This window comes from Choloepus didactylus, chromosome Y (assembly GCF_015220235.1).
Source record: "Choloepus didactylus isolate mChoDid1 chromosome Y, mChoDid1.pri, whole genome shotgun sequence".
Lineage (NCBI taxonomy): Eukaryota > Metazoa > Chordata > Mammalia > Pilosa > Megalonychidae > Choloepus > Choloepus didactylus.
This window is the reverse complement of record NC_051335.1, coordinates 40,487,658-40,559,746: the sequence shown is the minus strand read 5'-3', so window position 1 is coordinate 40,559,746 and position 72,089 is coordinate 40,487,658. Positions and strand designations below refer to the sequence as shown.

Here is a 72,089-nt window from a genome sequence, read left to right as displayed (position 1 = left end):
CGGCAGTAAGAAGGAACGATCTGGTGAAACATATGACAACATGGATGAACCTTGAAGACATAATGCTGAGCGAAATAAGCCAGGCACAAAAAGAGAAATATTATATGCTACCACTAATGTGAACTTTGAAAAATGTAAAACAAATGGTTTATAATGTAGAATGTAGGGGAACTAGCAATAGAGAGCAATTAAGGAAGGGGGAACAATAATCCAAGAAGAACAGATAAGCTATTTAACATTCTGAGGATGCCCAGGAATGACTATGGTCTGTTAATTTCTGATGGATATAGTAGGAACAAGTTCACAGAAATGTTGCTATATTAGGTAACTTTCTTGGGGTAAAGTAGGAACATGTTGGAAGTTAAGCAGTTATCTTAGGTTAGTTGTCTTTTTCTTTCTCCCTTGTTATGGTCTCTTTGAAATGTTCTTTTATTGTATGTTTGTTTTCTTTTTAACTTTTTTTCCATAGAGTTGATTTAAAAAAGAAGGGAAAGTTAAAAAACAAAAAACAAAAAACAAAAAACAAGGAAAAAAAGATGTAGTGCCCCCTTGAGGAGCCTGTGGAGAATGCAGGGGTATTTGCCTACCCCACCTCGATGGTTGCTAACATGACCACAGATATAGGGGACTGGAGGTTTGATGGGTTGAGCCCTCTACCGTAGGTTTTACCCTTGGGAAGACGGTTGCTGCAAAGGAGAGGCTAGGCCTCCCTATAATTGTGCCTAAGAGCCTCCTCCCGAATGCCTCTTTGTTGCTCAGATGTGGCCCTCTCTCTCTGGCTAAGCCAACTTGAAAGGTGAAATCACTACCCTCCCCACTACGTGGGATCAGACACCCAGGGGAGTGAATCTCCCTGGCAACGTGGAATATGACTCCCGGGGAGGAATGTAGACCTGGCATCGTGGGACGGAGAACGTCTTCTTGACCAAAAGGGGGATGTGAAAGGAAATGAAATAAGCTTCAGTAGCAGAGAGATTCCAAAAGGAGCCGAGAGGTCACTCTGGTGGGCACTCTTATGCACACTTTAGACAACCCTTTTTAGGTTCTAAAGAATTGGGGTAGCTGGTGGTAGATACCTGAAACTATCAAACTACAACCCAGAACCCATGAATCTTGAAGACAGTTGTATAAAAATGTAGCTTATGAGGGGTGACAATGGGATTGGGAAAGCCATAAGGACCACACTCCACTTTGTCTAGTTCATGGATGGATGAGTAGAAAAATAGGGGAAGGAAACAAACAGACAAAGGTACCCAGTGTTCTTTTTTACTTCAATTGCTCTTTTTCACTCTAATTATTATTCTTGTTATTTTTGTGTGTGTGCTAATGAAGGTGTCAGGGATTGATTTAGGTGATGAATGTACAACTATGTAATGGTGCTGTGAACAATCGAAAGTGTGATTTGTTTTGTATGACTGCGTGGTATGTGAATATATCTCAATAAAATGAAGATAAAAAATATGTAAACTCATAGAAAAGAAATATAAGGTTCCAAAATATAGGACAAGGCTAAAGAATGGGGAGCGGTTGCTTAGTATGAGCAGAATGTTCAACTAGGATGAACTTAAATGTTTGGAAATGAACAGGGGTGTCAGTAGCAAGATGTGAGAATAACTGACAGTGCCGAATGATGCATGAATGAAGTGGAAAGGGGAAGCTCAGAGTCATATATGTCACCAGAAGGGAAGTTGGAGGTCAAAAGATGGGAATGTATAAAACTGAATCCTATGGTGGGCAATGTCCATAATTAAGTGTACAAATATTAGAAAACTCTTCCATGAACCAGAACAAATGTATGACAATACAACTAGATGTTAATAATAGAGGGGCATATAGGGAAGAAATATATACCTATTGCAAACTATATACTACAGTTAGTAGTATTTCAACATTCTTTCATAAACAGTAACAAATGTACTTTACCAACACTGAGTCAACAATTGAGGGGGGTTAGTTGGGAGGATTCTAGTTTCCTTTTCTTTTTCTTTTTCTTTTTTTTCTTTTTTCATCTTTCACTTTATTTTTTGTCTGGAGTAATGAAAAGATTCTAAAAATTGAACAAAAATTAAGTGCGGTGATGGATGCACAGCTGTATGAGGGTACCAGGGGCAACTGATTGTACACTTTGGATCTTTGGATAATTGTATGGTATCTGAACAATCCCAATAAAAATTAAAAAGAGAAAAAAAATTATTGAGCACTTCAAAGGGGTTTTGCTTATGTAGGGTTTATCGATCAATATTTTACTTGGTTCAAAATTAAAATGAAGTTTTAAAATATTTATTAAAAAATAATAAACCCATTACATGTTAATATAAATATAACATTTTCAATCAAAATAAATTTTTCAAAGCAAAAAACAAACAAACAAACAAACAAACAAACAAAAAAACAGCATGATAAAACAGAGATAGAGCAGTTCAAAGAAGTGTCAAGACCTATAGAATGACCATGATGCACATGGCTCATTAAATTACTATGGGGGTCAAAGTTACAGGAGCACTAAACCAGTAGAGATCTAGCAACCATGAGGTTGACATTGGGTTGCTTGTCTACACGGACATTGAAATCACTCAGGATCGTGAAAGGACTAGGTATAGAAATTCTAAGATGCAAATCTTTGACCAAAAGATCAATGTGTTGTTTTTTATCTCAGAATGGCCATCTTTGTGATATGTCAAAAATGGCCATAAAATTTTCTTGTGTATCAGTCAGAGATTTTTAAATAACAAGTAACAGAAAGCGAAATCCACAGGATCTCATACATGAAGAAAATTCATACACTTATAAAATTCAAAGTTCAGAGTTAGAGTGGGCTTCATAGTCAGTTGATCCAGTGACTTAAAGATATAGAGGTTGAGGCCCCATCTTGAGCCAATCACTGTGGCAAAGGGTTTAGGGTTATTGGGTTAGATTAGCCTAATGTTTGGTCAACCTTTGGAGTTGGGAATATGGCCAGATACTCTCCAGAACATAACTGCATGGGAAAGGAGAAGTTTTAATGAAAACATGAGCACTAACAGGAAGGCAAGGAATGCATATTGTGAGGGTAAGCAAAAAATGTCACCTGCAGGCATTGACTCAAAGCAGGTTTACCAAAATGTGCATAATACCTGCAGTTCTCAAGCCCTACTTGTTTTCAAATATTATGACTTTCAAGGTAACAAAGATACTTTTTATTAGGAACTACATATATTGAATTAATGACTTAGCACTTACAAAGTACTAGAGCTCTCACTTGTGCAATATAGTTTTGGAAGAACCTCAAAAGGCATCCAATGTGGCATGCCTAACTCCCATTTTCTTTCTCAATTTTTTGAAGCTTTCTATTCATTATTGTGCTTAGATATTATTGTCAGGATAGTTTATAATAAGTGAATGAATTCTTTATATTTGCTCTTTTGTCCATTTTTAGCCATCTGTAAGCATACAACACAGATTTCCTGAAGATATTAAAGAAGAGAACAAAAAGAATTGTCACCATTTGTGGTCATCCACAAATTTTATAGAGTATCCATAAATTTCATTAGGGAACATCTTGAAAAGTTCTAGGCCTTTAGAAGAAAGACAGTCTCATACAAATGTACCAAAATTAAAGGACATCTTTTCCCACCAACATGCATATTTATAGATCCTTTAGAAGGGATATGTGTCTAAAAAACCCACAAAGTATGCATGTGAAAAGAAAATTCAAAACATGGTAATCACAAATATGCAGATTCAAAACCTAAACATCGAGATAAAAATGTGAACTGTTAATAAAGATGTTTTAACAGACAAAGAGACTTAATAAAGATATTTTAACAGACCAAGAGACAATGCATGTAGTGTATATTTTTGCTAATATTTTGTCTTAGGCTGTACCTAGACTGTTAAACAAGTTTAACCATGTTCACTGATGAATAATTTGCTAACCCCTCAACTGACCAAGCCAACTGAGCAATCTAACCAATGAGTCATTTTTAAAGAGTCAGTATACTTTCTGATGTTTTTGATAGAAGCATGAAGAAAAACATTAAATATCCTGTGCTGGTTTGAATGTATTATGTCCCCCAAAACACCAGTATCTTTGATGTAATCTTGTGTGGGCAGATGTATCAGTGTTATTAGATTGTAATTCTTTGAGTGTTTCTGTGGAGATGCGCCCCATCCAACTGTGGGTGATGACTCTGATTGGATAATTTCCATGGAGGTGTTACCCCATCCATTCAGGGTGGGGTAAATCACTGGAGCCATATAAATGAGCTGAGAAACAGAAGGAACTCAGTGCAGCTGAGAGTGACATTTTGAAGAGGAGCTACGGCCAAGTGGGACACTTTGAAGAATGCACAGAAGCTGAGAGAGGAGCTGCAGATGACACTGAAGAATGCACAGAAGCAGAGAGTAGCTGCAGAGAGTAGCTGCAGAGACAGTTTGAAGATGGCCGTTGAAAGCAGACTTTTGCTCTGGAGAAGCTAGAGAGGACAAACACCCCAAGAGCAACTGAGAGTGACATTTTTGAGGAACTGCAGCTTAGAGAGGAACATCCTGGTAGAAAACCTTTTTGAACCCAGAACTTTGGAGCAAACGCCAGGCATGTGCCTTCCCAGCTAACAGAGGTTTTCCGGACACCACTGGTCATCCTCCAGTGAAGGTACCCGATTGCGGATGTGTTACCTTGGACACTTTATGGCCTTAAAAGTGTAACGTGTGTAACCAAATAAACCCCCTTTTATAAAAGCCAATCCATCTCTGGTGTTTTGCATTCCAGCAGCATTAACAAACTAGAACATATCATGTATTTTTCTCTGGGTCTGTGATAAACTAATAGGAAAAAAGTGTGGCTGCTTATATAAAAACTGATCTGACAATATTTTCCAAGAGGGTACTTAGAATTACTTTTTGAATGTCAAAAAACTAGTTGTATCAAGCAGATAACAAGAGCCATGATGAGACAATGTTAATTCTACCCTTCTAATAATTTAAAAATCCTAAAACCACAATTGTTATTCTGAATGGTCTTCAAATGGAGGGGGTTTTCAAATGGTACCACATAGTCATATCATCATGAGCAAACACCCTTGATGGAATCCTTACCTTCTCAGTCCTCTTCATCCTTTGACCTGAGGGAAGTTTCAATTGTGGACGGAATTTGCTACTTTTCTACCATGGCAGTTGCAAAAGAGCAAGCCCATTACTTAGAGTTGTTGAGTTTTATGTTGCAGGTGGGATGAAGTGGTGATACATTGAGCACTTTGACATAGAGCACCATCTGCAATTGGTTCTCTCCTTTCCATTTGCTTGGCACTGACAGTAAAGTTACTTCTAGCTAAGCGAATGTATATCAAAAAAGAACAAGAAAATCATGGTTTGATTACAATTTCCATAATGATACCACCCCATGTGATGATATCACCTACATAGTATTGTCAGATAAGCTGATTTTGTGCTCTGAGAGTGAACTCAAATAGGACCTCTAATTCAGTTGTAATCACAGGTGTTTGAACCAAAAGCATTGGAGTATGTAAGTGTAATTTAACACCATCACAACCGTTCTGTTTCTCCTGTCTCACTTCTCTTTCTAAAGCAACTAGTACTGACCCCCAAAATTTCCACCATAAAACAAAAAGGCAAAAGAAGGAAAAGTTGTTCCCAATAAATCCTGCCAGATCACATGCAAGAGAAAGGGCTTATCAACCTGCGTCACTTAAGTAAATGAAGCGCCAGATCAGTACAGTGCTTAAATGTGGACATACAGATTTTTATCCATAGAGTTACCCTCATCCAAATGTGCATTACAGAGTGCTGACAGATCCCACTGATGTAAATAAACATTTTTAAAACTTAAGAAATACCTGATAATCATCTCAGAGAAAGAATAAATAACGTGAATATCATGTCTGACAGGAGCAAACCCTGACTTAAAAAGATTTACATTTAGAAACCAAGAGTTTTTTCTTTTGGTGAAAAAAAGTTACCTTGATCACCATCTATGATACTTATGTCTCAGTTGAGCATGGGTGGGCTGGTCTTTCACTGTTGTTTCTTACACTGTTGAGCTGTCCATCTGTATGTAATTACAGAAACTTGGTTTGGTACATATATCAAGACTTGATGCCAAATTCCATTTTGTAAATGCATGTAGGTGCTTCCAAAATCAAACTAGAAATTTCATTATAGGCTCTTTTGTAAATATGTGGCTCTATATTTGTATCCTGTATTTACATGTTCCACGAATAATTTTCCAAAATTATCTGAGACTCCCAGGTTTGCACAAATACTGTCATCTCTTCCTATTACTCATTCCAAAAAATCATGGCTTCCTTCAATAGGATTAGAACCACAAACACACAAAATTGACTTTTGTCCTTACTAGTATATTAGTATATTCGACTTGAACCATGGTGCAATACCTGGTCTGTCGAGTTTTCTTCTGATAATTTATGTAGCCATGACACAATGCAGGAACCTAGCAAAATAATTCCACTGCCTGGATGGTATTAAGAAGTTTGTCTAAACCAGCAAAGAAAGAAAATATCAAATTTATTTGGACATGCAGACGAAGCTGCAGTTTCCCACACAAATCAGCCAAAGACGGTGTTCATGAAATTGCAACAAAAAAAACCCTACAATCTATATTCTCCTTCTCCTTTCTCTGTCCTTTCTGGGGAGGTGCAGACAGAATATAAATGCAGGAAAATATAATTTAAATTCAGATTCCACTCACTTATTTATTTTTGCAATTCAGGAAAGAACCAACTATGATGCCAAAACTTTGCAATGTTTCCCTTTTTGGTGTTTATTTAAAAGAAGGAAATGTTTCCAATTAACATCTTGCATTTTATGCCCTTATTTTATATACAAATATTTTATAGATTATTGATAAGTTTAAATCTATACATTAAAACAGATATCCTACAGACCTTACTTAATGAGTAGAGTCAACACAGTTTGTTGACTATGGATAGTGAATTATGAATTATAGTTCATAATTATTGAATTACGGATAGTTCTTGAAATGACATTTGGAAAAGGTCCTCCATAATCTCAACTTTTTAGTAACTGAGGCTGGCTTTCCAGTTAGTCTGAATTATTAAGGCTGAGTTAATTTTAATTTCCATAGGGAACCTGATGAGTGATCAGAACACAGAATCTGGAGCCAGATTGCATGGGAGCAAATCCTGGCTTCACCACCAACAAGCTCTGTGCCTTCTTAAGCAAGTGATTTAACACCTCTGTGTTTCACCACCTCTGTGCTCCACCAGGAGTGGAATTACAATTATCAAATGAGTTATCCCTTAAAGTATCTGGTACATAGTAATCACTATTTACATAGTTTCAAATTCACTATTAAAATGAACTTACTACAGGAAAGTAAAAGGCATCCTATGCAATAGGAGACAGCATTTGGAAACCACATGTCAGTTAAGGATTTAATATCTAAAATATATAAAGAGATCCTACAACTCAACAACAAAGAGACAAAGGACCCAATTTCAAAATGGGCAAAATACATGGACAGACGCTTACCAAAAAGGAAATACAAATGACTCAAAAACATATGAAAAGATGCTCAACTTCACTAGCTATTAGGGAAATGCAAACCAAAACCACAACGATATCATCTCATACCTTATAGAATGGCCATTATCAAAAAAAACAGAAAACTACAAGTGCTGGAGAAGACGTGGAGAAAGAGTTACACTGATTCACTGTTGGTGGGAATGTAGAATGGTGCAACCACTCTGGAAGGCATTTTGGCAGTTCCTCAGGAAGCTAAGTATAGAATTGATTCACAATCCAGCAATCCCATTACTAGGCATACACTCTTCAGAACTGAAAGCTGGGTCACAAACAGATATTTGTACCCTGATGCTTTTGGTGACATTATTCATGATTGCCAAGAGTTGGAAACAGTCCAAATGTCCATCAATGGACGAGTGGATAAACAAACTATGGTATAAACATATGATGGAATATTATGCAGCTGTAAGATGGAAAAAAGTCATGAAGCATATAACAATGTGGATGAAACTTGAGGACATTATGTTGAGCTAAATTAGCCAGAAACAAACGGACAAATACTGTCTAATATGAACTAATTATAATGAGCAAACTCTGAGAGCTAAAGCTAACAACATAGGTTATCAGGAAATAGAAAGAGGGTAGAGATTGGGCATTTGATGGTGAAGGAGTACAGAATGTTCAACAGGATTGATTGTAAAGATACAGAAATGGATAGCACTATACTATTTGATGGTAGCACAATAATGAAGTATAGTGAGCAAAGCTGAGTGTGAGCATAGTTGAAAGAGGAAGGTTAGGGTCATATCTGGCACCAGAAGGATAGATAGAGGATAAAAACTGGGACTGTATAACTTAGCAAAACCTACAGTGGACAATGATGGTGATTAAATGTACAAATATAAGAAAGTTTTTACATGAAGGAGAACAAATGAATGTCACCATAGCAAGGTGTTAAAAATGGGGTGGTATATGAAAAAAATACAATCAGTGCAAACTAGGGAGTATAGTTAACAGTAACAGTGTAATATTCTTCCATTAATTGTAACAAAGGCAATATACCAACCTAAATGTCAATAAGAGGGGAATATAAGGGAGGGGTATGGGATTCTTGTCATGGTGGTTGTCACTCCTTTTTATTTTTTTTTTTATTATTCTTTGTTTTTTCCTTTCTTTTTTTGCGGAAGAAATGGAAATGTTCTCATATAGATTGTGGTGATGAATGCGTAACTGTGATTACACTGGGAGCCACTGATAGTTCAATTAGGATGCATAGTATGGTCTGTGAATAAAACTGTTTCAAAATAAACAGAAAGATACAAGTGCTGGAGAAGATGTGGAGAGAGAGATATCATTATTCAATGTTGGTAGGGAAGTAGAACGGTGCAGGATCTCTGGAGGGCAGTGTGGTGGTTCCATAGGAGGCCGGGTATAGGGCTGCCATATGATCCTGCAACCCTGCTATGTGGTTTATACTTGACAGAACTGAAAGCAGGGACATAAATGGACATTTGCACAGTGATGTTTATGGGTGGTATTAGTCACAATTTGCAATGGATGGAAGTGGCCTAAGGGTACATCAATGGATGAACAGAGGGGAAAACTGTGATGTAAACATACAAGGGAATACTGAATGGCTGCAAGGACTGAAATCATGAGGCATGCAACTAGGTGAATGAATCTTGAGGTCATTATGTTGAGTGAAACAAGCTAAAAATGAATGGAAAAATATTGTAAGCCCTCGCTAATATAAACTAACTAAAATGAGCAAATGCTGAGAATTGAATTTAAGAGCATAGGTTATCTGGGGATTCAATGGGGACAGAGATTCTGCAATCGTTGATTAAGGAGTACAGAGTGTTCAACAAGGCTTATTGAAAAGGTTCCTAGATTGAAAGCTCTTACAGCAGCCACATCTATTCCTAAGTTTTAGCTGTTATTTATAAATTCTGAGATGCAGAGCTCTTTGCTTATAACCTGTAAGTTCCCTGGAAATGTGGGATCTGTGTGACACCTGAGACTCAGAGTTAGAATTCCACGGCTCTGAAAGTCAGAATTACTCCCTACAGCAACTGGTAAAGAAGCTGAAAAAGAGATCAGACTACAATTAGAGATATGAATAAAATGGACTTGGTTGGGACTAACGTAAATTAGAATACAAGGTAAAGGATGATATTGACTGTATTTTAAAACTCCAATTTCTGTGCAAAACCAAAGGAAGTGAGGTTTGTTTGGCACAAAATTTATATTTTCTGTAGCATACTATCTAATTTAACCTGTCTGTTCAGTTTATTTAAACAATGCAATTACCTGGAACCTAGAATAGGGAATGAGATCTTGTTATTCTGTAAGGTTAATGCAATACTCCAATACATCCCAGAATATTTTGGGCAGAAAATAAAAACAGTATTTGCAAAGTCCCCTTGAGGGACTTGGGGAAACTGTGGAACTACTAAACGTCCCCACCTGGGGAATTCCTGCTATTCTCTTAAGCAATAGAGGCTGCCAATTTAATAAGCCAAGCTCTCAATCTAGAAGTTTACTCTTATGAAACTGATCTCTCAAATGGCGAAGCTAAGCTTACTCACAACTATGCCTAAGAGTCACCCCATAGAACCTTTATTGTTGCTCAGATATGGCCTGTATCTCTAAGCCAACTCTGCAGATTAACTCACTACTCTGCCACCTATGTGGGACCCTAGGGATGAAACTGACCCTGGCATTGTGGGAATGAGAATAACTTCTTGACCAAAAGAGAAAAAAAAAGTGAAACAAAATAAAGTTTCAGTGACTAAGAGATTTCAAATAGAGTCGAGAGGTCATTCTTCATGTTATTCTTATGCATTATATTGATATTTCTTTAAGTTTATAGTATATGAGAATAGCTAGAAGGAAATACCTGAAACTGTTGAACTGTAATGCAGTAGCCTTGATTCTTGATGATGACTCTATAACTATATAGATTTTACCATGTGACCATGTGATTGTGAAAACTCTGTGACTGACACTCCCTGGAGCCAGTGTATGGGCAGATAAGTAATAAAATATATATAAATGAAAGAATGAATGAATGAATAAATAAATAAATAAGGGGAATGGGGTATTTGGGGTGTTCTTTTTTATTTTTTGAAGTAATGAAAATGTTGTAAAATTGTGTTAATAAATGCACAGCTGCATGATGATGCTGTGAGCCACTGACTGTATACTTTGGATGGATTATATGGTATGTGAACACATCTCAATAAAATTGCATTAAAATTGACTTACTAGGCTTGCTTTAATTTCCTTTAGGGATGCATTAAATTAAGTCAACAGGGTTTACCTGTACCCACTGATCAGGCTCTTGCAGTATTTCCTATAGTATGGCAGCAGTTATGGTTTTAAGGGCTATCTTATTTTTGTGAATTAATTTATGTACTAAATTTCTTGTGTTATTAGAAGAAAACACATGGAAAATTAGCACAGTAGATGGAGGTGGTGCACTTAAGCCCAAGCTTGTGTGCTGTGGAAGGTCACCTGGAGGCACCATCATCACTGAGGAGCCTGGTAAGGTGGGCAATTTCAGATCTCAAGGTCACGGAAACAGGATGGCAACCTGAACCATGCATGTCAGGAGAACCCTACTGACACTGGATCCCACTAGCAGGAGGCAGATCCAGCCTTCCCTGGCACATGACCATTGTGAGCATCCTTCCGCAGCAGGTAGATGCTAGCTACCATTATGTGGTAGGCTCACCTGACTGGTCCTGACAGCACCAAGGGCTCTTAATCCCTAAGGTCATATGGTCTCTCTGGTCATGTGGCCGCTACAATCATGTAGTGGCAGGCCCTGCTCTTCAAGTCAGGAGAACACTGTGGATACCTGAACCCTGACTGTTACGTGGATCCTTCTTCACATGCCCCTACCGGCACTTGGAAGGCTCAGCTCTCCAAATCAGGTAGGTGACCTACTTCTGGGGACAGGTGGATGCTATGGTCATGTATGATCCCTATCCCACTCCACCACACCCCACTCCCTATATCCACGTAGCAGGCTCTGATTGCTCCGTCGCGTGAAGGCGGCGGGGTACTGGACCCTGCAGTTCCATGCATCTACACCCACGTGAGATGGCAGTTGCCTTACTGCTGTTGGTCCCGCAGAGTCCATGGTCACGTGGCACCCTATGGTCATGTGGCAGGCTCAGCCCTCTCAGTCACGTGACCATTGACGGCTCTCAGATCCCGCCGTTATGGCTGGTGCCATGGTAACCCATGGTAGTCAAGTAGGCCCTGACGGCTGCAGGTTACGTGGGTCTGGTGGTCATGTGATCTCGTAAGGTCACGTACTAGGCCGCATACCTTAAGTCTATTGAAAGCCTTCTGAACTGTAGCTGAGAAGTCCTGTGGAGTCAGGCACAGAAGACATCTGTTTAGCTGTGGTGCACACCCTGACTCAGGCCTAATTTGATCATATTGTGGCTCAGATCCCGACCTTTCTACCAACTTTGACATCCTTTGGGCCGTACTCGGGTTGGAGGAGCGCTAGCCGGTACTAGAAGTTTACTGGGAGAATTGAGCAGAAGGGAACAGCAAGGCAGCCTCTGGCCAGGGCCTGGCCAAACAGTGGAGAGAGGAGAGGGGATTAGGTGGAGGCGGAGGGATTTCTGAATGTGGCCAAACTTTCCTACGCTTGGCAGAAAAAAATATCGTGGGTGTGTGTCACCTGATTCTGGACTGGCAGAAGCTGTTGTTGGTAGAGCAGAGCAGGAGGGTAGGAAGAGATAGTACTGGGTGTGTGTGTTTGCTTGTGCCTGTGAGGGGACTTGTGGTGCGTCAGGAGTGAAGGAGGAGAAAGCAGTGCAGGAGGTAGGAGTTGGGCGGCGGGCAGTGACGGACTCTTCCTCGAGTGTTTTTTGGGGGCGGGGTTCTGAGAGCCAGTTGGGACGCCCCTCAGTACAGCCCTACTGTTGTCTATCACCCTGCCTTGTCTGCTCCTCCTGTGAGCATGTTTTATTAAGGTTGCCAGAGACCTCCTAGGTGCCAATTTGTATAGACAATTCCAAATCTAATCTTTATCTCTGACTTATTTGATTCTAAAGATTCTCCTTATTCCCTTGATTCATTTTCCCAGTAAATATTCTAAACGTATGCTCAGGCGCAAGCAAATCTGATGGAGATGGGAGGGCAGGATTTTTTTTTAAATTAAGAATTTGATTTTTCAATAAAAGTGCCAGTGTAGCCGTTATGTGGAGATCCAGAATTTATTTTTTATACTTAATTTGAAGTGGTTTTACAAGGTAAATTTGGGAGCGGGTCGCCCTAATCTTTTTGTGCTTAAGGTCTCTGAATGTCTGAAACTAGCCTATCAAGACACTATTCGTCTCTGGTTTTCCCCATGATTTCCTAACCATTCCTTCTTACACTTCTTGAAAACTTCCTCCTTTCCTTCACATGGAAAATAATAATGAGTTGATTTAAGAAAAATATTAAGAAAGTTACAGGTAAAACTCAAGTATAGCACTACCACATCATGAAAGCGGTGCTGGTAAAGTTGAGCAAATAACAAGTCCCTGCTTACATTTATGGAAGATGTAAATATTGTTTGATAAATGGTTAAAGAATAGTCACTTGTGATTTTTTATATGTAGCTTCCGTAATCTAATCTATTTTTCTCTCATTTCAGCATTTCCAGGTTTGTTCCACAAAACGTCAAATCATACAGACAACAGCAACAACTAAAATGTGCTCTATTGTAAAGATGCGTGGGACATGCAGAATGCAAGGTAAAAGGATTCCCATGCTGCAGGATTTTTAGGTAATAGGCTAATAGGCAATGTGAATCTCAAAGGAGTGGTAGTTTCCCCAACTTTAATGGGAATGGAGCATTTTTCCACAGAACATTTGTGGTAGGAGTGCTCTTCAATAAGCATTTTTGGAAATCCTGTTCAATCAAAATCATTTCTACCACATTTAATACCTTGAACCTTTATTTACAAAGCACAATGGAGTATATGCTTGCTAATTATACTAATCCATTCTTCTTCCCATTAAGCAGTTACTTATTACTCTTTAACCCTTTTTATCTTATTTCATTACTCTGTCTCTCTTCTGCTTTCATCTTTCCACTTTTTCATTTTTCAGAGATACCCCTAATTTATAAGCATGTTTCGGATATCATGGTGGGAAAAAACAAGTGCATAAATGCAAGGCATCAGGAAGTGTTATCTCCAGCAACAGATAAAGCATCCCTCTCTTGAAAGCAGAATACAATCTACATGTCAGGATGAGCAGACTCAATACCTCTCGTTTTATGCAAATCTTCCACGCTTATTCAAAACCATTTTGTGTTATATTATTTAATAATTACAGCTGCCATTTTTATTCAATTTTATTGAGATATATTCACATACCAACAGTCATACAAAGTGTACAATCAGTTGTTCACAGCACCGTCATATAGTTCTGCATTCATCACCCCAATCTATTTTTTTAACATTTTCCTGGTACCAGAAAAAGTGAAAATAAGGATAAAAAATAAAAGTAAAAAAGAATACCCAAATCATTCCCTCCCTCCCACTGTATTTTTCATTTAGTTTTTGTCCCCATTCTTCTATTCATCCATCCATACACTGGATAAAGGGAGTGTGATTCACAAGGCTTTCACAATCACACTGTCACCCCTTGTAAGCTGCACTGCTATACATTTGTCTTCAAGAGTCAAGGCTACTGGGTTGTAGTTTGATAGTTTCAATGCATTAAAACTGAAAAAGGGTTACCTATATAGTACGTGACAGTGCCCACCAGAGTGACCTCTTGACTCCATTTGCAATCTCTCAGCCACTGAAACTTCATTTCGTTTCATTTTGCATGCCCCTTTCAATCAAGAAGATGTTCTCAGTCCCACAATGATGGGTCCAGATTCATCCCTGGGAGTCATATCTCACATTGCCAGGGAGATTTACACCCCTGGGAGTCAGATCCCACATAGGGGGGAGGGCAGTGATTTCACCCGCCGAGTTGGCTTAGTTAGAGAGAGAGGGCCATATCTGGGCAACAAAGAGGTACTTAGGGGGAGACTCTTAGGCACAGTTATAAGCAGGGTTAGCTTCTCCTTTGCAGTAAGGAGCCTCAAAAGGGCAAGTTCTGTGATAGAGGGCTTAGCACATCAAACTGTCAGTCCTCAATGTTTGTGAGAACATCATTGCAGCGTCCATTTTTGAGCCCCTATTATTTGTCAGTCACTGTGATAACCTCATCATATGCTATCTCATTTAACCCTCACAAAAATCCTGAGGGGGTGTTATTTTAATTTATTTTGATGAGATATGTAATTCAGGATAGACAGCCACCGAAAATCAGTGTCTTAAAACAACAAGAATTTACTACTCACCCCTAGTATGTATCTATGACAGGCACATGTCCATCACATGATGGTAGGTGTTGGGAGCCTGAGCTATCCTTATTGGAATGATGCAGAGTCTCACACTGACAGATCAGCCATTGCCTTGAAAACTGTCAGTCACTGTGCCAGAGGGGAAGAAGGCTCTCTAGGGTCTTAAACCAACAGCCATATTCTGGCCCAGAAAGAACACATGCCACTCACAGCCCATTGGCCAGAACAAGTCACATTCATAGCCCCACCCAAACTATGGGGGGGTCAAGAAGTGCAGTCCTACCAGGTGCGTGGTACAGGAGGCAAATGGAAATAGTTGGCTGACAGTGCCACTAATGACGGAGTGAAGGAATTGAGGCTCAGAGAGATTAAGAATTTGCCTAAAATCATGTAAGTAGTGAGGGACAAAGCCAGGATTTGAACCCAGATATGAATGGTTTCAAAGTCCATGTTCTTTCTACTCCTACTCCTTTCTACCTTGTATACTATTCTCTTGAATGAAGTACATGTATATTTATATTAGAAATTTGGTTACTTCAGTGCTGCAATTCCCTCCTACTTAATCATCCAACATTCCAGAAATTGAATATATTGGCATGATGGCATTGGTTAAAATCCCCAGCATTAGTCAGCTGCAGGTCTTTTCCAGGAGAATAAACGTATTGTATATTTTGATATCCAATCCGTTAAAAGGCAAAAATTATAAAATAAAACCTGATGATAGATGAAAAGGCTGTTCACCTATCAACTACTTAATAATAATTGATCTCATGTCTTTCCACAATTGCCAGGGAAAAATAATTTTAAAAAGCAAAAGTGAATGAAATTGGTAATAGATACAAAAGAGTTGAACAAAAATGCTACCTGTCAGTGCTTTCAAAAGACAAGACAGTAAAGAAACCCCTGGCAGGATACATTGAGAAATAGAGAGATGGACTAGGTAAGCCACTTCTGGAATGAAAGCAAGGTCATGATTGAGTTACATCAGAGATTTAAAAGAAAAGAGAATATTACAAAAATATGTGCTGATAACTACAAAATTTAGATGAAATGGATAAATTCTGGGAGAAAATATAACTTTCCAGACTGAATCAAGAGGAAATAGGAAATCTTAATATTACTGAAAGTGTTCTGGAGAAGATGTACATGAGAAGGCAGACTTATTGGCCAATCTCCTTTAGTTATATAAATGCAAAAATTATGAATAAAATAATAGCAAACTAAATCCAGCAATGGCTATAAAAAGATAATGCAGCATGACCAATTTGTGCTTAGCCCAAGCCTGGTGTGTTGATTTAACCTTAGTAGATTGATAATGTAATTCAACACATTAATGGAGTAAAGGAGGGACAAAAGGATGGTTATCACAAAAGATCCAAAACAAAAAGTGTACTATAAAATTAAACAACCAATCATGATTGAATGGCAACAATAACAATAACTCTCAGCCCACCAAAATAGAAAGACATTGCTTTAAATTGACACTAAGTAAAAGAAAAACAAGTAACAACAAACACCACACAATAGTGAAACATTAAAAGCATTCCCTGTAAAATCAGAAAAGAGAACAGGATGACCCAGAGGATCACTTCTTTTCAAGATTGTACTTGGTCTTCTAGGTGTTGCAGCGAGCCTGAACAAGCAAGCAAACAAAGAAATAAATGTATAAAAGTGAAAAAAAAAAACTGTCAATATGATATGATTACCTTCATGTAAAACTCAACAGAATCTTGGGAAAAATTATACTCAACAATTGAGGGTAACAGATTTGCTGGATGCAAGACTAATATACAGAAAACCATTGTAAAATAGAAAACAGCATTTTCATTGTGAATATACTATTTATAATAGCAAAATAATGTATAAGGAATTGTGAAATACATTATGAATAGGCTCACTTGACACCTGTTCCAATTCTAGTATTTGCTTTTCCTTTTTATGGAAACTGGAAAGCTTAAAACAAGAGAGGAAGTGTGTGTGTGTGTATGTGTTCATAAAATATAGGGACCCCCACCCACATCCCGACACATGTATGCATAGATTTACCAGAGTGCTTGCAGCTAGCCATCCATATGGGAACCGGGTTGCATGAAGAATATGTACTCTCATGAGACTCGGAGTTGCAGGTGAATAACGTGGGAGCCACATGCAGGGTCAGCTACCTGTGATGACAGAGGTCTCTGGTTTTGGTGGGTCAGCCAAAGCAGTTTCTGAAATCCATCTCCCTGTCATACATGCCAAGTAGTGGGCAGGCAGCAGTGGTGTTTCAGCTTGAACAGTGTCCTAGCAGGGGCTGTACAGTAAGTATCCAAGCCCATTTGTCCGGCCCTCACAGAATTTTTGTAAGGTATGTAATGTATTTTATTGTAGATATCTTGTTGTTACAAAATAGTTAGACAACATTCTGGTATAGGCAAGTTGGGACCTTGATTAATACAGTATTTCACACTAAAGTTGGTTGGAAACAAAGGGCCCTGAAGGAAATGGGGATCAGGGATATGTTGTCTGACCAGGGTGCATCCATAGATAGTAAGGGTCCAGTTAACATTAGAGGATGAATTATTGGTATCCTTGGCATACAGTGGTGAAACAATTACAATGATTGCCTGTGGGCACTTAAAATGAAGTGCCTTTGAAGGCAGGGCATTGGCAGAACAAGCACCCAGTGCCAGAGTTTTCTGATCTTCATCTTCATTCTGAAGTGGCTGACTGCTGTAGGCCACAGATGAGATGGGAGATCCTGCCACTGACACTTTCACCCTCATTTCAGTGGGGATGATAGGGTCCTGGAGTCAAAGTCTTAGTAGAAGCACTTAATCACGCAGGTCAATGTGGGTGTGGTTTACCATAATAGGCAGCAAGACTGAAAGGGTAGTCTTAATGGTTTGAACTGCAGGGAACTTTGAAGGTGGCAAACTGGTCAGAGTCTCTTGGACCTTGAAATATCAGGACACCCTTGAAGGCTGCATTTGATCAGTTTAACTGAAATAAATACATAAAACTCTAGATCTGATGACTCAGATCATCAAGGTGGCAAGTCATGGGCCCTTATTCAGTTACCTGAGTCGGCTTACAGACTCAGAACAACTTGAATGAAGGGACTACTGAGGAAAGACCCTAAGTGAAGTCCCAAGGGACTGCTAGTCATTTGCAGGGTAACTGTGTACTAGGATATATATACATATATATGTATGTATGCATATATATACATATTATAACATGTATGTATATATATATATCTGTGCGCATAGTGCATAAATGTAAGTGTATGTATATATGTGTGTGTGTATATATGAACATACGCATATATGAATGTAAATGTGTGTATATATGTGTATAAATCTGTACATATGTATGTGGCCAGACTTTGGTGGTGATTGGACACTTGCTCTAAACCAGAGTTCAAAAAACTTTTTCTGGAAAGGGCCAGGTTATAAATATTTTAGGCTTTGCAGGCCGTTTGGTCTCTGTGGTCACTATTCAACTCTGCCATCATAGAGCAAAAGTAGCAATAAATGCAGCATACCTATTTTCCAGTAAACCTTCATTTATGGACATTGAAATGTGAATTTCAAGTAACGTTCACATGTCAGGAAATAATATTCTTCTTTAGGTTTCTTTCAATCATTTAAATATGTAAAAACCATTCTTCACTTGCAGGTATACAAAACCAGGTGGTGGCTTGATTTGGCCCATGTACTGTAGTTTGCTGATCCTTGCCCTAAGCTAATGGAGTTGCCAGGTCCCTAAAACAACACTGAGTGGAAAGTCAGCAAAATGAGGTGGCAGCCATTCATAGGCTCTTCTGTCAGGCACAGACCAAAAGCTGATGCTTTAACTCGGTGGTTTTCAATCTTGGTTGCACACTACAATCAAGTGGCGAGCTTGAAAACTATTGATGCCTGGGTCTGATCCCAAGTCAGATTAAATTGTTCTGGTTATAGCCTGGTGATAGTAATTTGTTCAGTCTTCAGAATGGCTCTAAATATGTTATTGAGGTTGAGAACTATCTGAACAATGTAAATGATGAGAGTTCAAATATTGTAAAATATTTAATTTTAAATTTTATGATTGTGGTCTTGGAATAATAATATCCCAATAACAACAAATACACAGCTGTGCCAGAAAATATGAAAGAAAAATTCCCACATCAGAAATGTGAGAAATGAAAGAGAACCTCTTTTTATAAAAGGAAGGAAATGGGAAAACACATTGGTAAAGCAGGGGCCACCACTGGTTGAGTCAGGGATGAAGCTACACCAGTGGCAAGAGGAGAGCACGGTACGGGTTAAAGCTAAGCATTCATGAGCCCAAGGCTGACTTAGCAGTGAAGCTTCCTCTGAAGGAGACAGTCACAGCCCAGGGTAAGCATAGGAGAGACACAACAAGCTCAACAATGAGTTGGATTGATGGCATTTGCACTGAGGGAATAGAAAAAGTAGAAAAGGCTGAAAAGGGCATTGGAATAATATTTTCACAGAGGCATAAAGGAGTGATAAAGGAAGAAATATCCACTGTAAAATAATAGAAGACTGTCCAAGAAAGATGGTTGATTGGACACATGGATCTTTTCTCTTTCTCCTGAATCCTCATTAGAAAAACAGGAAAGAAAAAAAATTATGGTACATCCATACAATGTAATGTTATTCAGCTTTAAAAAGGCAAAAACATGCATGAATCACAAAAACATATGGTCAGTTAAAGAAGCCAGGCATAGAGGAGCACATGCTGTATGGTTCCATATATATGCAATTCTTGAACTGGCAAAACTAATTATAGTGACAGAAAGCAGATCAGGCTTTGTATAGGGACAGAGGACAAAGAAGGGATTAACGGGCAGCCTTTTGGGGTGTAGTATGGATTTTGCATCTTGACTGAGGTGGTGTTTAACCCTAATCCCTGATTTTTACATATAAGGAATCTGGGATGAGGAGAAGTTGGGTGAATGACCCAAAGCTTAGATTGGGTTATTGATAATAAATGGTTTCTGTTATGCTGCATGGCAATGCAATGGGAGTAGTGCTTCTCCCCCAGGCATGTGAAAAAACCCTAACCCAGCCCTAAACATACCTTTATACTTTATGAAAGTATAAATGTTCTTCATTCCAAGCACCCATTTATAAATTGTGTTGACATTCTGATGTGTTGCTTTATCTTGATTTCTTTATGCTTATATTTGTACACAAAACTAGAAACGGTCGTCGATATTTTATTCTGAGGAATCATAGACAGCTCTGTAACCTGATGTATTTTTTTCTCATTGTATCATGTGGTGTGAGAAATGTTCTATCTTTCTTTTTGTAGTCTACCATTTTAAACAGGACCATTTCTTGAACAATAACTCATTTCTATCCAGAGATTGGAAGTGGGGACTTCCTTCCATATTTCTGTTCCAGTCTCTGAGCTTTTTTGCTTTGGTTCTCTTAATCAGTATGTCACATTTTTTTCCCACTAGTGCTGCCCTATTTTAATATTGACACACATTACAAAATACTTTAATAGCCAACACTGCAACCTGCCCTGATACACCTGTCTGTTTTCCCTCTCGTTTCCAGGAGGACTAATGACATCGAATACAGCTAACACTCCTTCATTCCTTACAGAACACCAGATGTTGTACTGAGAACTTGACCTAGTAACAGCCAACTTATTTATAGTGCTTACTAGGTCATGGTACTTAACATGTTGTCCAGGTATTTCCGTGTATCACCTGATTCTCACAATAACCCCACGAGGTAGATACTATTCCTATCCCCCATTTAGGGGGAAAAGGGGAAAAAGAACTTGCTTCACTGCAAGGCCGAAGTTACTTGCCCTGGGCTGCAGGATTTAATACCAGGACTTAGACCCTGATCAATCTAACCCCCAGATCCTACTCCCATAACCAATAGTGAGTGACACTGCATCAGGACTGAGATGAGTCCTGGGGACAGGACTCACTCCAAATCTGATGGGCAATGATGGGTGTGGTGTCTGGGACCAAATCTGCTGACTCCAGCCTTCTGTCCAAGAGACCCATCTTGGCACCTTGCTCTCCTGTACCATCTCTCCTTTCTCAGACTATGTGGGAACTGCTTCTGTGGTGTTAACTGAAGGCGAAGGAACAGGGATAGACAAGATATACATGGAAAGAAGGGAAGTTTCCAGAGGAGTGCCTATCACCAGGATGAACTCAGTCTCTCAGAAGCTTTTTCAGTATTGTGTTTTATTTTGTTCCCCATGCTAAACCTCATCTTTCTGACCCCTACACCATCTCTTGGACCTTTCACTCTCCACGTCAGGTACTTGTGTCCCTTCTTTCCCATCTGTACTTGATTCCAAACACAGTCATTTCTACTGCTCTCTTGACAATATCAGCGACTCTCTGGTCCCAACATCCATCCTTCTGTCCCCAAAAGTTGGTAATGTGCAGTCCAAAAATTTTATCTATTTAGCAGAGAACTTTTGTGTGATAAATTGAAAAGGGGACATTCTGGGTCAAAGTGCAAGATGGACTTTTGAATGGTTAAGCCTACTGTAGGAAAATGATCTCTCACATACTGTTACTGGAAGTGAATATTGGTGTAAATACCATGAAGTAAACCCGGGAAAAAATCTCTTATTTTAAAAATATTCATGTTCTTCACTTGGGAAACTGCACAGCAGGGACACAAATCCTAGACCTACCCTAAAGCACATGCCAAGTTCCAGCGTGTCCTGTGGCCTCCACTGCTAGGGATGCTCTGTGACCCTTGTCAACCCTTGGGTTGGTGTTCTATGCCCTGCGGCGTAGCATCCCATTATTTGTTTATACAGAAAACTCTATTAATTTCTTAATTTAAAAAATGAATTCCAATATTAAAACCCCAAGATGTAAAAACAAACACCAAAAAGAACATCCAGCATTAAAAAGCCTATTAAAAACTAAAAGAAAAAGCATATGAAAATGTACAGTGGGACCCACTTTTGAGTGGCAGTTCATGTACCAATATAATTTTGGACACATTTACATGTAGCATAATTATAAATGCATGTAATGCAAAACATTGTCATACAGGCACATGCACATACACAAACACCCCTCCCTCCCTCTGAGACAGGAGTGGTTCTTCATGTCTGTCACAAGGCTGAGCAACTACAGACATGCCAGCCTGTCCACATGGCTCTTTCTACACTTGCCAGACATCCTGAAAGCCATGCCTGCTGGTTTCAGGGAAAGCCTCTCCCTCATTTCCCTCACCATTGCTTGCAAAGTCTCCATGTCTAGATCATGAAAGCTGCACCTTTAGCTTTAGTCAACAGGGGGTTACTTAGCGCTATTTCTAAATGTACAGTAATGCAAAATACTAATTGGAAAATTCATGCTAGTTTCACAAAGCAGGCTATGAAATCGATGTAGGTAGAATAGAATGAGATGGGTGTATTCTGGCCCCTGGTATTTTCCAGACATGGCCAGCCCAAATCTTACTTTAGTTCCCCACAGTGACTTCTCATCTGCAAACCTTATGACCCATCTCCAGGTAGTCCAAGACAGATCCCTCCACCTTATCCAAGACACCTGGTTCCCATCAAAACAGGAGTGACTAGCACAAAACATCATCCCCAGCCTGTCTGCAGAATTCTGTCCATGAGTCCTGAAAGCTCCCCACTAAAGGAGAGCCAGTGAGTAGCTCTGGGAGGATGCTGGAGGTGGGGGCAAACCAGCAGGTGAGGAAACACCTCCTGTCCTTCCAATTACTTGGCTGAGGCATGCTGGGAAATGTGCCTAAATTCTGTGAACCTGATTTTCCTGATCTGAAAAGGGAGTGTGGGATTTCTGTGAGGATGTCAAAGAAAATGTAGTGATTTTGCCCAGTTCTGAGCAAATGTCGGTTGCTATTGGGCAAGTTTTGGCTCCTTCTTGCCCCATTCTTTCACTACCATAGCAGAGATGCTGTTGCCATGTACTCAGGGGCAGAGCAGTGATGTAGGCAGAATTCCAAAGTACACAGGAAGTAGCAATATGAACATGCCTGATGTCATAAAAGATACCCACTACCATTTCTGTGGGACATATTCAGCTAATACTTGGTGGATGGAGCCTGAGAGGGGAGTCCAAGCTGTATGGGTGACAGGTACCACTTGCTTTATATTGCTCCAATTTCACCTTCAATTCTGGCCAGTTGTGCTTACAACTTTGAGATGGGATTTTTTCTGATAAGGAAAAGTTCAGTAAGTGGATGAGTGTGTATGTGTGTTTTGTCCTTTGTATCTCTGTCCCTCAAGTCTCTCTGTGGTTTTTTATAACATGCACACCCTCCTGTGAGCTTCCCAACACAAGGCCTTCTCTGAGATTGCCCATGTCTGAACCACCATCATGAGGGAGGGCTCTGGCCCTGTTTGGGAACCTGAGAGTTGATTTGGGGGTTGCTGTAGCTGTTAGCTAGCTCATGTTTACAGCTTCCCCTCATTGACAGTGTTTCTTAGGTCACATCAGTTGTCGAAAACGACTCTGATTCTCACTATACGGTTGTCGAAAATGGCTCTGACCGCAAGCCATAATTCCGAACTTTAATGCATTTTTTCCCCAGCCGTTCAACCTTCCTCTGTTTTGTTCAGTGCCATGAATCTATTTATGACTTCTGTTAAGATTACAGTGGCTTGAGTATCACCTTTCTATTAATTTATTTCCAAATAGTTTTATAACATGCATTACACAATTTCTATTCGTTTTTTATAGAAGATTAGAGAACAGGAATAAAAAGTTTAACGTGATCACTCACATTCTCTTCAGTAATTATTCATTCAGTCATCCAGTGCTATTTCTATTATCATCATAATTATAATTAACACAGATGTAATATAATAAGTTTAATCATTGTGACAAAGCAATAGTTTCTATCATATGCTTGATATATACATTTTATTGGAATAAGACTTACAAAATGTTGCCTGCCTTGTAATTCCTTGGGTCCTTCTTTTCCTCTTGGATGCTTGGGCATGCTTCTGGAATCAAATCTCATGAACAACCCCACAGCACAGCTAGGTTATTGGAGGACTGGGTAAGATATGGAACCAGGAGAAAATGAGTAACCCAAATGGGTGTGGCTCTGGGGTCCAAATGACCAGTGTGCACTCCAGGTGAACCACCCACAGATCAACCTTGTCCTTCTAAGTAGCTGTGTTCTGCAGCCTCCAGAGATAATATTGATACCCTGCCATTTGCATATAAGTTGTTATACTTGAGGATCAAAAAAATGATAGGAAAAGAAAAGCAAATGGATGCACACACAGGTGATGACAGTTTTTTTCTACGACAGATGATTCACAGAAGGTATGGTGTTTCCAAGATGAATTCAGCTCCCTGGATGTTTTACACGTTTTTTCTATTGCCAATGCTTAATTTTACTCTTCCGCCATTTTTCAGGACCTCAGGAGGATGAAGTAGAGTGTAGCAAAATCCTTCTACTCTCATTCCAGTGTCCACCAAACTCTGTTTTCTATTTCCTGCAACTTGTTAAGCTTCAGCAACCCAAGGGAGGGCATGGAGCTGGTGAATCAGCACATCACAGCCTTATTGAGAGAAATAGCTGAAGGAACAGAATGTCATACAGCAGGCACAGAGGCTGGCCCAAAGCAGGTCCTGAAAGTTCCCTGGGTTTACTACTAGCAGTACACAGGATCCATCTTCTCTCCTGTCTCCTGTCTGAGACCCAGGCTTCCTGGGTCTCATTGGCTGCCCCTATGAGTATGGATCCATTGTAAATGGCTCCCTGGGTTTAGGTTGTTAGCAAGCTCGGTGGAAGGAGGGGGTCAGTAAGAACCAGAAGTTAAGGGCACCTCTTACTCTCTGTGCCTGTCAGAGAGGGGACATGTGAAGGCTCCTTCTTACATGTGTGGCCCTGAAGAGGTGGTTTAGGGCCTGCTCTAGCCTTTCCCTGATGCCTTGGATGTTTTTTGGCAAGACCGCTTCATAAGCGATATGGTGTTTTTCCATACATAGGGACATGCTCTCTGGTGGTCTCCCTTTTTGTGAGGTTTACCAGCCACTGATGACCATTGCCTAGATCCTTGATCTAATTGGGAGCTTGTAAGTGATGATACTCAAATTCTATCATGCTTCCATCATATATTAGCTGAAATACACCCATAAAGAGAAACTCTCCCATCGACAGTTTGGCAACCTTCATGTATAACTTATTCAGGACAGGCATGATAAATATTTGATTCATTCCTTTCATTGATGAATTTTCATGGAAAGAAGTTGATTCTCTGGCTTTCTTCAAATGCTACCAAACAATGTTTCTTTTTCCTTTTACTGTCATTTAGTATCATTATGAGTTTGTGGCTTCTTAATGTTTTGATGGACCTCAAACCCTGTTTGTAGGGTTTTGAGCAGGAGTGTGACATGATTTGACTTAGGCTTTAAAGAGTCACTCTGGATGCTGTGTTGAAAATAGGTTGTACAGGAGCAAAGATGAAAGCAGGAGGACCAGTTGAAAAGCCACATGGTCAGGAGATAGATGTTGGTCATTTGGCCCAGGATGGTAGCAGTAGAGGTGATAAGAAGTAACCAGATTCTGGATGTATTTTGAAGGTAGAGCAAGAGAATTTTCAGATCCATGGTTACTTTCATTTTCAAGTGTTACCCAAGGAAAGTCCTAAAGGCTTTGAGTAGCAGGACCTTCCTGAGAGCGAGTCACACAGTGAGAGCAGTGAATCCCAGATAAGTCAATCTGAGGCCTAGTCATGATCAGTACCTCCGGGAGTGATCAGGAGTGAATGGAATTTTCCTCATAAGTACACCCTGAGATAGCCTGGAGTAATTAATACATAAAATTGATTAAGATCCAGACCTAGAGCATCTTAAAGGTTAGAGTCCTAAAGGAAGCTGGTTTCTAGCAGTCTGTCTTAACCTCCTGCTCCCCCAAACCACTGGAATTGCCATCAGCTGGTATATTGTGTCAGTTGAATGTGTTAAAAACAATATATCCTTAGAGGATCCACCTGTGGGAGAGAGAATTGAGAATATCGTATTTCTGTAGATGCCAAAACAATTTCCAACTCTTACCAGATGTTGAATTAGATACGATGGTGGGAGTGTGGGGACCAACAGCAAGGAAACTCCTAGGAGTGAAGGCAGGGTGAAATTAAAAAAGAAAATTTAAAAGCATGCCTGCAGCCACAATATCCAATGAAGTAGACTTCAGGGCAAAAAAAAAAAAAAAATTACCAGAGACATTATGTAATGATAAAGGTCAATCCACCAGGAAGACATGCCAATCCTAAATAGTGTACCCACCAAACCACAGAGCCTCAAAGATAATGAAGCAAAAACTGATGGCACTGAAAGGAGAAACAGCCAAACCCACAGTTGTAGTTAGGGCCCCTTGCAGAAAGTGGTAGAATTTCTAGAGAGAAAATCAGCAAGGATATAGAAGATCTGAATAACCCAACAAGCCAACATTATCTACATGACATGAATAGCACACTCTGCCATCAAGAACAGAGAACACAATTTTCTTCAACTGTCCATGTAAAATAGACCATCTCCTGGGCCACCAAACAAACATCAAAAAAGCAAAGTTAAAGGAATTCAAATCATACAGAGTATGTTCTCTAGCCAGAATGGAATCAAACTAGAAATCAATAACAGAAAGGAAAAAGGAAAACCTCTAAACACTTGGAAATTGCAGTTGACACCTGTCATTCCAGGTCATCACTCAGACCCTTGTTAAAGAAGAGCTGAGGTTAGACAATGTCACCTTCTTTCAGGCTGAGTACAAAGAAAGCTCAGTCTGGACACGTCAGAGTATTGTTGAGGGCAAGGCTGGAGGCAGGGAGACAGTTTAGGAGGCTGTTACATCAGCCCCATCCACTGTTAAAGCTTGCACTATACTGGCAAAGGAAGTACAGCTTGCTGATTGTTTTTTGTTTGTTTGTTTGTTTGTATGTTTGTTTTAATTTCCACTTGTCTTTATTGACAAAAGGATGAACTTCTTAAAGAAGCCAAGTCTCCCTCTCTTCCAAAACCGACATGGGGCCATGTTTTATTATTTGATGGTTCTTACCACATCCTATCTCATATTGCAATTGCTTATATATATGTCTTATATTTCCAGGTCATTCGACTTGATAATGCCCAGCACTTAGCCCACTGCTCTCCTTGTAGAAGGCATTCAAAGTGATAAGAGAGATATCAGTTCAGGTTAAGATTCTTCCATCAGTATCTGCACTTCTCCCAAAACAAACTTCTGACTAGAAGAGGCACAGATCATTGGCAACATTCTTGCCAGTATGACTGATAAAAATTCCCTGAAAACTGATTTGGTCTCAAGTTTCCAGCAGATGCTGAGACTTTTGCTAGTTAAACCAGCTTTCATTAGATTACTTTTGTTTTCTATGTGTGTTTTGGCCAAAAAAATAAAGATAGGTTCTCTAACAATAGTGACAGAATATATGGAATAGGACTACTTCTTAATAATGACATTCAATCAATGAGGAAAATAAATGATGTATAAAACAAAACATCTGACTATAGGTCTTCCAAAAGAAAAGAAAAAGGACTAACAAACAAGTACATATAGTGCTTTACCATTTACAAGTCTTTCACATACATTCTCCTTTGACCCTCACAACAACCCTGTGAGGTAGGCAGCACAAATATTCTTCTCATTTAACAGATGAGGAAAGTGAATCTCAGAGCGATTAACTGACATGCCAAGGTTCTACAATTAGTAGATGGTTGTATTTTATCAGTCTTTGGCCTAAAAATTCAGTACCCAACCTCCCTTCATATGTGCCCTACCTACTTCACAGGGATAGTGAAGACAAAATGAATTCAAGGCTAGAAAAATACTTTGAGGGAAACAGCACTAAATAATTATACCCACAAACTATAATCTTCCATGATATATGGCTCATTCCCCTTCTCATACCAGCTGTGCGTGAACCCAGAATTTTATATTGCCTCTGTTCTGTGCTCAACTAAGCAGTTTTCCTAAGGGTAAGGCAGGGGAACAATGTGATACTGTTTAAAGTTATATAAATTACAATCGGGGTAACTGCTGTTAGAGCAAATTGGAAAACAATTAACACAGAAAGGCCAATGTGCAACTAGGATCCACTGAAGCACAAAGCAAAGCAAGGCAACTTTATCAGATAGGACATGATTGCATAGAAGGGAAACGTGGTGTCAGAGTTCAAACTGGCACACACATGGTTAGCTAAGGCAAAGTGGTGGCAAAGAAGAGTTATTCGTTCTGCATTAAATAAACAAGAGCAGAGGATTAATGGGAACCTGTGCAAATGCATCTTATGCCACACAGATCTCTCCAGCTGCCAACAGGGAATATAAACCGTGTCATCTTAATTTTAAAGAATGACCGTACCTGTGCTCATTTTCTGTACTAAACCAAGGAATAGCTCCATGCTAAACTTCCTTGGCTAAAATATAACCAGTACCATCATTACTAATCAGACATCTTTTAAGGTAATGAGAACTATTTAGATGGCTGTTTAGATTTTTTTCAGGATTTACTTTAGATTCTCCTGCTTTAAGACCCAAAGAAAGTTATATTGAGTTTTTATTGGTGATTCTATGTGTTTATAACAATTAGAGTATGATAAGTGAATTTAACATATTAAAAGAGTTCTATAGCATCTGTTCAGAAAAGATTATATACTATACAAACTATTCAAGTCATACAAAACCATTTTCAGTGTCTTTTCAACTGAGAAGAATCCTATTCAGCACGCTTCTCCTCCTGAGGTGGTTCATACTGAGAAAGCTTTGTTTTCAGGTTTTTATTTTCTTCTACAATAGCTTCATATTTCTCTTTCATTTCTGCCAATTCTAGGCGAAGCAGTTCTATTTCTGGATTTTCTGGCGTAGCAGCTCCTAAGTGATGCTTTAAAAAATCCAAAGCACTGTTAGGTTTTTCTGGTTCTTCATATAGGGCTACCAATACCTTGGTCAACGTGTCCAGCACCCCCGACTTCTCCAAGTACCTCCGGAACTGCTTGCGCTTCGAGTCGGCGGCTTTGTAATGAGCCATAGTGAAAGTGGCCACGGCGTAGCTGGTGCCCAAGACCGTGGCTGGCAGGCTCTTGCTAATTGTTAATGAAATCTGTTTGGTGGCTGATTGAATTTGAGAGGTGCGAGAGGATTTGGGAGATGTCTGCCTGTTTCGGTGCTGTCGTTGGGTTAGTGAGACCTGAGAGAAGGCAAGATTAGGATGCCTTCCTGGGGTACAGCTGGTGTCTGATCTAAACCATGGATGCTCACACTTCTGTTCTTTATTAATCCAGCTCCATTTTTTTAAAAGGCTCAACACAGTTACCTCCTCCTCCTACAAGATTTCTCCCCTGATTATGCTGCCATCTGTCAGATAAGTCTCTCATATCTGGACAGGCAGAAGAATTTGCTTTCTGGGGTTTGTGTGATGGCTCCCTTAGGGCTGGTTGGCACTTTGCTTGCCCTCCATGGTGTTAGCTCAAGATGTGGTACATGGTACGTATTTTTGTTCCCTATTTCAGAATACAATGGTGGTGGTAGCTCCCCTCACGGAAGAAAGAAATGTTGGAGTTCTTCCTGGGGGAGTTTTGGCAAGGGGAATCTTCATTATGCATATGGTGGGTGTGAGCTTCAGCCTTTCCAACTTCAGGAGGATGATGGAAACATGGCAAAGAGGAATGTCGTCAAGGAATCCAGAATAAGATGGTAAGTGTTCAGACATCCTAGTTGCCACGTAGCAGCCTCTAGGACGACGCAACTCTTTTTGTCTGTGTGTTCTTTTTCTTACCCCAGTGGAAAACTGAAGAATGCTAGAAGTGTGATCATGGTGGAGGAATCATGATTGTAGGCCTGGAATCAGCGAGGCAAGGGGGTATAGAAGACTTTCTTAGCATTTATTGACAGTCTCCTCCTCTCCACTTCCCCACAGCACCCCCTATATGATCCGACCCAAGAACAGGACAGTTATATGGCATAATGAAGACCATATCCGTATTACTGTGTGGAGAGATAGAAAACATCCAGAGAGAGAAGTGGAGAAGTGGCAGGATGAAACCCAGAGGAGCTGGTTCAAGATCACAGTGAGTGTCTGGAAAAAAAATGCAGGGAATGTGCAGGAGGAGTTGTGGTGTTCTCACGTACAGAGTTTGGTACTTAGCTGGGGGCAAGTGGAGTTGGTAATCCATCCTTTCTGTTACTAAGCATTTGCATCCTTGATTTTCTAGGATCAGGTTAAGAGAAGAGGTATAAAGGGAACACGCTGACTGCAGGGAGGCCAGGGGAAAGTATCTAAAGGCAAAGGCAGAAACTACTGCCAAGGAGATGGTACAAGTTCACATCTGATGCCTCGTTTGGCTCAAGCTGTGTGTGTGTGTGTGTGTGAGAGAGAGAGAGAGAGAGAATGTGTGTGTGTGAGTGTGTGTGTGTGTGTGTGTGAGTGTGTGTGTATTGACGGAAGGGGTGGAAAGTGGCGGGCAGGGCTCAAGTCTCTGGAGTTCTTGTCAGAGGGGCAGGCAGGGTCTGCATTTGAAAGGATGTCCTGGAACTTTATAAAAGGAAGGTCATGTTAAACATCTTTTGTTGATTATTTGGAGGACAGTTCTGAAATGGAGGGAAAAGGGATTGAGGAAATCCATATTTGGCACAAAAATAGAGAATCATGCAAGTGGTCTCTTCTGTAGGAGTCTTTTTACAGCTCAGTGGAGAGTCAGAAGAAGGTCTAGTCTTTGTTTGGTGTTAACTCCATGTGGTCCCTCTTGTCTCCATCCTTTCTCTTCACCCCTAGGTTCCTTACGGGAGGAAGTATGATAAGACATGGCTACTGGATTCAATCCAGGCCCATTGCAGTGTCCCCTTCACCCCGGTCGATGTAAGAGAGGATGATGAAGCCAGATGAGTGGGCAAAGGGGAAGGGGGCCTTGCTGAGTAGGAAGGCTCGGGCCTCTGAAACTATTACACTTGCCTCCATTTCCTGCAGTTTCACTACGTGAAAAATCGGGCTCATTTCTTTGTCGAAGATGCTAGCACTGCTTCTGCATTGAAGGATGTCAACCACAAGATTTGTATTGAGGCAAACCGAAGGGTGTGTGTCCAGGACATTAACCATGCCTAGCAGGGTACAGGAGGACAGGCCAGGGACTGGGTCGTCTTCTTTGGGATCAGAGTTCCCAGTGTTTACCCTGCCTCTCTTTCCTGCAGATATCTATCTTTGTCAATCCCTCTGCTGTTCCCCACTCTATGCAGAATAAGTTTAATCCAGAACAAATGGAGCAGCTAAAGGTAATGCAGACTCAATATATGCTGAGATTCCACATTCAGACTAACCTCTTCTCTGCTCCTGCCCCCCCTCCAATTTCCCCATCACCTCCATCACCATGGCCTCAGAGTTATATCTGTTTCTGCAGCTGACCATGTGCAAACGATATGATGACTTGCAGCAAGCTCTTGACCTCCAGAGCTTACGCTTTGACCCAGGTATGGCTGACAGCAGTAATTCTAGGGCAGCGGAGGGCAGAGGGGTCTGCCTGGGTGGCAGATTAGGAATGATAAATTGTGGAGGGATTGGGGCTGGTCCTAGTCCATCCGGGACCCTCTCAGCCTTCTCATCCCCTTCTCTCGCCTTCCTTAAGACTTGGTGGGCCATGATATTGACATGATACTGAATCGAAGACACTGCATGGCTGCCACCCTGAAGATCATCGAAGAGGATTTCCCTGAGGTGAGGCCTCAAGCTCAGTGCTGGCATTTGAGTAGAGGGGTGGAATAGGTTGAGAGAAGGCAAATTTTTCTCCCTAGCTCAAGATAGTAACCATCAGGCTAACTCTTCTTCCCCAAAAGCTGTTGTCCTTGAACTTGTGCAGCAACAAACTGTACCAGCTGGATGGCCTGTCTGACGTTATACAGAAGGCCCCCAAAGTCAAGATCCTGAACCTCTCCAAAAATGAGGTGAGAAGAGGGAGCCAGACCAAATTTGGGGTGAGGGTGGGGATTAATGCTCATAGGGTGATGACAGGAGACAGGCAAAGGTATCTTTGGGTGAGGGTGGGGGCTGGTGGTGCAGGGGCCCAGATGCCTCTCTTTCCCTGGTTCTCCTTTTCCTCAATTCCTCCCAGCTGAAGTCGGTGTGGGAGTTGGAGAAGGTGAAAGGGTTGAAGCTTGAAGAGCTATGGCTAGAAGGGAACCCATTGTGCAGCTCCTTTCTGGACAAGTCCACCTACATAAGGTCAGTTGTATCCACTGTTGCCCGCCTTGTTTCAGAGGAAGTTTGCCCTCCGAGAAGCCTGAGCTACCCGTGAAAGTGCCCATCTGCAGGAGGCGGCAGCCCTTATCCTTTGGGGGGGGTGTGTGCTGTGCCCATTCCTCTATCTCTGTCCCTCAGCTGTGCTTAGATCTCCTTGCCTTCCTGTTGCCTGCTCACCTGGCCCCACTGGGGCTGGAGTCTGTTTCCCACCTCTCCATACCCGGCCTTCTCTAGCAAGCACTCCCATGAGTGTGCTAGAGGAGGTGGGGCTCCCCCTTCCACGCAAGGGCCAGGGGTGTTCATCCTCGAGCCAGATCCTGCTGCCCTGGATTAAGAAGTTCCTTCTGGTCTGTGGGCTCCCGCTGACAAAGGCCTTCCTGCCTCTGTGCTGAAATGGGGCTTCCCTCCTCTGGCCTGTGATGGGCTCTCTTTCCCTGGCTTCAAGGGAGTCCCCCACCTGTCCCAGGCTGAGATGGGGTCTGTCCTGCACTGTGGTGAGGGTTGAGGCCCCAGGACGACTGCTGTAATGACATCTCTTCCAATGTCCTCTGGCCCAATGCCAGGAGCTGGGGCTTCCTGGAGAGAAACCTGGGTTCCCTGAGTCCCTGAGAGGTGGGCCACTGCCAGCAAGCAGAGGGCAGCCCAAGGCAGGTGCTGAGTGAGGATGGCAGAGGGGCAGAGATGGAGGAGGAGACAGGAGGACTGCCCTCTGAGGGGCACTGTCCCTTCCCCACTCCCCACATCACAGGTTCCTGCTCATCTTTCAGGGGAACACTGGGGAGCCCAAGGCGAGTGGGATTCCTCGGGCATGGGACCAACTAAGACAAGCACAGTGGTACAGGGGCCATCACGAGATAATGTGGTGATCATAGGTGGCCAGACACCCTCAACCCCATGCTATGCTTGGGCCTGGTCCTTTACTCCTTCTGGGGAAGGGTTCCTGCCCCCAGGGCTCCTCCTTTTCCATGCCTGGCTCACACAGGGAGAGATCACACAGGTGGCAAAGCCTCAAATGCTGGGCCCAGCCCAACAAGGGCATGTTTTCCATTCCTTCCTCAGGCCCCAGGGCCAGCCAGGGGCAGAGGAAAGAGCTGCATCAGGGGAGCCATTCATGAGGCAGGGCAGCTCCACACTTTCACTTCCTTTTCTTTCTTTGGGCTTAATTTCTGACAGCTTCATCTTCGAATTGTTCCCCAAGTTATTACGCCTGGTAAGTGTATTCCTTTATCATTGACTCATCTGTCACCGATGCTGCCCATGACCTCCCCTGAAGCCTTTTCGGTCTTTCCCAAGTTACGTTTTGTTTCTGACCTTCACTGGGGACAGACCCATGTGGGGACCTGACAAATCCTACATGCCTTCTCCACAGAAGCTCTCCACTGGCCTCTAGGATGCCCTGGTGAAGACCCCAATGGTAGTTTTGCCCATGGAATTTCCAGGGCCCTTTGACATTTGACACCTGACCTCTGTCCCCACTCTCTCCCAGGCCCATTCATCTCACTGCTCATCCAGTGCCACCTCCCTGGTCTGCACTGATGACTTCCTCTTTTCTTTCCTCAGGATGGCCAGGAGTTACCACCACCAGTTATCGTTGACTCTGAAGCCCCCAAGATAATAAAGCCTTGCAAGGTGAGGAAGAGGTGCCAAGGAAGGGTTGGTGTATTGCAAGGGAGGCTTTGTCAGCCACATAATCCCAAGCTAACCCCTGATTGCAGGAAAGCTATAAAGGATCTGAGGCCCTGAAGAGTCTCGTCCTGCAATTCCTGCAGCAGTGAGTACCCCAGGGACCCCGAGGCAGGGAGGGCTGAGATGGGTCAGGCTGGTGCAACCACAGGTCTGTTCATGGGGAGGAGGGACATTTAAGTCCCCTTAGGGGCTGAGACCACAGAGATGGCCTGTCCCCTTTGCTTCCCTACAGGTATTACTTGATCTATGACTATGGAAACCGTCAGGGACTCCTCGGTGCATACCATGACGAGGCCTGTTTCTCCCTGACCACTCCCTTCAGACCCCAGGACACGGCCCTGTGAGTATCACAGCCAAGGTTCTGGTCCTGGGCAGTGTGGTTCCCCAGAAGACACAGGCCAGCTCCTGGCAGTGCCCACCATGGCTGGACCACAACTTCCCATTCCTCTTTTTGTCCTAGAAGCAGCTTGAGCGAGTACTTCAAGGTCAGCAGGAATTTGAAGAAGCTCAAGGACCCTGGTGAGCATGTGATGGAGGAAGATGGGGCTGGAAAAGGGGGTGTGAAGGGTCAGTCATGTGGACCAGGGTGGGTGTGGCAGCCCCTCATCTTTGCTTTTCCTCCCCCACAGACCTGCGGGTTCAGCTGCTGAAGCACACAAAACATGACATTGTTGACTCCTTCAGTGTGTTGCCCAAAACCCAGCATGACTTTGGCTCCTTCCTGGTGGATATGTGTGTTCAGACGGTGAGCACCTAATTCCTCCCTCACTCAGGCCCAGAGAGCCTGAGGTGGGTAGGAGGTTTAGTGGGATCCCAAGTGTCTGAATTCTTCCTTTTCAGGAAAGGATGCTCTGCTTTTCTGTCAATGGGGTGTTCCAGGAAGGTGAGTGTATGTAGAGATCCCCTCCCCAGATCCCCCACTGCTCCCTCCTCCTTGCCAGGTTCCCTTTCAGAACTCTCCCAGTTTTGCTGACCCCATCCCTTCCTTTCCCATTCCTTTTGTGTTCTCCTGCTCCCACTGTTCCCTCAAACCCTCTTTGTTTGAACTAAGTCCATGGCTGCCTGCCCCAACACAGTCCAGGAATTAAGGACACCAACTATGGAGTTTGATGGCTCTCGTCCCAGGTCCTTGCTAACCTCTTAGCTTCTTCTTCTGCAGATGGGACTAGTCATACCCCTCTCCTGGGTTGCTGTGGAAAATGAATCAAGTGAATTGTGAAGTGTTTGCACAGGGCCAGTCACAAGAGGTCCTATCACAGGGAACTGATTGTTCCTATTATTCCCCCCTCCCCAACCCCAACATGCCCTCCTGGCTTCCAGTGAACAACTCTCCCGGTCTGGCCCCTTTCAGGGTGCCACATGAGTATCAAGTAAGATTCTGACTGGGGAACACTGTTTGTGAGTGGGTAATGCATATGCAGCTCTAAGGTGGCATTGTTTTTTGTTGTCATTGAAGTGGAAGGAAAGTCTCAGGGATCTGTTCGTGCCTTCACCCAGATCTTCGTCACTATTCCTGGCAGCAGTTCCAGGCAAGTGCTTTGTTGTGTGTGCACGAGGGAACACTCACCCCAGCCAGGGGCCAACAGCATGGGAATGTGGTGGTGTTGTCCTTGTGGCTTTCTCAACATTGCAAAAAGCCAAACAGTCAATCCAAGGAGCAGTCTAACCCTGTGGTTAAGAGTGTGGGCTCTGGATTTGGAAGACCAGGTTCTCTTCCTGACCCCAACACTCACTAGCTGTGTGACTTTGGCCAATTACACGTCCTGTCTGTGGCTCAGGGTCTTCCAGTGAAAATGGAGATTAGACTGTCTGCTTCCTTGATCTGTTGTGAAGGGTATAAAACCGTTTCTGGGTTGTGAGTAAACCTACAATTCTAGTAAAGTTGGTAGACAATCTATCCATACATGGATTTTGTGAGTGGGGCAAAAGGTACCAGCCAAGGAATCTGGGAGGTAGGCAGAGTAGGGGTATGGAAAGAGTCTGGTTGCTGAGTGGCAGTGGGAACAGGATCATTTGTTGGGGGTGGGGTTGTCCATTATGCAGTTGTCTCACGTCCCATTGTTCCTTCAGTCTGTGCATCGTGAATGAAGAGCTGTTTGTGAGGGACGCCAGCCCCAAAGAAACCCAGGGTGCCTTCTCCATCCCAATACCCACACCCTCCTCCAGGTACATGCTCACCCTCTCCCAGGAGCAGCAGGAAATGGTGCAGGCTTTCTCCATCCAGTCTGGGATGAAACTCGAGTGGTCTCTGAAGTGAGTACTGGGGATAGGGGTTGGCTGGGAGGAGCAGGGAAATGAATAATGGGAACTCTCAGGTAATTTGGAAAAATAAGTATTTGGATCATCTTACTTCCAGTAAAATGTGGGCCCATGGAAAAAGTGTCCTAATTGTGTACTGTTATATGTAAATAATTTTTAAAACAATTGAATGCTCACATGACACAATCGTGTTTAAGGAGAATCCTAAGGATCCCACTAAAGAGCTATTAAAACTAATAAACTAGTTCAGTGCGTTTGCAGGATGCAAGATCAATGTACAGAAATCATTTGTATTTCTATGCATTAGTAACAAACAATCCAAAATTGAAATTGAGGAAACAGTGCCATTTACAATAGCATCAAAAGGAACGTAATACTTCGGAAGGAATTTGACAAAAAAGTGCACAACTTATATTCTGAAACCTGTAAAACATTGTTGAACTAAAATAAAGAAGACCCAAATAAATGGAATCACATCCCGTGTTCACGGATTGGAACACTTAATGTCAAGATGGCAATCCTCCTCAAATTGCTCTACAGATTCAGCACAATCTTTATCAAAATCACAGCTGGCTTCTGCTTCTTTGCAGAAATTGACAAGCTGACCTTAAAATGAATATGGAGGAAATCCATTGGACCCAGGATAGCCAAAACAATCTTGAAAAAGAACAACAAACTTGGAGGACGCCCCCTTCCTGATTTCAGAACGCACTGCAAAGCTACTGTAAAGAAGACTGTGTGGTACTTGGCGTGTGGACAAACAGGCAGATCAACACAATAGGATTGAGAGTCCACAGGTATACCCTCACATTTATGGTCAATTGATTTTCAACCAGGGTTCCAAAAAAGGAATTCCATAGGGAACAATTAGCCTTTTCCACAAGTAATGCTGGATAACTGGATATCCACATGAAAAAGAATGATATTTGACCTCCACCACGCACCATACACAAACAAAACGGGGTCAAAATGGATCAAAGATGTAAAAATGAGAACCAAAACTATAAAACTCTTGGAAGAAAATACACGGGTAAATCTTTGTGACCTCAATTTCGGCAGTGGTTTCTTATATATGACACCAGGATCATGACCAACCAAAGAAAAAGTAGACAAATTGGCCTTTATCAAAATTAAAAGCTTTAGTGCATCAAAGGGCACTATCAAGTAAGTGAAAATACAATCCACAGGGTGAAAGAATATGTATTTGAATCATATATCTGATAGGTGTCTAGTATTCAGAATATATGAAGAACACTTACAACTCCTCCATGGGAAGGCAAACAACCCAATTTAAAAAGGGGCAGTTTCTCCAAAGAAGGTGTATAGTAAGCACATGAATAGAACCTGAACATCATTAATCCTTAGGGAAATGCAAATCAGAACAATGATGAGATACCACTTCTTCAAACACCCTAGGATGGCTTCAATCAATAAGACAGAAGATAACAAGTGTGGGTGAAGATGTGGAGAAATTGGAACTCTCAGGTATTGCTGGTAGAAATGTAAAATGGAGCAGCTGCTGTGGAAAGCAGTTTAGCAGTTCCACAAAAAGTCAAAAATGCAGTTACCATATGTCCCAGGAATCCCACTCCTAAGAATATGCCGAGAGAGTTGAAAACATATGTGTATGCAAAAACTTGTACATGACTATTCCTAGCAGCATTAGTCACAGTAGCTGAAAAGTGGAAGCAACCCAAATGTCTACCAACTGATGAATGGATAAATATAATGATGTACATCCATACAACAGAATATTGCTCACCCATAAAAAAAGAATGAAATTTGGATACGTGCTACAACACGGATGAATCTTGAAAACATTTTGCTAAGTGAAAGCAGCCAGAGGCAAAAGGCCACATATTGCATGATTCCTTTTAGTGAAGCATCCGGAAAAGGCAAATCTACAGAGATGGAAAGTAGATCAGTGGTTGCCAGGGTCTGGGGGAAGAGGGAATGGGTAGTGGCTGCCAAGAGGTAAGGAATTTCTTCTTGAGGTGATGAAAATGTTCCAGAATTAGATTGTTGTGAAGGTTGTACCAACCTGTGACTATACTAAAAACTCACTGAATTGTACATTAAAATGTACACTTTAAAATGGTGAATGCTACAGTATGTGAATTGTTTGGAAACTTGTATTTTTTAAATTTCCTCTTGCTATTTTCTTGGACATCTTTCTTTATCAATATAAATTAAGCTCCCTTCTGTTTTGAACAGCTGTATTTTATAGCTTTGAATTCCAGGGGTAACAATGCTAATGGGTAGACATTCTGATTTTCACTAGGCGTCTTCATCATTACACACAGTGCTCATTCTGGTACGCATGTCCCAGCATAATAATGACATGCATTTGTAAGTGGCATTGCACGGTCTGTGCGTCTGCCTTGTGGTAGTAATGGAAATCACCTGTTCTTCTCTCACCCCAGGTGCCTGCAGGACAACGAATGGAACTACACCACAGCTGGACAGGTCTTCACCATGCTCAAGGTGAGGTCTGGGATCCCAGTGGGTAGAGGATGGATGTTTCCGGGCCTTCAGGAAGGCCAAGAAGGTGGAGGCTGGGGGGCCTGGGGATGAAACTCAGGGCTCCTATCTCTTCTGGTATCCCAACCCCTTCCCACCACTTCCCCCAGGCTGAGGGCAAGATTCCAGAGGAAGCCTTCACACAAAGCCCCTAAATGGAGCCCTTGGATGTCGTCTTCATCTTCATCCACATCATCTTCGTTTCTCCTTTCTCCAGCCTGATGCCTCCCCTGTGACTGGGGTTACAGGTCTGGATGACCAAGAAGCCAAAGTTAGTTTGTAGACCAGACCCTTAACCAACCGAAGGGACACTTGTTCTGTGTAGTTTTCTCATTCACGATCTCTGCTTCTTCTCATAATAAAGAATGATGTTGCACGTTGTATGTTGTGTGTCCTGGACTGCTCATCCCCTGTCCCAGCCATGAGCCAATGCCTCCCTCTTCAGCCCTGGCTGCCCCTAGCAGGCACTTCAGGCTTGCTTCCATAGATAGTATATCAATAAATCCCAATGAGAAAGGACACATGTTACATGTGGGGATTGGCCTTTGGAGACAGTGTGACTCAGTGTGATCCTGTACCTGAAGGTCAGCAGAAGCGAGAATGTTACCTGGAACAAGGGCTTTGCAAAGGATGTCCACTGGCTGGTGAGGGCAGTGAAAAAGAAGAAAGGTGGGGACTCACATATTTTACTCCTTATTCTTACTCATTTGGAATTTTTTCAAAAACCATGTTGTGAATACTTGCATGGTTTACATGTATGTGAATGGGGACTTGGCCTTTTCGCACCTCTCCCCATGTTTCCATCTGTCTTCCCTCCACCTTGCTGCCACATTCCTGTTTCTGAAGGTGCACTGTGAGAGGTGTCTCACTTTAGCACCTTCAGAGTGAGGGAGAGTCAGACAGCTGGCCCAGTGCATTCCTAGGAGAGCTCCACGCCCATGTTCTTTAGGGGGTTCAGCCATTTATTTTCAGTTGCAAACAAAATTAGCACAGACTCTCACATTATGGTCACAGAAAGATTCTGTGGGAACTTTCTCAACGACTGGCAATTAGCAGTCCAGAATCGCAGGCAAGTGTCGAACAGGACACTTGTGCAATTTATGTACCACACTTCTGTAATGTTTGAACTTTAAAAAACAGGCAGAGATAATTTTTGAAATTATAATAACAGTAGAACAAAATGCTCAAAGTCACAGTCCTATAAGTGATAACATAAGATCACTTTCTTGATAATGTCCTGTGATGCATCAGTTAACAAATTATGTCTCTACTTAGAGTTTTGCATAAGTTATTTCCTACCACCTGCCACTTTTCAATTCTTTATATACATGTAATTAGGGTTCAGTATGTTGGAGTGTGAATTTCTTATAACTATGCACTAATGGGGGAATTGCCATTATGTAAAGAATAATTCCAACCTTGTTTTTCATGTAGTGCCTCTGTACTTCCTTAAGCCTCAGTCTTCTCACCTAGAGAACAGAGATCCCACTTATGCGCTTCTCATCCACATTGTGAGGAATACAGGTGATACTAGCAAGTTAGTGAACAATCCCAGTGTCTGACTCAACTCAGGCACCCCAAGCTCCCTGGTTCCTGTGTGCATGGAACTGTGTGTGTGTGTGTTTTTGTGTGTGTGTGTGTGTGTGTGCACACATTTTGTTTATTCTTTCATCTGCTGAAGGACATATGGGATACTTCCACCTTTTGATTATTGTGACTAATGCTGCTATGAACATTGGTGTACAGATGTCTGAGTCAATGCTTTTCATTATTTTTGGTATATACAGAGAAGTGGGAGCGCTGGGTCATATGATTTTTCTTATGTTTTAACTTTTTGAGGAACCGCCAAACTATTTTGGATGACATCCACACCAATTTGTATTCCCAACAAGACTGTAAAAAGGTTTCTATTTCTCCACATATTTGTCAGCACTTACTATTTTCTGTTTTTTTAGTAATAACCATTCTAGTGAGTGTGAGGGGTTATCTCACTGTGGTTTTGATGTGCATTTCCCTAATGACTAATGATAAACATATTTTCATGTGCTTATTGGCCATTTGTATATCTTTTTTGGAGAAACATCTATTCAAGTCCTGTGCTCACTTATTAATTGGGTTGTCTATTTGTTGTTCAGTTGTAGGAATTCTTTATACATTCTGGATATTTAATCCTTATCAGACATATGGTTATCAAATATGATCTCCCATTCCATTGGTTGTCTTTTCATTTTCTTGAGAATGTCCTTAGATGCATTAAAGTTTCATATTTTGATGAAGTCCAGTTTACTTTTTCTCTTGTTGCTTGTGCTTTCAGTACAAAGTCTAAGACTCTGTTGTCTAATACAAGGTACTGTAGATAGTTCTATATGTTTTCCTCTGAGATTTTTAAAGTTTGGGGTGCTATATTTAGGTGGTTGATCCATTTTCAGTTAATTTTTTTTAATTTTAATTTTTATTGAGATTGTTCACTACCATACAATTATCCAAAGATCCAAAGTGTACAATCGATTGCCCCCGGTATCCTCATACAGCTGTGCATCCATCACCACAATTAATTTTTGTTCAATTTTTAGAACATTTTCATTACTCCAGACAAGAAATAAAGACAAAGAAGTGAAAAAAAAAATAAAAGGAAACTGAAATCCTCCCATATCCCTAACCAGCCCTCCTCAGTTGTTGACTCATAGTATTGGTATAGTACATTTGTTACTGTTTATGAAAGAACATTGAAATAATACTAACTGTAATATATAGTTTGCAATAGGTATATACTTTTTCCCTATATGCCCCTCTATTATTAACTTCTAGTCATATTGTCATACATTTGTTCTGGTTCATGGAAGAGGTTTCTAATATTTGTACAGTTCATCATGGACATTGCCACCATAGGATTCAGTTTCATACATTCCCATCTTTTAGCCTCCAACTTTCCTTCTGGTGACATACATGACTCTGAGCTTCCCCTTTCCACCTCATTCACACACCATTCAGCACTGTTAGTTATTCTCACAACATACTACTGACACCTCTGTTCATTTATAAATGTTTACATTCATCCTAGTTGAACATTCTGCTCATACTAAGCAACTACTCCCCATTCTTTAGCCTCATTCCATACCTTGGTAACTTATATTTCATGTCTATGAGTTTACATATTATAATTAGTTCCTATCAGTGAGACCCTGCAATATTTGTCCTTATGTGTCTGGCATAATTCACTCAGTATATTGCCCTCAAGATTTCACCATCAACCCATTTTTTTAAGATGATTTTGTTCACATGCCATACATTCCATCCTAAGTAAACAATCAATGGTTCCCTGTATAGACACATATTTATGTGTCCACCACCCTCACCACTATCTATATAAGGGCATCTACATTTCTTCCACAAAGCAGGAGGAAGAGTCAAAGAAGGTAGAGAGGCAAAAGAAAAAGAAAAAAAGAAAGAGGAAAAAAAGAAACAAACAAACATGACAGCTAGGAAGCAGCAAAAGGAAAGATAACCTTAAATCAAAGTAGAATAAAGAGTGAGACAACAATACCAATGTCAAATATCTCACACCCCTCCCTTATCACCCCCTCTTCTCTGCATTTACCTTGGTATATCGCCTTTGTTACATTAAAGGAAGCATAATACAATGATTCTGTTAATTACAGTCTCTAGTTTATGTTGATTGCCTCCCTCCCCCAATGCCTCCCCATTTTTAACATCTTACAAGGTTGACATTCGCTTGTTCTCCCTCATGAAAGAACATATTTGTACATTTTATCACAATTGTTGAACACTCTAGGTTTCACCAAGTTACACAGTCCCAGTCTTTGTCTTTCCTCCTTTCTTCTGGTGCCCCACAGGCTCCCAATCTTCCTCTCTCAACCATACTCATAGTTATCTTTGTTCAGTGTACTTACCTTGCTGTGCTACCGTCTCCCAAAATTGTCTTCCAAACCTCTCGCTCCTGTCTTCTCCTATCACTCTGTAGTGCAGGTGTCTTGTTCACAAAGTCTCTCATTGTCTGTCTGTCAGAAAATATTCTGAGCTCTCCCTCACAGTTTAAGGACAGTTTTGCTGGATATAGGATTCTTGGTTGTTGGTTTTTCTCTTTCAGTATATTAAATATATCACACCACTTCTTTCTTGCCTCCATGGTTTCTGCTGTGAGATCCACACATAGTCTTACTAAGCTTCCTTTGTGTGTGATGGATTGCTTTTCTCTTGCTGATTTCAGGATTCTGTCTGTCTTTGACATTTGATAATCTGATTGTTAAGTATCTTGGCATAGGCCTATGCAGATCTATTCTGTTTGGAGTACGCTGCACTTCCTTTGTATGTGATGGATCACTTTACTCTTGCTGCTTTCAGGATTCTCTCTTTGTCTTTGATGTTTGATAATCTGATTATTAAATGTCTTGGTGTAGGCCTATTCGGATCCATTCTGTTTGGGGTATGTTGTGTTTCTTGGATCTGTAACTTTATGTCTTTCATAAGAGATGGGAAATTATCGTTGATTGTTTCCTCTATTATTGCTTCTGCCCCTTTTCCCTTCTCTTCTCCTTCTGGGACAGCAATGACATGTACATTCTTATATTTCCTTTCATCCTTAAGTTCCTGGAGACATTGCTCATATTTTTCCATTCTTTTCTCCATCTGCTCCTTTGCTTGTAGGCTTTCAGGTGTTTTGTTCTCCAGTTCCTGAGTGTTTTCTTGTGCCTCTTGAGATCTGCTGTTGTATGTTTCCATTGTGTCTTTCATCTCTTGTGTTGTGCCTTTCATTTCCATAGATTCTGCCAGTTGTTTTTTCAAACTTTTGATTTCTGCCTTATGTATGCCCAGTGTTTTCTTTATAGCCTTTATCTCTTTTGCCATATCTTCTTTAAACTTTTTGAATTGATTTAGTATTAGTTGTTTAAATTCCTGTACCTCAGTTGAAGTGTACGTTTGTTCCTTTGACTGGGCCATAACTTTGTTTTTCTTAATGTAGGTTATAGTTTTCTGTTGTCTAGGCATCTGTCCTCCTAGGCCACCCCAGTAAGGTTTTCCCAGATGAGAACAAGCTCAGGTCACAGAAAGAGAAAATATTCAGTATCCAGTTTCCCTTATAGTGTGTCTTAGAGGATTGACACACCCTGTGCTTTTCTGCCCAGCAGGTGGCACCTGTCAGCCTGCCATGGGCTGATGTAAGGGGGTGTGGCCTGAGGCTCTCCTCCCCCAGGCTCTGGGGTCTGGTTCTGAGTGGAAGGTGGGCAGTACAGCTGGGCCTCTCCTCTTTCCTTTTGGGAAGCTATGCCCCCTAGAGAGAGGTCATTTGCATATAGGTTCTTTGTTTCTCTGACTCTGCTATCTCCACCCTTGTCTTGGTCAGAGTGCTGCAATTTTAAAATGGCTGAGGCTTTCTGTACTGCAAAACACTGCACTGAGGCTTTCTCCACTGAGCCACCCAGGTTGACAGAGAGAGAAAGGGACAGAAAGCGCCCAGAGTCACCTGTCAGCCAGAGATAGCACCGATCCTTTGGGTTCGCTGTCCTGAGACAGATATGTCCCCTGAGTCTCCCAAGGTCAGTCATCACCAAAAACCTCTGTCTGCTTGTTGGGGATTTGCTGTCTGTATTGAGCAGTTAACATTAAAACCCCAGTTGGAGCTGGGCTGAGGTACACTCATTTGTTCAGGGACTGCTGCTCTCTAGAACCTCAAGGCTTGCATGAGGGAGGGGCTCTTGGCTCTCGGCATGGGTCCACAGTTTTTACTTACATATTTTATGCTTCAATCTCGGGCATTCCCCCCAATTCAGGTTGGTGCATGATGAGTGGACAGTCACATTTGTCTCTCTGCAGTTATTCCAGGTTATTTACTAATTTTTCTGTCATTTATGAATTGTTCCAGTGGGACTAACTGTCTTCAACACCTCTCTATGCTGCCATCTTGGCTCCTCTCTCCAGTTATGTCTGTTAATTTTTGTTTGTGGTGTGAGGTAGATGTCCACTTTCATTCTTTTGTGTTTGGATAGCCAGTTTTCACAGCACCATTTGTTGAAGAGACTGTTCTTTCCCCCAATGAGTGGACTTGACTCCCTTAACAAAAATCAATTGGCCATAGATGTGTGAGTTTATTTCTGCACTCTAAATTCTATGCCATTGGTCTATATGTCTGTCCTTGTGGCAGCACCACACTATTTTGATTATTGTAGATTTGTAATAAGTTTTGAAATCAGGAAGTGTGAGTCCTCCAACTTTTTCTTTTTCAATATGGTTTTAGCTATTAAGGATCCCTTGCCCTTACATATGAGTTTGGTGACTAACTTTTACATTTTTGTGAAGAAGACTCTGGGAATTTTTATTGGGATTGCATTATATCTCTAAAATGCTTTGTGTAGTGTTGCTATCTTAACCTTAGGTGTTCCAATCCATGAACACAATATCTTTCTATTTATTTAAGTTTCCTTTAATTTATTTCAGTAATGGTTTGTAGTTTTCTGTGTACAAGTCCTTTACATCCTTGGTGTCATTTATTCTTAGATACTGTATTCTTTTAGATGCTATGATAAATGGAGTTTTCTTAATTTCCATTTCAGATTATTCAACGTTGATGTATAGAAACACAACTGCTTCTTGCTTGTTAATTTTGTACCTCGCACATTGACTGAATTTTTTAATAGCTATATTATACACATATACAAATAAACACAGAAACAGACATGAATGTATTTTATTTTGAAAAAATTAGAGTCACAAAGTATTTTCAACCTCTTTATTCTCTTAACATTATGCTTTATTGCTGTCCTGTGGTAATCTTTTGTCATTATTGTGTTTGGGCAGCATTTGACATTTTAGATGGCAATCTATGTTTTTTCTTTTGTGAAATGAATACCAATATCACTTATCATGCTGTTTAAGAATACTTTTCTATATCAAAGATACTAACTCTTTTGTATTTTCTTCCATGTCCTATACCCTTTAACAGTGTTTTAGACACATCTCACATGATTTTTAAAATGTCTGTTGATTTTTCTGATTAGAACAGCAGTACAGTTAATTGTAAAACCCATTAAGTCATAAGGGTGCACCAGTCCTCTGACAGTTGATGGAGAAAAGCCAGCCCCACAGAGAGAGAAGTAGACTTGATTCAAGTACAGGAGATAGAAGGACACAGTGGGAAAAGCAGAATCTTACAGTAAATCCATGTTCTGAATGTGTGCTCAGCTGGGTGTTGGTTCAGACACACAGGATTGAAATAATGGTGATGATACTATATAGGTTGAAAAGTATTTGTTAATATTAGAGGAGGATAAATCAATCTTGATTTGTTTCCACGCATGTATCTTCTTTAAGTCCAAAGAACATAGTTCATAAGAACAATATCACATCTCACAAACCACCTGTTCAAATGTTTTGGCCCAGGACCTCTTTATAGATGTAAAACTTACTGAGGATTAAAAAAAAGTTTTCCTTAATCTGTATTATATCTATTGATAATTATTGCATTAGAACTTAAAACTTAAAAAGTTAAAATACTTATGCATTAATTCATTTAAAAATAACATGAATAAAACCAATTGCAATAACAAAATAACATCTTTCTTAAAGGAAAATAGCTGTATTCCACAAACACATCCCAAAGGGCAAGAGTGGCATTGTTTTGTGTTTTTCTTTTTTTTTTTTTTTCACTAAAGTGCAAGTCACATAACATAGAGTTAACAATTTTAAAATGAACAATCACAATGTTGTGTGACCACCACTTCTATATATTGCAAAACATTTTCATCAGCCAAAAGAAACCATATATTCATTAAGCAGTTAACCCCTATTACCCTTTCCCCCAACCCCTGAAAAGCACTAATCTGCTTTCTATCTCCAAGAATTTAACTATTTGGGATATGAAATAAATGGACTCTTACAATGTGACATTGTGTGATTGACTTCTTTCATTTAGCATAACATTTTCAAGATTCATCCATGTTGTAGCACATACCAATATTCCATTCATTCTAAGGCTGAAAAATATTCTGTTGTATGGATATAGCACACATTGTTTATCTATTCATGCAATGATGAAGATTTTGACTGTTTCTACGTTTTGGCTATTGTTAATAGTGCTGCTATGAACATGCATATATGAATATTTGTTTGAGCACCTGTTTTCAATTATTTTGTATACCTAGGAGTAGAATTGTTGGGTCATCGTATAATTCTATGTTTAACTTTTTAAGGAACAGCCAAACTGTTTGCTGGGGTGGCTGAACCATTTTATATTCTCACCAGCAATGCACGAGGGTTCTAACTTCTCCACATTGTCACCAACACTTATTTTCCTGTTTTAAAAAAATTATAGCCATACTAGTGGGTGTGAAGTGATACCTCATTATGGTTTTGACTTGCATTTCCCTAATGGCCGATGTTGTTGAGCATCTTTCATGTGCTTAGTGGCAATTTGTGTATCTTCTTTGAAGAAATGTCTATTCAAGTCCTTTTTAAATTGGGTTGTCTTTTTGCTGCTGTGTTGTGAGAGTTCTTTATATAACTTTTTCCCATTTTGTTGGTTCTCTTTTCACATTCTTGAAAATTTCCTTTGATGCATAAAAGTTTTTTACTTTTATGAAGTTCAGCTTGTCTACTTTTCCTTTTGTCACTCTATTGCCAAATTCAAGGTCAGGAAGATTTACCCCTACTTTTTCTTCTTAGAGTTTTATAATTTTACCTCTCATATTGGGTTCATTGTGAAGTTAATTTTTGTTTGCATTGTGAGGTAGGGGTCTACTTTCATTCTTTTGCATGTGGATACCCAGTTGTCCCAGGACCGTTTATTGAAGAGACTTTTCTTTCCCTATTGGGTGGTCTTGACACCTTTGTCAAAAAAATTGGCCACAGATGCATGGATTCATACTGGACTCTCAATTCTATTCTTTTGGTAAATATCTCTATTCTTATGCCAGTCCCACACTGTTTTGATTACAGTAACTTTTAGCAAGTTTTGAAATCAAGAAGTGTGTCTTCCAACTTTATTCTTCTTATTCAAGATTGTTTTGGCTATATCAGATGCCTTGTAATTCCATATGAATTTTAGTATCTGCTTTTCCATTGCTACAAAAAGGTCACTGGGATTTTAATAAGGATTCATTGAATCTGTAGATCATTTCTGTAGGACTGTAATCTTGACAATATTAAGTCTTCAAATCCATGAACATGGAATATCTTTCTATTTATTTAAGTCATCTTTAATTTCTTGAAGAAATACTTTGTAATTTTCAATACACAAATCTTTCCCCTCCTTGGTTAAATTTATTCCTAGCTATTTTATCCATTTGGATTATATTGTGAGTTTTTTTCTTAATTTCCTATTAGGATTTTTTTATTACTAGTGTATAGAAACACAACTGATTCTTTTGGTGTTACTATTACACCCTGCAAATCTGCTGAATGTGCTAATTAGCTCTACTACTTTTTTTGTAGACTCATCATGGTTTTCAATATATAGACTCATGTTATCTGTGAATAGGGGTAGTTTTCCATTTACTTTTCTAATTTGGAATATCTTTTATTTCTTTTTCTTGCCTAATTGTTCTAGCTAGAACTTTCAGTACAATATTTGAAGAGCAGTAGGTAAAGAGGGAGTCTTTGTCTTGCTCCTGATCTTAGGGATAAAGTTTTCAGTCTTCCACTATTGAGTATAATTTTATTTGTGAGTTGTTCATAAATGCCCTATTTCCTGATGAGGAAGTCTCCTTTTATTCCTAGTTTGTTTTGTGTTTTTATCATGAAAGGGTGTTGGATTTTGTAAAATGCTTTTTTTTTTTTGCATCAGCTGAGATGATCATGTGGTTTTTTCTTTTGTCTATTAATGTGATGTGTTACATTGGTTGATTTTCATATTTTGAATCAACCTTGCATTTGTGGGTAAATTCCACTTGCTCATGGTGTATAATTCCTATCAATATGTTGCTGGATTCAGTTTGCCAGAATTTGTTGAAAATTTTTGCATGTATGTTGGTACATTTGAGGGTGTTCCACAGGTCTTTGAGGCTCTGTTCAGTTTCTTCATTCTTTTTATTTCTTTCTGTTCTTCAGATATGTCTTCAAGTTTGTTGATTCTTTCTCCTGACAAATCAAGTCTGATGTTGAGCTTCTCCAGCGATTTTTTGTCTCAGTTATTGTACTTTTCAACTCTGTAATTTTCATTTCATTCTTTGTTATAATTTGTAGCTATTCATTGATGTTCTCTATTTGGTGAGACATCTTTGTTGTGCTTTCCTTTAATTCTTTAAACATGTTTCCTTTAGGTCTTTGAACATATTTGAACTGATTTAAAGGCTTTGTCTACAAAGTCCAACATCTTGGCATCTCAGAAAAAGTTTCCATTGACAGTTTTTTTTCTCTTGTGCAGGGTCATGTTTTCCTTTTTCCTTGTATGTCTCATGCTTTTTGGTTGAAAACTGAACATTTTAAATAATATAACGTGGCAACTCTGGAAGTCAGATTGCTATTAGTTATTTTTACTGTTGCTGTTCTTGTTGTTCTTGCTGCTGCTGTTTATTTATTTAGTGAATTCCCTGGATGAATTCAATAAATTAGGCATTCTTGATTGTGTACAGACACTGAAGTCCCTGATCAGTTTTAACTTAGTAGTAAGCTAATGATTAGGTATAAATTTCCTTAAATGCCTTGAACCAGTAAGTCTCCCAGTCTTTGAGGAAGGGCTCTGTGTGTGTGGGGGGGGGGGGGGATAGCTGCATGACATCAACAACCCAACAGGCAGTTTACCTCTCTACTTTAACCTTTGCTTCCCACTTTCACTGAACCTCAAGCTCAGCTAAAAGTCAAATTTTACAGTCTTCTTCCCAGAAGGAATACTATTCTGCATATTTATGTGGCCTTATAAATTCTCAGGATATATCAGGGCTTTCTAAACTACCCTATAGACATCCCATTCCTCAAATCATGCTTCTAAGTTTTTTGGTCGGCTTCCCATTAGTGTCAACTACTATTGTCGTCTCTGGCAGATGCAACATTAAACAATTATTGATGATTGATTTGACAAATATTCTAGGAATAGGGCTGTTTGCAGAGAACAAGCTCTGATTCAGGTCAAATTAAGACAAGATCTGTGAGTGGGAGTTTCAAGGGAGCTACCAGAAGGTTACATAGGACAACTCTCTGGGAAAGGGACTTTCTGAGGAGTTCCAAACCTGTTCTACCACCTCCAATGGCTTCTAGGCTGCTATTTTTCACATTTACTATGATTGTTAGGCTGTTGGATTTTAAGGCTCTCCTGGGGCTTAGGTAAGATGGAAAAGCAAAGTTAGATTAAAATGTCTTGGAAAGGGATGTTGTCATCAAGGTGGTGGCATAAGACATTCCCAGGAATGTTTCCACACACAGACCACTAAATAAAAGGACAGATTCAACTACCTTGGTACTGTGGGGAATGATAAAGACTGGAGAAGACACTGCAAATACTGACTTGAAGAAAAAAACACCAAAAAAAGAGTTAGGAGAGCAGAATGGGCCTGCCAGTACAGACCCCTCTCCCACACTCAGTCCTGTATAACTTAAAAGACGCACAGCACCTCTGCTTCAGACATATTCTGCCACAGTTGCTGACCACAAAGCCTTCTACAGAAGCAACTCAGAGTCCCGTGTACACTCAGGCATGAGGCCCCCAAGCCAGAGTCCCAAAGCAGGCCATAATGGTTAGCATGTGCAAGCATACAGTTTGGTACCCCAGAAATCAGTGTGATCCACAGTAGAACTCCTGGCAAACTGTGCACACTTCCAACCTAGTCCCTAACTGCTGGTTCACCTAAACAAAAAAAATGTCTGGTGCTTTTGAACACTGACACCATCTGGCTTTGTGGGTCAAGATCCCCTAATGTAGAAGTAAACAAAGGCAAAAAAAAAAGCCACATGAAAAGGAAAAACAGAACCACTGTAAGGCAGGGCAAACTCAGGGCTAAAATCTGGAGTGAATAAGCGGCCTGGAGTGATGGAGAGGAGTTGAGAAAATCAGAGCAATTGGGGAGTAAATTTGAATACAAACCAAGAGTACAGCCCAGGACTCCTGGAGGAGGAAGAGAATAAAGGAAACCCTCTCCTGGAAGGGAAACAGTAGCACATTATATGGTAATTTTAATAGTTACTGAGCATGTCTGGGGTAAGACACAGGTGCAGGTTTTTACCTGAGAAAATCCAAACTGGTAACATGGGTTGATCTAAAGATTCAGTATGAACTGGACTAAGCATTGAAGAAGAGTTTTAACACACAACAAATCTATATCAAAACACCAGTCAAAAGGGGAAAACTAGCTTCCATGGTTTTAGCACATCAAAATGATAAAATGCCCAGACATCAACAAAAAATCACAAGCCATAGAAAGAAACAGGAAGAGAAGGTTCTGTCAAGGGAAAAATTAAAACTTCAGAGAAAGCACAGACTGTGTAGCAACTAAACAAAGACAATCAACCAAATTTTCTAAATCAATTCAAGGAACTAACAGAAAATATGGTTAGAAGTAAACTAAATTTGGATATAGAAGTAAAGGGTATAAGGAAGACAATGTGTGAAAAAAGAAGAAATAAAAAGTTTGAAAAGCACATAGTAGAATTTAGGAGGATGAAAAATACAGTGATGGACAGTTAAAATACACTGAAGACATTCAACAGTAGATGTAAACAAGCAGAAGAAAGAATCAGTGAATTTGAAGACAGGAAAATCAAAATAATACAGTCAGAAGAGCATATAGAGACAAGAATGGAAAAAAAGAGCAGAGCTTAAGGGACCTGTGGGACAACATGAAATATACCAATATACATATTATGTAATTCCAAAAAGGAGAGGAGAAGGAAAAGGGGGCAGAAAGAATATTTGAGAAAAAAATGGTGGAAAACTTCCCAAATCTTACGAAGGCATAAATATGCATGTGCAAGAATCAAAACATACCCAAATAGAATAAGTCCTACTAGACTGAATCTGAGACACATACTAATCAAAATGTCAAATCCCAAAGATAAAGAGGCAATCCTGAAAGCAACAAGAGAAAAGCAATTGGCCACATACAAGGGAACAGTAATAAGATTTAGTGCCAATTTCTCATCAGAAACCATGGAAGTAAGAAGGCCTTGTTATGATATATTTAAGGTATTGAAATAGAAAAACTGCCAGCCAAGAATTCTTTATCTGGCAAAACTGTCTTTTAAAAATGAGTAAGAAGGCAGCAGAGTGGGCCATGACAGTAAGAAGCAGGAGGGCAGGCAGGGTGCAACTTAGAGAGGTGGGAATAGGGATACCAGAACAAGGTAGTAGAGGCAGCTGTCTCTGCTGTTCACACACCTGGAGCCTGGAGCTGGCAGTGGCAGAATGCTGGGCAGTATATCTTCTAATCTGAAAAGTCTTCCATGAAAACCTTCACCTTTTAAAAATAAGTAATGCCATCTATTTTCCTAAAAGACTGAAATGGGGACCAACAGTTTGAGGGCCCCATGGTTATGAATGTTCTTCAATTGCATAATGTCTCCTGCTATGGAAGACATCCTTGACATCTGGGCAGTGGATTCACCGACCAAATCTGTGAGCTCCATACCTGTGTATTTCCTTTTGCCCACTGGGATATATATATATAATTGGAAGTACCTCAAGAAGCTACCATTTCTCATATTAAGTAGATGTTATGGAAACAAGTTCACAATTGCCCAGTGTTTAACCTCCTTATAGAAATTGACTCCTATATGTTTGCATGTGTGAATCAAAACTGCAGTATATAAGGAACTAGAAGATGAAACAAGAAGACTCTGTGATGTCAGGCCTTTTCTTCCAGTTCTCAAACTAGTGACAAGAAGTTGTGATTCTGGGGAAAAATTAGACTCAAAAATTGGAGTCCTTATAGGAAAAGTTCTGCATGAATTTGATGTCTTGAAGGATCCTGAAGTGAATGAATTCCAAAGAAAAATGTGCAAATTCAGTGAGAAAAAGATTCAGTCACTTATGGGATTGTCTTGGATGGACTGGAACCATCCATCCTTGAAAACTTAGAAGATAAACTTTCTGGAGGAAAGCTCATTGTGGCTGTTCACTTTGCAAATTGTTAGCATGTGTTTAGTTTTCAAGTTTCTCCCAATAGGAATCCTATCAAACTAAATGAACTAGCAATTCAAAACTGTTTGACTATTCATGGGAAAGAAGATGAAGTTAGCCCCTGTGATTATGTATTGCAAGTCAATGGGAGAGTAGAATATGTGTATGGTGATCATCCACTAATTCAGTTCCATTATATCTGAAACTGTGTAAGGAACAGGACTCTGCCACTCATGGAATGCTGCAAGATCAAGAAGATGTATGAACAGGAAATGATTGCCATAGAGGCTGCTATAAACCAAAATTCATCTAACCTTTCTCTTCCTTTACCACCAAAGAAAACATGAATTATTTTTCATATTTTGGGAAATAATCACCTTGTCCAAATTGTTTTCATTAAGGGAAATAAACTTACACACACAGAGAAGAAACTGTATACGTTCACATCAGGGCTAGTCTCTTTCATAGTACTGAGCTCCTTTGTAAAACTGTTATAAGCTCAGAAATATCAGGAAAAAATGATCACATTTGGAACAAACCACTGGAATTTGATATTAATATTTGTGACCTGCCTAGGATGGCTTGATCATGTTTTGCTGTTTATGCAGTTTGGGATAAAGTGAAAATGAAGATGTCAACTTAAAGTATTAATCCTTCTAAATATCAGACCATCAGGAAAGCTAGAAAAGTGCATTATCCTGTAGCATGGATAAATACGATGATTTTTTACTTTAAAGGACAGCTGAGATCTGGAAATACAATATTGTACAACTGGTCTTCATTTCCTGATGAACTTGAAGAAATGTTTAATCCAAAGAGAACTGTTCAAACAAATCATATAAATGAAAATACAACAGCTTTGCATATTAAATTCCCAGAGAATGAAAAGCAACCTTATTATTACCCTCCCTTCAATAAGATTATTGAAAAGGCAGCTGAGATTGCAAGCAGTGATAGTGCTAATGTATCAAGTTTCTTGCTGTACTGAAAGAAATCTTGGACAGAGATCCCTTATCTCAACTGTGTGGGAATGAAATGGATCCTATTTCGACTTTGTGACAAGACTGCAGAAAGAATTTTCCACAGTCACTGCCAAAATTACTGCTATCTATCAAATGGAATAAACTTGAGGATGTTGCTCAGCTTCAGGCACTTCTTCGGATATGGCCTAAACTGCCCCCCGCCACCACCACCACCCCTGGGAAGCCCTGGAGCTTCTGGATTTCAACTATTCAGACCAGTACATGCAAGAATATGCTGTGGGCTGCCTGCAACAGATAAGTGATGAAGAACTCTCTCAATATCTTTTAGAATTGGTGCAAGTTTTAAAATATGAGCCTTTTCTTGATTGTGCCCTTTCTTGATTCCTATTGGAAAGAGCACTTGCTAATTGGAGAACAGGGCAGTTTGTATTTTAGCATCTTAGGTCAGAAGTGCACATTCCTGCTGTCTCAGTACTAGTTGGTGTCATCCTTGAAGCATACTGCTGGGGAAGCATAGGCCACATGAAAGTGCTTTCCAAGCAGGTTGAAGCATTCAATAAGTTAAAAAACTTTAAATAGTTTAATCAAACTGAATGCAATGAAGCTGAACAGCGCCAAAGGGAAGGAGGCCATGCACACTTGTCTAAAACAGAATGCCTAGTGGGAAGCCCTCTCTGGCTTATAGTCATCTCTGAACCCACGTGTTATCCTCTCAGAACTATATGTTGAACAGTGCAAATACATCGATTCCAAAATAAAGCTTTTGTGGCTGGTGTATAAGAATAAGGTATTTGGTGAGGATTCAGTTGGAGTGATTTTTAAAAATGAAGATGACTTTTGACAGGCTATGTTGACACTCCAAATGCTGTGCTTGATGGATTTCCTTTGGGAAGAAGCTGGTCTGGATCTTCGGATGCTACCTTGTGGCTGTTTAGCAACAGGAGATCATTCTGGCCTCATTGAGGTTGTGAGAGCACCTCCGAAACAACTGCTGATATTCAACTGAACAGTAGCAATGTGGCTGCTACAGCAGCCTTCAACAAAGATTCCCTTCTGAACTAGTTTAAAGGATACAGTTTTGGGGATGACCTTCACTGAGCCATTGAGGAGTTTACTCTGTCCTGTGCTGGCTACCATGTAGCTTCTTAGGTCCTTGGGATTGGTGACAGACATAGTGACAACATCATGGTCAAGAAAACTGGTCAGCTCTTCCACAGTGACTTTGGACATATTCTGGGAGACTTCAAGTCTAAATTTGGCATTAAAAGGGAGTGAGTGCCTTTTATTCTTATCTATGATTTCATTCATGTCGTTCAGCCAGGAAGAACAGGAAACAGAAAAGTTTGGCCGTTTCCACCAGTGTTGTGCATATCTGATTTTATGATGGCATGGGAATCTCTTCATTACTCTGTTTGCACTGATGTTGATTGCAGGACTTCCTGAGCTTACATCAGTCAAGGATACACAGTATCTCAAGGACTCTCTTGCCTTAGGGAAGAGTGAAGAAGAAGCACTCAAACAATTTAAGAAAAAATTTAATGAGGTGTTCAGGGAAAGCTGGACTACTAAAGTGAACTGGATGGCCCAGACAGTTCAGAAAGATTACAGATCTTAATGATCAGCCTTTGCTCCTAATGTATTTGTTGGTTTCATTTAGTTTTCATTTTGCACTTGCACTAAATTAAAGATGATTCTGCCAGAGATGTTATGAATGGAATGAAATCCTGGAACTCAGAGTTAAAGTAAGAACAAGGCATCCCACTGAACTTTAATAACCCCTGGTGACCACCTCTGCTTTTTGAATGCTTGATCAAAGATCATAATGAAAACTGCCAATGTTATGGATAATCATTTTCTGCAGACATTGCATGCCAAGGAATGCTACTAGAGATGTTTTCTCTTTTTTTAATGTGTTTGGTACTTGTACAGAAAGATGTAAATACTTTTTTTTTTTCAATATTGTGACCAAGTGCTCACTCAATCAACTTATCCACACCTTGGGGCTGTTGGCTGTTCTTACTTTCCAAAAGAGGCTTAAAAAAGAAAGCTATTTTCATTCCCATTTAAAATTGTGCAAATTAAAAAGTATGATATAATTTGAAATTATGATTCCTTTTCAAAAGAAATATTTTAAACCTGTGAAAACATGTTCATTCTTTTGGTAATATTTATCTTCCATGATTGTGTCATTCTATCCATGCATGCTGAAAATCTATTGGTGAGACAAATATTATATATATATATATATATATATATATATATATATATAATATTCTGCATCTATATTTATAAAATTTCTAGTGGGAGTTCTAAAAAAGATGTTTCTTTGTTTTTTTCAGCCTGAGTTTTAAAGTTTTACAAAAAGCAGAACTTTTTCTTAAGTTAATTTTCAGTTAACTATGTGATCCAATTCCTCCAGATGCTTCTGTAATAAGGCACATATTAATACAGTTTTTACATGGTATCTATGAAAGAGCAAATCTATCCAAGAAAGAAAGCAAATGGAAAATGAACCATAAATTCCAGACCTAAAATTCAGCATTTTATTAAAACAACAGCTGTTGTTACTGTAATTATTAAAACTTGTACTTGTGATATTTCAAGGATATTCACTCGAATTGAAATGGCTTCATGTCATACAGGGATTCTTTAATTTATTTTTTAAGGTACCGTATCTAGGGTGCTAGATGGCAAATAGTATTAATATGTGCAATAGGAGCTACTAATTTGAATGTGTAAACGGATGCTCTCTCTGAGAACTGGCAACATCCAGAAAACCTACTACTTATTCTCCAAAGAATATTGGGAGCTCTCAAACCTCAATAACATGGAAAAGAGAAGTGGTGTTTGCCCTGTGACTCAGTTTTCTATAGGAATTTTATTAAAGATTGTTTAATCTTGTTGTCCTTTAAAAAAATGAGGGAGAGTTTAACTCATAAACAGAACTAGTTAGTCAAAAAGAGACCAGCCCTATGAGAAATACTAAAGGAAGTTCTGCAGGCTGAAAGGAAAAGATGGGAGAGAGAGGCTTGGAGGAGAGTGTAGAAATGAAGGTTATCATTAATGGTGCCTAAAAAGGTGAAAGGAGAGACAAAGTAAGATATGATATAAAAAAAAAAAAAAAACCAAAGGATAAAATGGTTGAAGTAAGTACTGCATTTAAAGTAATAAATAACATTGAATCTTAGTGGATTGATTCCTTAATGAAAAGACTCATATTGGCATACTAGATAGAAAAAAAAGTATGGCCCATCTATATGATCTCTACAAGAGCATAGACCAAAGACACAAATAGGTTGTCAGTGAAAGGTTGGAAAAAGATATTCCACACAAACAGTAACTAAAAAGAGCTGGGATAGCTATACTCATATTGGACAAAATAGACTTTAAATGCAAAACTGTTATAAAAGTCAAAGAAGGACTGTTTATATTAAATAAAAGGAGCAATCCACCAAGAAGATATAATAATAATAAATATTTTTACAAATCATAAATATTTATGTACCTGACCAGGTGATCCAAAATATATGAGGCAAATACTGTAGAAACTGAAGGAAGAAATAGATATCTCTACAATAACAGTCAGAAATTTCAATTCACCACGCTCATCAATAGATAGAGCAACTAGGCTGAGTACCAATAAGGAAACAGAGAACTTGAACATATGATAAATGAACTAGACATAACAGACATATACAGAGCATTGAACTCCAAAACAGAAAGATATACATTCTACTCAAGTGCTCATGGATCATTCTCCAGGATAGACCACATGGTGGGTCACAAAAGAAGGATCAATAGATTTAAAAAGATTGAAAGTATATGGAGCACTTTGATCATAATGGAATGAGGCTGGCAATCAATAACAAGAAGAGAACTGGAAAATTCACAAATGTATGGAGGTTAGACAACATACTCTTAAACAATGTGTCATAGAGTAAATTGCAAGATAAATCAGTAGATATCTCTAGACAAATGAAAATGAAGACATAACTTACCAAAACTTGCAGAATGCAGCAAAAGCAGTAGTGAGAAGGAAATTTATATCCCTAAATGCCTACGTTAAAAAAGAAGAAACAGTTAAAATCAAATACCTAATGGCATACCCGGAGGAACTAGAAAAAGAACAACAAACTAATCCCAAAGAAAGCATAACGAAAGAAATAACAAAGATTAGAGCAGAAATAAATGAAACTGAGAATAAAAAATTCAGAGAATTAACAAAACTAAAAGTTGATTCTTTGAGAGAATCAATAAAATTGACAAACCCTTAGCTAGACTGACTGTTCTAGTTTGCTAATGCTGCCTTTTCACAAAACACCAGAAATGGATTGGCTTTTATAAAGGGGTTTTATTTGGTTACAAAGGTACAGTCTTAAGGCCATAAAGTGTCCAAGGTAATGCATCAACAATTGGGGACCGTCACTGGAGGATGGCCAATGGTGTTTGGAAAACCTCTGCTTGCTGGGAAGGCACATGGCTAGGATCTGCTCCAGAGTTCTGGTTTCAAAATAGCTTTCTCCCAGGATGTTCCTCTCTAGGCTGCAGTTCCTCAAAAAAATGTCACTTGTAGTTGCTCTTGGGGTATTTTTCCTCTCTTAGCTTCTCCAGAGCAAAAGTCTGCTTTCAGCAGTCATCATCAAACTGTCTCTTATCTGCAGCTACTTTCTCAGCTCCTGTGCATTCTTCAAAGTGTCCTTCTTGGCTGTAGCAAGCTCGGTCCTTCTGCCTGAGCATATATAGTGCTCCAATAAACTAATCAAAGCCCATGATGAATGGACAGGGCCATACCTCCATGGATACTATCCAATCAGAGTCATCACCCACAGTTGGTGGGTCACATCTGCATGGAAACACTCAAAGAATTATGATCTAATCAACACTAATACATCTGCTCACACAAGATTACATCAAAGATAATGGTGTTTTGGGGGACATAATACAGTCAAACCAGCACACTGACAAATAAAAAAAGAGAGAAGACACAAATACATAAAATCAGAAATGAGAGGGGGAGCATTACTATTGATGCCACAGAAGTAAAGAGGATTGTGAGAGGATACACTATGAATAATTGTAACCCAAAAAATTGACAACTTAGATGGAAGGGAAAAATTCCTAGAAACACACAAACAACCTACACTGACTCTAGAAGAAATGGAAGACCTCAACAGACCAATTACAAGTAAAGAGATTGAATCAGTCATCAAAAACTTCCACAAAGTGCACAGCGCATGATAGCTTCACAAGTGAATGCCACCAATCATTTCAAGAATGCTCAAACTCTTCCAAAAAAATGAAGAGGAGGGAATGCTATCTAACTCATTCAATCCATTCCTGTGAGTGTGGACTCTTTGAAAGTAGGACTTTTGACAAGGCTACTTCAGTTAAGGTGTGACCCACCTCATTCAGAAGAGAGAGAGAGGGTGCTCCATGGAAGCTGAAAGTGATGAAACCCAGGAGAAAAAGGAGAGAAATCATCAAACACTGCCATGTGCCTTTCCATGTAGCAGAGGAGCCAAGGATCACTCAGGAAGAAAGCATCACCTTGATGATGTCTTGATTTGGATTTGAACATTTACCTGGACTCTAACCATAAGCAAATAAATTTCCATTGCTTAAGCTGAACCATTTCATGGTATTTCTTTAAGCAGCCTAGGAAACCAAAACAGATTTTGGTTCCATAAGAGTGGGGTGCTGCTATTGCAAATACAAAAAAAAAAAAAAAATGTGGTAATGGCTTTGGAATTAGGTAATGGATAGAGGCTGGAAGAATTGTTAGGTGCTTGATAGAAAAAGCCTAGATTTCTTTGTAGAGACTGTTGGTAGAAATATGGATGCTAAAAGTACTTCTGATGAGACCTTAGACAGAAATGATGAATCCGTCTTTGGAAACTGGAAGAAAGATGACCCTTGTTTTAAAGTGGCAAAGAACTTGGCAAAATTGAGTTCTTATGTCATATGGTAGGCAGAATTTGAAAGCAATGAGCTTGGATATTTGGCTGAGGAGGTACCCAAGCTACATGTGGAAAGTGCAGCCTGGTTTTTCCTTGAAGCTTATAGTAAAATGGGAGAGGAAAGGGATACTCTGAGAACTGAACTCCTGGGCACAAAGAAACCAGAAGTTGATGGTTTGGAAAACTCTGAACTTCCAGAAAGTGAGTCCCTATAGAAAAGTGCTCCATGTGAGGGTTTAACTGAACATGGGCCCAGTTACCACTTCAGTGCAATTAAGGATTGGAAATGCAGTTATCCAGGAAAGATTTGTGGAAAGTCCTACTGATGGTTTGAACCCCTGTGTACTCACCCATTAACCTATAACTCCCTCTTCCCATCCTGCCTGCCTTGGCATGTGGTAACCTATAAACCATCATCTGTTTCTATGAGCTTGGCTTCTCCTAGGTAATTCACATAAGTGAGATCATAGAACATTTGTCTTTCTGTCTAGCTTATTTCACTCAACATTATGTCTTCAGGGTTCACCCATGTTGCAGCATGTATCAGTATTTCATTCCTTTTTATACCTGAATAATATTCTGTTGAGTGTATATACCACATTTTGCTTATCCATTCATCTGTTGATGGACACTTGGGTTGCTCCCACCTTTTGGCTCTTGTGAATAATGCTGCTATGAATATTGGTGCACAAATATCTGTTTGCACTCTGTTTTCAATTCTTTTGTGTGTATACCAAGAAATGGTATTGCTAGTTCATATGGTAATTCTACTTTCAACTTTTTGAAGAACTGCCAAACTGATTTCCACAGTGACTGCACTGCTCTAGAAAGCCACATGCAATATACAAGGGTTCTTATTTCTCTGCATCCTCATCAACACTCACAATTTTCTGTCTTTTTAATAATGGCCATCCTTGTGGGTGTGAAGTGATATCTCTTTATAGTTTTGATCTGCATTTTTATGATGATCAATGATGATGAGAATCTTTTCATGTGCCTGTTGGTCATTTTTATACCTTCATTGGAGAAATGTCTGTTACAGTCAATCCTTTGCCTACTTTTAAATTATTTGTCTTTTTGTTGTTGATTAGGAGTCTTTATGTATTCTGAATGCTAGACTCTTAATGGAATTACAATTTGAAAATATTTTCTCCTGTTCTTTGGGTTGACTCTTCATTTTCTTGAGGGTGTCCTTTGATGGAAAAAAGATTTTTTTTTAATTTTGATAAAGTCCATTTTATCCATTTTTTTTCTTTTATTGCTCATGATTTTGGTCTCATATCTAAGAAATCACTACCAAATCCAAGGTTATGAAGGTTACCCTATGTTTTCTTCTAGGGGTTTTATGGGTTTAGTTCTTATATTTAGGTCATTGTTCTATTTGGAGTTAGTTTTTGTATATAGTGTTGAGGTAGGGGGTCCAACTTCATTCCTTTGCAAGTGGTTATCCAGTTTTCTCAACACTGTTTGTTCAAGCAACCATTCTTTCCTCAATTAATGTACTTGGGACACTTGTCGAAAGTCAGTTGACCATAGATTTTTAGGTTTATTTCTGAACTGTTAATTCTACTCCATTGTTCTATATGTCTATCTTTACGCCTATACCACACTGTTTTGGTGACTGTGGCTTCATAGTAAGTTTTGAAATCTGGAAGTGTGAGACTTCCAATTTTGGTCTTCCTTTGAAATACTGTTTTGACTATTCAAGTCCCTTGTGATATGAATTTGAGGTTTGGCCTTTCCATTTCTGCGAAAATGTCTGCTGGGATTTTGACAGTCTCTGTAGACAGCCTTGGGTAGTATTGACATCTTAATATAATTGTATTCCTATCCATGAACATGGGATGTCTTGCCATTCATTGAGGTCTTCTTTTATTTATTTCAGCAATGCTTTGTAGTTTTCAGTGTATGTCTTTCACCTCCTTGGTTAAATTTATTCCTAGCTATTTTATTCTTTTATTAGCTATTGTGAACAGGATTGGGTTTTAAAATTTCACTTCAGAATATTATTTGCTGGTATATAGAAACACAACTGATTTTTTAGTTAATCTTGTAGCCTGCAACCTTGCTGAATTTGTTATCAGTTCTAGCAGTTTTCAGGTGAATTTTCTGGGATTTTCTATATAATGAATCATGTCATCTGCAAATACAGTAGTATAACTCCTCCTCCTCTGTGACTTGGAAGCCTCTTATTTCTTCTTCATGCTTAATTGCTCTGGCAAGGACTCCCAGTACAATGTTGAATAGCAGTGGTGAAAGCGGGCATCTTTGTCTTCCTGATCTTAGTGGAAAGGTTTTCAGTCTTTCACCATTGAATATGAGAGCTATAGGTTTTCATATATGTTCATTATCATTTTTGAGGAAGTTACTTTCTATTCCTGTTTTTCTGAGTGTTTTACCATGAAAGCATGTTGGATTTTGCCAAATGCCATTTCTGTATCAATTGAGATGATTTTTGCGGCTATATTCATAAGGGAAACTGGTAAGGAATATTCTTGTGATGTCTTTTTCTGGCTTTGGTATTAGAGTAATTTGGGTTTCATAGAATGAGTTAGGAAGAATTTCCTCCTCTCAATTTTATAGAAAATTTTGAGAAGGATTTGTGTTAATTATTCTTTCACTGTTTGTTAGAATTCACCAGGAAAGCCATCTAGCCATTTATTTGCTGGGAAATTTTTGATTACTAATTCAATTTCTTTACTAGTTATAGATCTGTTGAGATCTTCTGTTTCTACTTGAGTCAGTTTAGGTAAACTGTATGTTTCTAGGACTCTGTCCATTTTCTCCAGATTATCTAATTTTTAGCATATAATAGTTCATAATATTCTCTTATAATACTTTTAGATTGGTTCTAATGCCCCCCCTTCATTTTGGATTTTATTTGTGTCCTCTCTTTTTTTGTCCATCAAGCTAAAGGTTTTTCCATTTTATTGATGCTTTCAAAGAACCAACTTTTGGTTTCATTGGTTCTCTTGATTTTTTTCTATTCTCTATTTCATTTACCTCTGCTGTAATTTTTATTTCTTCCTTTCTATTTACTTCAGGTTTAATTTGCTCTTCTTTCCTAGCTTCTCCAGATGTGAAGTTAAGTTATTGATTTGCAATATTTCTTCTTTTATAACATAGGCTATGCATTTCCTTCAGAGCACTACCTTCTCTGCATCCCATAAGTTTGGGTATACTGTGTTCTCATTTTCATCCATCTCAAGATAGTCCCTATTTTCCCTTGTGATTTCTTCTTTATGCATCAATTATTTAAAAGTGTGTTGCTTAACTTACACATATTTGTGAATTTTCCATTTTTCCTCCTATTATTGATTTCTAACATCACTCCATTGTGGTCAGAGAAGATGCTCAGCATAAATTCAGTCTTTTTAAAGTTTATCAAGATGTTTTTGTGTCCCAACATGTGCCCTATCGTGGAGAATAATCCACATACACTTGAGGAGAATGCGTATGGTCTTGGTGGTGGTGGAGTGCTCCGTATATGTCTGCCAGATTTAGTCCATGTATAATATTGTTCAAGTATTCGATCTTCTGTCTAGATGTTCTATTCTATATTGATAGTGGTGTATTGAAGTCTCCAATTATTACTGTAGAATCTATTTCTCCCTTCAGTTTTGCCTATGTTTGCCTCATATACTTTGGGGCTCTGTGATTATGTGCATATAAATTTATAATTGTTATTTCTTCTTGGTAGATAGACCCATTTATTAATATATAGTGTTCTTCTTTGTCTCTTGTAACAGTTTTTGACTTAAAGTATATTTTATCCAATTAGTATAGCCACCCCATCTCTCCTTTGGTTAGTATTTTCATGGAATATTTTTCCATCCTTTCACTTTCAACCTATGTGAATCTTTGGGCCTAAGTTGAGTCTCTTGTAAACAACATATAGTTGGATTATTCTTTTTTATCCAACTTGCCAGTGTGACTTTTGATTGGAGAGTTTAATCCATTTAGATTCAGTGCAATTACTGATAAAGCAGGACTTACTTCAGTCATTTTTTCCTTTGTTTCTTATATCCCTTTTATCCTTTTTGTTCCTCTTTTCCTTCACTGTGGCCTTCTTTTGTGTATAGTTGATCTTTTTGTAGTGAATCATATTAATCTTTCTCATTTCTCTTTCTGTATATATTTTAAACACTTTTTTTGTGGTTATCATGGTGTTTGTATTTAACAACCTGAATCCATAACCAACTAGTTTGAAATTTTATGAATTTAACTTCAATACCATACATAGTCTCTGTCTCTATACTCCTCCATTTCCCCTCATGTTGTTTTTATCACACATTACTTCTTTATATTTTGCATATTCATAAACATAGAAATATTATTTTATTCAATTATATTCTAAATCTTACAATAATTAAACAGTAGAGGTACATGCTAAGAATATAATACTACAGGGATTTGCATTTACCTATGTTGTTACCTTTACCAGAGACCTTTATTTCTTCACTCTGCTCCTTTACTCTCTACTGTCCTTTCCTTTAAACTGGAAGAACTCCCTTTACCATTTCTTGTAGGGCAGCTCTTTTGGTGATGAGCTTTACTGGTTTTTTAAATTTCCAAGGGCCTTAAACTCTCCTTCATTTTGAAGGACAGTTTTCCCAGACACAGAATTCTAGGCTGGCAGTTTTTCTCTTTTAGTGCATTAAATATGATGCACCATTGCCTTCTTGTTTCCATGGTTTCCAATGAGAAATCAGCACAGTCTTATCAAGGATCCCTTGTATGTGATGAATCACTTCTCTCTTGTGGCATTCAGGATTCTCTTCTTATCTTTGGCATTTGATATTTTATTAGCATGAGTCTTGGAGTAGATCTATTTGGGTTCATCCTATTTGAAGTTCTTTGGGCTTCTTGGATATGTAAACTCAAGTTTTTTGGTCAATTTGGGGGAGTTTTCAGCCATTATTTCTTCAAACATTCTTCATGCCAGTTCTTCCTTCTCCTCTCCTTCTGAGGCTCCCATAATGCATATATTGGTATGCTTCATATCATCCCACTGGTCCCTTAGCTTCTGCTCACTTTTTTCATTCCTTTTTCTATCTGCTTTTCAGACAGTATGACTTCAATCATCTTGTCTTTTAGTTCACTGATTCTTTCTTCTGTCTTAAAATCTGTTGTTGAATGCTTCCAGTGTATTTTAAATTTCCACTATTGTGTTTTTCATCCTTCCAAATTCTATTTGGCTCCTTTTTAAAGAAACCTTCTTTTGGTTCCACCTTTTGTTCACACATCATTTTGATTTCTGTTAGTCCTAAGTCTATATTTTCCTTTAGCTTATGGACTTATTTAGGACAGTTGACTTAACATCTTTGATTAATTGTTCCAATTTCTGTGCTTCTCTGTTGTTTTATTTTGTTCCTTTGAATGGGCCATTTCTTCCCTTTTTTTTTTCTATTTCTTGTGATTTTTTGTTGATAGTCTGGGCATTTTATTATTTTGATGTGCTAACTCTGGTAATCAGTTTCTCCCTCTTATCTAAGAGTTTAGTGTAGATTGGATGGGTGTTAAGGCTCTTCTTCAATGTTTGTCCCAGTTTATACTGAAACTTTAGAATAGCCCATAGTAACAGTTTGGTTATTCTCTGTCTCTCTGAGCCTCTGTCTTTCCCTGGGTGTGTGCAATAACTTTCAAGAATTCCCTTGTATGTGCAACTATTTCCCTTCCAGGAGAAGATTTTCTTTCCTCTGTTTCTCCTCCTGGAGTCCTAAGCTGTTTGTTGCTGTTTTTGTAGTTTTTGTACAGTTTTTCCTCCCCAGCCACTACAGCCAGCTCAGCTCCACTCCCACACACTGCTCCATCTTTTCACTCAAGTTTTCAGACTTGTATCCACATTGCTATTCAGCAGTTCTGCTCCCCCTATTTCACACAGTTTTTCTGCCCCTGGTAACTTCTGGGTAAGGGGACTCAAGTCTGGGGACTTCATGGAGCCAGATGGATTGATGTACAAAGACACCCAGTATTTTCCTTCAGATGCATTAGCAATTAGACTCTAAAAACTCAGATTAAGAATACACACAGTGTGCCAATGTGCCACCATGGGTTGATCTGGTGTCAGGAGGCCACACTGAATGTGTGAAGACTGCTCAAGAACTACTATGGGTCTATGGGGCCTCAGGGACCCTCATTTGAATGCATGCAGGCTGCCAAACCAACACTTTGGGTAGATCATTCCTCATACACTGCCTTAGAATGTGCCTGCACCAGGAAGCCCCCACCTGAGTCACTCAAACTGCCACCCAGATCCAAGCATTGTGGAGGGATCTGAATAGGCAAATTTGTCCCTTGTCTCTCTTATCATTTTTAGTTTTTTTTTTAATTTAGCAATTGTTGAGCTGTTCTCCAGTCTTGTTCATCCTCCAGAGTTTCAAGAGAGTTGAATCTGAGCTTTTATTTTGCTGTCTCTAAAGGGGAACTTGCTTGAGGATGTCTTATACTGCCATTTTAATGGCATGACTCCCTCTCTATAGCATTTTTGTATGTTTGATAACTAACAAACCTTTTAGGAGCTGAATTTTTTTACCATAAATAAATGTATGCTCATTTTGCCAAATGATTAAAATGGTTATTACAGATGAAAACATCAATAACCAGCAATCTCACCATCACTGAAAAAGAAAACTGCTAACATTTAACTGTTTCATTCCCTTATGTTCTTTGCATTTGTATGTGAAAATATATTGCATATGCATTGCATCAACATTTCATAGTACTGTTACATATTCAGCTTTATATTAGTATCATCTTGTTTATTTTTTACTTAATATTAAATCGTTTGGTATGGGGAAAGTATCTAACTTGGATTTAATTAAATCCTTTACAGCTGTACCTTCTTCATTTCTTGAACAATGCATCAGAATCCACTGAATAGAAATGGCATACCTCTTGTATATTAAATAATATATATCTGGGTTTTCTCATGACCTTTTTAGTCTTCCTTTAATCTGCATGTCAACCAGTCTGTCTCCAACAGTGATAACACTGCGGCACCACAGAACAATTACAATACCAGAAAATGCAAACCCCACCTGAATGACTCTATTTTTGGATGTCTGGGAGGAATAATGATAATTATAATGAGTGATGCAAATGTATACTCAGCAGTAGGAGGTGCTTAGCACTATTCTGAGTGCTTTCAATATACTATTTTATTTCCTCTTCACTACAACCTTAAAGGGCAGGTATCACCCAATTCCTTTTTAACACAAGAGGAAAGGTGAGACTAACAGAAAGTGAATTGCTTCCTAAGGTCATGCATTCCACAATTAAAGGTGCCAAGGGTCAACACAGGTGTGTCTGACCCCAAAGCCCATATCCCTAACTACTGTTCTGTATTGAGTGTCCTATGTTAGGACTGAGGCCAGCAACAGGGAAAGGACTTATCCATGGTCCTATCATTGGGCTTGGGCCCAGGCCTCCTGAATCCAGTCTTCTGTCCAGCAGACCTTTACTCTGTCTTTTATTGAAGCTCAGTTGTAGCTTCTCCACCAGTATCAAGGCAGAAGGTAAAATAAGGGAACACGAAAGCATCTAGAATAAAAGGGAATTATTTTGTTTCCTTTTCTTGAAATCTTTTGCTTAATTCATACCACAACCCAGAAAAGAAACCAAAACTCACACATTAGATAAACATCTGTGCATTTCTCTTTCAGGAACACATTTCTAGATTCTCTCTGTGAAAGTATATAAAAAGCTGGGAGAAAATATTTGTGATCTGTATTGTTGACATGAGGTTAATATTGTCAACACATAAAGATCTCTTAACCATCAGAGAAATGGGCCAAAGATTACAACAGAGAATACACATAAAAAGCAACCTAAAGAAGTGAGATATAGTAGGTTTGCGTAAGTTAGAGTCAATTAGTGACACATCCCAAAGTAATCTGGGCAAAGAATAAAAATACATATGCAGGGTCCCCCTGAGGAGCTGGGAGGAAATGTGGAAGTGGTGGATTCCTCACCTGGATTGTTGCTGATGTTCTCACAAATATTGAGGACTCATGGTTTGGTGTGCCAGGCCCTCTATCTTGGGGCTTGCCCTTCTGAAGCTTGTTACTGCAAAGGAGAGACTAAACCTGCTTATAATATGTGCCTAAGAGTCTCTTTCTGAGCACTTTTTGTTGCTCAGATGTGGCCCTCTCTCTCTAGCTAAGCCAACTTGGCAGGTGAAATTATTGCCCTCCCCCCTACATGGGATCTGACACCCAGGGGAATGAATCCCCCTTGCAATGTGGAATATGACTCCCGGTAAGGAATCTAGACCCAGCATCATGGGATGGAGAACATCTTCTTGACCAAAAGGGGGATGTGAAAGGAAATGAAATAAGCTTCAGTGGCAGAGAGATTCCAAATGGATCGAGAGGTCATTCAGGTGGACATTCTTATGCACTATATAGATAATGCTTTTTAGGTTTTAAAGTATTGGAATAGCTAGAAGTAAATACCTGAAACTATCACTCTCCAACCCAGTAGCTTTGACTCTTGAAGACGATTGTCTTCAAGTAACTTACAACGGGTGACAGCGTGATTGTGAAAACCTTGTGGATCACTCCCTTTATCAGTGTACGGATGGATGAGTAGAAAAATGGGGACAAAAACCAAATGAAAAATAGGGTGGGAGGGGGGATGATTTGGGTGTTCTTTTTTACTTTTAGTTTTTATTCTTATTTGGATTGTTTCTGGTGTAAGGAAAATGTTCAGAAATACATTGGGGTGATGAATACATAACTATATGATGGTACTATGACCAGCTGATTGTATACCATGGATGATTCTATGGTATGTAAATATATCTCAGTAGAAGTGAATTTAATTTCAAAAAAAGCAACCTAAATACCCAATAAGCTCTTGAAAACATGACTAACCATATAACTGATGAAATGTTGAGATATTTATTATATTAATTGAAACATATATTTATCAACATGGCATGTAGAGGATGATCACCATTTTTTAAAAGAATGTGCTTTTTCATTTGGATAAATATTTCTGCATTTTATTAAGATATTTACAAGAAAAAATCAACAGAATATATATTAAAATGATTAATAGTGATTATCATCTGTTCGCAGTGGGAGTCCAGTCAAGAAAGCTAATATCCTGATATATTGATTTGGTAAAATGAATAAACCCCCCAAAGATGTTATTTTCAAATACTGATTATGAAACACTCAGTTCAATAAAATGATTACCACTCCCTGAAATTACCATTTTTCCTTCTTTCTTATTTTAAAATATATGATTCTTATAAAGTGCTACCATCTTTAAAGGGCTGCAATCCTGTGCTAAAAGTTCTGGTAGACAAAATTGCCTAGGTCAGAGGAAAGAAGCCAAATTGTGCACAGGTGTAATGCCACCAGGAGGATAGCCTGGATCTCAGAAGTATGCAGAGGGTACAAGTATATGTCACTTCCCTGAAAGCAGAAAGGACTAATCTCAGTTCAGCAGTGAAAAATCCAGCATGGACCCCAGACCACTCCTTCCCAGGAAAGCATCCATAAAGTGTCTGTTCATATTAGGACACTGGAGGGAGGGCTCTCTACTAGGCACAACCCATTTGCAACATAACTCACAGACATTAATATGCCTGACATATAAAGAAATGTGACTAGCTAAAAGAGTTACATTCACATGTGCTGATAATTCAAAGAAGAAAAGTGGCAATCAAACACATGAAAAACCGATCAACCACCCAAAAATTAAAGAAATGCTAATAAAGGAATTGAGGCATTAAAATATAAAAACAAGATACAAAATGTATAACATTATTTGATTTTTAAAGAATATATATTTTAGAAGAATATGCATATGTCATATTTTTAAATATAAACTAGCCCACACAAACATATCTGGAGAATATTTACATATCTATTGGGTGGTTATCTTGCAGTGACACATAGTAAGAGGGAAGATACAACATAATTTCTCTTATAAATGTATATTTCCCTAGTGTTTTCAGAGGTTTGGAGGAACATCTATACTGATTTTTAATTAACAACATATCTAGGATAAAATTGCGGCAATTTTGGATAAATCTAGTAGTGGTTTAATTTACAAAACCAATGCTGAAAAATATATTTATGGATATTAAAAGATGTTAAATACATTGCAAAATAAAAAGAGGTTCACATACCTTTTAAAGAAACTATAAAATTCATCTGTGTTTAAGCATAATGCATAGCATTTAGTAGAAACCATCATCTTCCAGCAACCACCACCACTCTCAACCCCCCCCCACACACACACACACACACATGCTCAACTTTGTTTGAGAAAGGGGCCAAAGGACACTTCGTGTCATGTAAGTTAATGTCTGTAGGCTCTGTCTACATCACTTCTTAATGTTTCCTTTTACATATAAACTTCCAGAAAGTTCTTTCCAGTTAGAGTCGATAAGGAAAACCCTCCCTTCTTCTCTCCCTCCCTCCTATCTAGGCCTTTTTCTAAAATTGCCCACACTGCAATTTTGGATTTGGTCACAAGATGGCACTAGCCTCCAATATCAGTTTTATTTTCCGATGAAAAAAGAAACATTTGGCAAAATTAACAAAATCTACTAAAAATTACTTTGAATGTAAGTTGTGGAACAGTATGTAAAATAAAATCATTATTCATAATTAACTCCTTAATTCAGCTATATATGTTTTTCATTTACTACATGTTTTTAAGTTTCATAAAGTATGATTCTCAAACTTTAGTTTGCATCAGAATCATCCGGGAAACTTGTTAAAAAATTGCTGGCACCCACCACCAGAGTTTCTGATTAAGTAGGTTCTGGAGTGGTGACCAAGAATTTGCACCTTCTAACAAGCTCACAGGTGATGCTGATGTTGCTGGTCTGGAGACTACACTTTGCAGACCACCAATGTAAATCATAGAAATAAAACTAAAATAAAATAAAATATCATTACTCTTTACAGAGCATCTACAGAATCTCACTGTGCTGAGAGGGTTCGTGAAGGTACATGGCCTGGGATCAAAGGAAAAGGGTCACAGTGTGCAGGGGAACCATCAACTCATGTGTGAATGCCACAATGTCACTTCCTCAAAGCATGAGGAGACCAGTTGCCAGTCAATACAACAGCCCACAGCCCCATCCCACCCCCCGCCACGTGGGCACTGGTGATTTCATCATGTCTCCCACTCTGGAAAGCCATATGGGTGAGGGATTAAGCTCCAGGCCTCCAAGATGGGCACCCTGAGGGGCATGGAATTGAAGTAACTGCTCAGATCTAACACTTGTTTTTTCTACTGCATCTCCTGACTGGATGCTATTTCTCAGTTGAAAATAAAATACAGTGTCTAGACTATATATATTTCTCATTGTTAAAGTAATCCCCACTCATTTTGGACTATGTGGAAAATAGTGTTAAATACAAAGAAGAAAATACAATTAACCAGCACTCCCACCCCCAAATGGTAAACATGGTTAATATTTTGGTGAATTTCTTTGCATTATTTTTCCTATTCTTTCATATACATCCATAAAGATTGATACTTCCATTCCTGGGAAAGTGAAGGGTCTGCTATTGGGACCCGGGTCCTCTGGCTGCAACCTTCTTCCAGCATATCAGTTATTAGGATTGTTTCCCCTGTTCTATCTCCTCATTCCAGGACTCAATGGTAGTCTCCTTCTCTTACTTCTCTTTCAACCTCAAAGGCAAAATACCAGGACATGAACACATGTGGTATAAAAGGAAATGGCATGAGTTTTTGTTCTCTCCCAAAGCCCTTCAGGTAACTCATTCTATGACACTTGTCAGTCGCCATGGCTAATACATCAAGAAAGTATGCACATATTTCTCTCCATACTCTTAGGTTCCTAATAGTTCCTTTTGAGAGTTATTCCATTTAGTTTCTGGCACAATATTCTTTGCTGTATGAGAAAGAAGGTGGGATGGGACTTGGATAGCAATCAGAGAAAACTCCAATGGGCCAGCCACCATTGGCACAAGATTTTTCATTTCCCCAAAACAACACTGTGAAGAAAGCTTCATAATTCTCATTTTACTGATGACCAGCCCCAGGATCACTGAGGATAAGCCACGTTTCCACCTAAGTGGCAAGAATGAGATTCAATTTCTGGACCTTCCCATAGTGTATCAATACCAATTTGTAGATGAGAGCTTTCAGGAATTAAGAACAAGCAGTTGTGGATTTTTCTGCTATTGTGCCTGACCTGTGCCTGGCTGTGTCATGCTCACCTACCAGACAACTCCTTTTAGTGATGAAGATGGAGGTAGAAAATAAACCCTGCCAAAGGGGTAGGAGGGATAGGTGTGGGGGACACTGGATTAGCAGTTCCTGAGGTGGGGAGTGATTCAGGCAAAAGCACGGGTTGCAGAAACTGGAAGTGACCTAGGGGGAGGAAATTATTATTTATCAAAGCTTATATACCAAGATTTTATCTGAGGAACTTTATGTCACATCTCCTCTAATCCTGATAACAGACATTTGAGGTAGATAACAAGAATTCCTTATTAGAAATGAGAAAACCTAAGGATCTAGGAGCTAAGCAAATTGTCC

General features: G+C 39.5%; 2 protein-coding genes and 1 pseudogene across 2 annotated transcripts; 2 read left to right on the top strand and 1 right to left on the bottom strand.

Annotated features, from left to right (window-relative positions):
* Positions 1 to 28,199: 28,199 nt before the first annotated feature.
* On the bottom strand, positions 28,200 to 28,890 carry LOC119524212 (c-Myc-binding protein-like). Its single transcript, XM_037822857.1, has one exon. The coding sequence runs from the start codon at positions 28,888 to 28,890 to the stop codon at positions 28,579 to 28,581; it is 312 nt and encodes a 103-aa protein (XP_037678785.1). The 3' UTR covers positions 28,200 to 28,578.
* Positions 28,891 to 29,333: 443 nt separating this feature from the next.
* On the top strand, positions 29,334 to 38,834 carry LOC119524107 (nuclear RNA export factor 2-like). The gene is made up of 21 exons (XM_037822757.1): positions 29,334 to 29,345; positions 29,500 to 29,555; positions 29,779 to 29,929; positions 30,634 to 30,717; positions 30,826 to 30,930; positions 31,047 to 31,127; positions 31,253 to 31,322; positions 31,478 to 31,566; positions 31,686 to 31,793; positions 31,961 to 32,070; positions 33,262 to 33,298; positions 33,649 to 33,717; positions 33,804 to 33,859; positions 34,007 to 34,114; positions 34,235 to 34,293; positions 34,404 to 34,519; positions 34,615 to 34,657; positions 35,231 to 35,303; positions 35,845 to 36,027; positions 38,457 to 38,517; positions 38,664 to 38,834. The coding sequence occupies exons 1-21, from the start codon at positions 29,334 to 29,336 to the stop codon at positions 38,706 to 38,708; spliced, it is 1,716 nt and encodes a 571-aa protein (XP_037678685.1). The 3' UTR covers positions 38,709 to 38,834.
* A 14,355-nt stretch (positions 38,835 to 53,189) lies between these two features.
* On the top strand, positions 53,190 to 55,210 carry LOC119524292 (annotated as a pseudogene).
* The last annotated feature ends 16,879 nt before the right edge of the window (positions 55,211 to 72,089 follow it).

Excerpts from the sequence above, each read along its gene's own strand:
- LOC119524212 (XM_037822857.1), bottom strand. The coding sequence starts at position 28,890 with ATGGCTCATTACAAAGCCGCCGACTCGAAGCGCAAGCAGTTCCGGAGG.
- LOC119524107 (XM_037822757.1), top strand. Across the intron at positions 30,931-31,046 it reads GTATTGAGGCAAACCGAAGG|ATATCTATCTTTGTCAATCC; the intron begins GTGTGTGTCCAG and ends TCTTTCCTGCAG. Across the intron at positions 34,115-34,234 it reads AGACCCCAGGACACGGCCCT|AAGCAGCTTGAGCGAGTACT; the intron begins GTGAGTATCACA and ends TTTTTGTCCTAG.